The sequence below is a fragment of the Protopterus annectens genome, chromosome 12.part0, assembly GCF_019279795.1.
Source record: "Protopterus annectens isolate FY-2018-M chromosome 12.part0, PAN1.0, whole genome shotgun sequence".
In the NCBI taxonomy this organism is placed as follows: domain Eukaryota; kingdom Metazoa; phylum Chordata; order Ceratodontiformes; family Protopteridae; genus Protopterus; species Protopterus annectens.
The window spans coordinates 1,484,219,402-1,484,291,490 of NC_056746.1; positions in this window are offsets into that span (position 1 = coordinate 1,484,219,402).

The window sequence follows — 72,089 nt, forward strand, 5'->3', positions numbered from 1 at the left end:
TCAAGTGTTGGAGATCCCATAACCAGGGCCAGTGACAACATGGGCACACAATGTTACCTGTACTACATCCCACCTGTATGATGTCAGGCTGGTATCGGTAACATATCATGCAGTACAGTCTGGCTCCCATGGGAAACGTATTATGTAGAAGCCATCAACATTACCAGGAATCAGATACACAGACACAGATATGCATATACAGGTATACATATTTATACATATACATGTGACTACACATACACACGCAGTTATATGTACAGTACGATGCATAAATGGTAGGTGCACACAATATGGAACAGCCACTATGCCTACAGTAGATCCCTGAATGACTGGACACTGTATGTGCCATCCATACAAATGACAATGGTTGCCTGTAACATACACCCACAGAGAGGTCATAAACCTTTCATCGTGTACTATTACAGTTCTACATGTCATGCCATATAGCTGTTCAGACACTGACAACTATATCAATGGAGTGATGCTACAGTGGACCAGTTACAGTCATACAGTAGGCTGGAAAGGTTCACAGCTATTGCTGTCCAGGCCAAGCCATTCACATTGCACAATAGGAAATACACACTGGGCCACAGGATACCTAACAATCAACAGTATGTACTCCAGGTGTGTAGTCCAGCAGCTTCTATCTACACACTGTACAAACACAGTAGGTGGTATAGACATCATATGACCACATGAGTTGTAACTGCTACATAACATGGCATAACTAACACCATCATGAGCACAACAACACAGAGAACAGCTTGTATGGCAGGGGGCAGTAGTCCTGCAGTACCCAGATCCATGTCAGTAATGTGTATATAGGTGAAGTATATGGTACTGTACATCCAGATACTTTAAGGCAGCTCAGCCCTGATACACTCACATTTTGTAGCAGCCTAGGTCAATTCTGGTGCTCCCCCCTAGCCTCAATAATACAGGGCCATATACCACTGTTACATACACTGGGCTCTGCAGTGCATGAAGGCACATATGTATTGTGTAGGTGGCGCCCACACATATATGGCCCCAGCTCCACCATAAGTGTTGGGGTTACAACGGCAGTGAACTGATGGCAGACATGGCAGTGTGTTATACTCCCAGCCCACTATGGATAAACCACCAACATCATGACATATGTGCAAAGCTTGGTATGTAGGTGATGGACAGAGGCTGAAATACAGGCACATATGTGGACAACTGTTGCCATACACTATGCAAAGTGCAGGTGTTACAGGATAGTCTATAACATACCCTTAGTCAGGGAATTGATGGTAGAGACGGTCATGGATGTAGCCATGTACAGGTAACATGCAACACAAACACTGCCAGTGAATTATCTGACACAAGACCTGTGTGGTGGACAGACAAGACATGATAGGCACAGCTCTGGCCAGCATGAGAGTAGGCCCACAGTTGCGTGCTATGCAGACGGACTGCATTTCATGGCAACTAGTATGTACACCCACACCCTGTAACACCAAGACTGTATATAGCATAACACAACTCCACTTGCAGTCTGTCTGTACTTCCTGATCCTCCTACAAATACGTGGCTGCCCTGAGTGTGCCCATTCTCCTGTATGGGGTATTGCTACATGCTGTCAGTAGCACTGCTGCCCACACACAGGATGAATGCCCATCACACAGGAGATGTAATGGGACCACGCACACATGATGTGGGAATCAATAGTGGGTGGATGGCATGACAGTGTTAATTGGGTGTAGTACACATTTGTAATCGTATATCTGGCTATCTGGATATGTATATGTACATATATTACAAAATCAAAAATGAGCACTGTGGCAAAGTGAAGCAAACAGCAAACAGCAAAAATAGGCAAACCAAAAATTAAAGCGTGCTCCACAACATTCGAAAACAATTTATTATAAAACAAAGCTTTCGGACTAAAAAGCCCTTCATCAGTGTTGATGAAGGGCTTTTTAGTCCAAAAGCTTTGTTTTATAATAAATTGTTTTTGAACGTTGTGGAGCATGCTTTTATTTTTGGTTTATGTACTTATATTCCCACCATATGTCCTGGACATGAAGTGTAGGCCAACCCCAGCCCCTATGTTCCCAATGTCGTAGTTGCAGGGGATGTCAGGTATGTATAGCAGGTATACTAGTAGACTATTGCTACTGTCATTGGGATTGTCTTCACAGCCATGGTGTGTGTGGGAGGTTACATCTGCTCATAATATGTGTGCCATTGGTTACTGAACGACTTCCAAAAGACATCAGTGTACAGTACCGCTGCTAGCACGTAATGCCGCTGTGGACTGCAGCAGAAATATTGGCCAATATATGTGGAGGGTATGACACAGTCTGTACAGTCCAAAGGTATATACATAAGCCCTTAGTGCTACACATGTGTACCATGCCTGACAATATGGATGTGGATGACCATGTAGATGGGCATAACACATAACGACCAGTATATGATGTCCACCATAGGTCATGCATTCACACACACCTGCCTGGCCTGTAATGGTATGACCACTGGTACAGGGGTGCCATGGCCACATACTACACAATAGGTATTGACATACATTTGCACTGCATCCCACTGCCCTGTCTGACATACATGACTGTCAGGGGAGGTCCGGCAGTGGGACATCTGGCTAGTATCTGCACATGACATCCCACTGGGTGGGTACACTCAGCTGCTAGGCATATCACAATGCACTGTGCAGGCTGCAGGCAGACTGGCTCAACACTGGCCTAAACCTCCCAGGTGGGAATGCACATGTACCTGCATATAAAGCAGGCTCAACAGGCATGTCATAGCACATGGTAAGATACACCTTTGTGACAGTGCATATCCACAACCAATGTGAACACAGCCACAGCCACATATGGTTAGCTAGCATGGTATTAAAGTATATGGACTATGTTTTCAACACCATCCTCATATGTGCCACTCAGAGACTGACCATACATATACTGGCCTGCTACATAGTTTGGTCTGGTGGCTGTCTGTGGTATGGGACACATGTTTATGGCCCTACAAACATGTACACCACTACAGTACCATGCAGTGGGGCAGCATGTAACATCTGATAGTAGGGGAACTAGAACAATGCCATCTACCACAGTCTGTACACAGGCTAAGGTACATATCAACACTACACACACTGTCGACATTCACCATAGGTACACAGACCTCAGTACTGTACAAACATCCACAGAATGTGCAAGTTATGTCATGTAATGTAACCCCTACTGTACATAACATGTGTAGCAGTCAGCTATATCAGTGGCTTGTTCTCAGATATGATGCCACAAAGCATGGTGTGCAGCACATATGCACCACTTCATGCACGACATATGTACAAAGGTTGACAGAGGTGTAGCTGGGAGCACATACACAGGGCTAATATTGACATGTTGCTGTGATAACCACATACATTTACTGTTGTTACAGGGTTGCTGCAACATATGCCCTTTGAGGGATATGATGTTTGTGACTACCACAGCTTTCTCCATCTACTTGTAAAAACAAACCATGAACTGAAGCTGAGAGGAACGCCTTTTAATAAAATTAGATTTTAAACGTTAAATAATACACATACGTTTTTCGTTCTTTGCATTCCAAAGAATGAAAAACGTATGTGTATTATTTAACGTTTAAAATCTAATTTTATTAAAAGGCGTTCCTCTCAGCTTCAGTTCGTGGTTTGTTTTTACAAGTTTATATTTATTTTCTCCATCTACTGACTGCAATCCTCACATTACCTTCAGCAGTTGACAGCTGGATGCTCCGTGGGTGAAACATGCAACCACGGCCACAACACTGCTGAGGCTGTAGATGACCCTTCAGATGGAGATTCCCCATCAACATAGAACTGACATGGCAGGTATTGAGACATGTACAACAGCCATATCCACACAAACACTGTGAACGCAACATTACTCCAAATGCAGTATTGCGGCACTTATAGTCTGTAGTCAGGTCAGGCGCATCCACTTCATGTTTGCTGCACTGTTTCCATAGTGTATGTTATTAGAGGTACACCGCAGTCCATCTGAGATGCTGTTTGGCACATGACAGATCTAGTTCCTGCTCACAGTTGGTGAAAAGGGCCAACACCACCATGATGTTCCTAGGTATCGGAGTGTGTTTCCATACAATTAGCTATGGGAATGTTACCACAGCTGTTTCATATGCAATCAGCTAGGGGAGAGCTGTGATTCATGCAGAGGCCATCAGCTGACCATGAGCATTACTTACATTACACATGCTGCTGCCTAAGCAAAGCAGGTGTAGTTCTCCATGTCCACCTGAGAGGGGGTGGGGGACACAGACAGAGGCAAATACATGTCAGGGAGGGGTGGGAGGGTAAAATGGAAGCATGTTTGTGTCACACACCTAGCAGCACAGGGTATCAAACCCCTGAGAACTATGTAGTGCTAGCACAGTTTGCTGCAATTATGGGATGTGCCACATGGGTTATCTGTTGTGGAGCACTCAGAACATATATGTGATGGTGAGTGACATCTGCAACAGTGATACAGTAGCTGTATGGTAGGTGACATACATGTGCCTGTCGGCATGAACAGGTGCCAGCGTCAACATAGCCACACCCTGACAAGGACACACACACATTGACACACGTGGCAGGATCAGGTGTACAACTCATTGGTTGTGGGATTGCCACATCACATCACTGTGCAGGTATCCCATGAACTACACAGGTCATATGGGGGGGTGTACTGGCGAAGGGTATGGGAAGGTGTCTGACATCAGACAGCATGCTGCAGTATACCCAAGGGAGTTGTAGGGAGTGTGGATTTGAACATCTGCAGCATGTAACGCACAAACACAAGCACACAGGGTGCCACTACTGACATGCATGGGTGCATGTCTGCACAGGTGTGTGGTGTTCAACTGCACCAGACGGCTGTCCAAGGCTAGGCGATGGGTGTACCTTGGCATCAGGCCACATGACAATGGTGTGCATTTTGGCTCAGGGATGCAGTGTCTGCATTTGCCCACACAGGTGGGTATTGTATCCCCCATCCGGTCACCTGGGTGACTACGTTGTATGAGCAATGCTGTGCATCACTAGCCATGTCTGTGTTCCTTCCTCCATGACATGGATGGCATCTGGGATGTGCACACCTCCCACATGCATGTACAGTGACATGTGGAACTGTACCTGCAGTGTCTGGCCCATGTTGTGAACAAAGATTATCATCAGATGTGCCAGTCCTGGCCACCTGTGGCAGGAGCTGGTAATGGCCAGCATCTTTACCCTGCACCTACATGGAGTGCATGCTATCAGCATTCCTTGATGTCAGTGACATCTGTCCATATGGGCATGTTGTCAGGCATGGTATGTCCATTGTGGGTCACATTTGATGGCACCACAGGTGGTGCAGTTGTCCATTGGGGAACATGGGGAGGTCCACTGTCTGCACGTATGTGCATATTGGACAGATGGACTGGGTGTCATGCCCTCTGTGGCCCACTGCTTTCACTCCATAGTTACTATCAGTGGCCAATATGCAGTGTACTAGCCACATATTCGCTGTTACCTAGGCATGTGTGTGTGCATGACACGTGGGGTAAGAGTGTGCTCTGGGTAATACTGGGGGTGCTAATTGTGCTTGCATGGCCTTGATGTTACATGTCTGAGTATGGCTCTGCACCCCGGCCTCTCAACCATATCACGTGTTATCCCTGTACAGTGGACATTGTGATATATAGTATGGCCATCATATAAAAAATATGCAAAACCCACTCCACATTGGCCACACAGTCATAACCACCTCTACACAGGATACAGGTTACAAACACACACACACACACACACACACACACACACACACACACACACACACACCTGTCATGTTTGGGAGTAGAACCCCTAACTAACTAGTGTATTACACGACAGGACTACACAGTTATAGTAAATGCCATGGATATTACTGGAGTAGTCTTTGCCCAAAAGTGTATTTCACACTGACTGACATCAGCAGGATTGCCAGAGTAGGGCATTTGAAATGACTGGAAAAGACTAGCCTAAAATGCATTGCTCCCTACACAGACAGTGACACACACAATACATCCAGAACTGCCATGTGTGGGAATGGAACCAAACCACGCTTCTAATTCACAATACAGCAGTATGCAGTTACAGGATGTGCAATGGTGATCACTGGTCTACAACCTTCACAGAGGTTTATTTCTAGGTGCGTGACATCAGCAGCTTTGTGAAATGTGAGTACCCTAAAAGCATTGCACTCTACACAGTCAGACATACACACAAAGTTGGCAGGTCAGGGGTTAGAACTCCCAACAAACTCCTTAATCACACTATGGCCATACTATGTTACAGGATGTGTTACGGAGATTACTGGGCTACAAGTGTCCCATAGGTGTATTTCAAGGTGCATGACATCGGCAGCCTTGCCAAATGTGGGTATTTGACTTGTAAGGGGTGTGAGTAGCCTAAAAGGAATCGCTCTCTACACAGTCAGACATGCACAAAAACACAAACACACACTCACACATGCAGTCGCCAGGTTTGGATTTGGAACTCCTACCTAACTAGTTTATCACACTACAGCAGTACACAGTTACAGGATACGCTGCAAAGTTTATTGGGCTGCAGCCTTCCCAGGGGTGTATTTCTAGGTGGGAGACATCAGCAGCCTTGCCAAAGTTGGGTATGTGGAATGCAAGGGGTGTGAGTACCCTAAAAGCATTGCTCTCTACACAGTCAGACATGCACAAACAGTTTGACAGGTCAGGGGCTAGAACTCCAAACTATCTCCTTAATCAGGCTATGGCCATATGATATAAAGGGACATGCTACGGAGATTACTGAGCTATGATTGTCCAAGAGGTGTATTTCAAGTTGCATAATATCAGCAGCCTTGCCAAAGGTGGGTGGTTAACTTGTAAGGGGTGTGAGTAGCCTAAAAAGCATTGCTCTCTACACAATCAGTGACAGACAGACACACACACATAGACTCACACACTCACAGTTGTCACGTTTGGGGTTTTACCTCCTACCTAACTACATTATCACACTATAGCAGTATGCAGTTCAGCATGCACTACAGCGATTTCTGGGCTAGAAGCTTTCCCAGGGGAATATTTCTAAGTGGGTGGCATCAGCAGCCTTGCCAAAGTTGAGTATGTGAAATGTAAGGGGTGTGAGTACCTTAAAAGCATTGCTCTCTACACAGTCAGACATGCATGCATACACACACAGTCGGCAGCTAGAACTCCCAACTAACTCCTTTATCACACAATGGCCATACGATGTTACAGGACATCCTAAAGAGATTACTAGGCTACAATTGTCTCAGAGGTGTATTTCAAGTTGCTTAACATCAGCAGCCTTGCCAAAGGTGGGTCTTTGACTTGTAAGGGGTGTGAGTAGCCTAAAAAGGCATCACTATCTACACAGTTAGTGACAAACAGACACACACACACACAGACTCACACACACTTGCCATATCTGGGGTTTGACCTCCTACCTAACTACATTATCACACTACAGCAGTACAGTTACAGCATGCGCTACAGAGATTATAGGGCTAAAGCTTTCCCAGGGGAGTATTTCTAGGTGGGTGATATCAGCAGCCTTGCCAAAGTTGGGTATGTGAAATGTAAGGTGTGTGAATAGCCTAAACGTATTGCTCTCCACACAGTCAGACATGCACGCATACACACAAACTCACCAGGTCGGGGGCTAGAACTCTCAATGAGCTCCTTAATCACACTATGGTCATATGATATTATAGGATGTGCTATGGATATTGCTGGTCAATGATCATCCCAGAGGTGTATTTCATGTTGCATAACATCAGCAGCCTTACCAAAGGTGGGCCTTTGACTTGTAAGGGGTGTGAGTAGCCTAAAAAGCATTGCTCTCTGCATGCCATGTCTGGGGTTTGATCTCCTATCTAATTACATTATCACACTACAGCAGTGCACAGTTACAGCATGCACTACAGAGATCACTGGGCTTTTACTTTCCCAGGGGAGAATTTCTAGGTGGGTGACATCAGCACCCTTGCCAAAGTTGGGTATGTGAAATGTAAGGGATGTGAGTACCCTAAAAGCATTGTTTTTGACACAGTCAGACATGCTCGCATACACACACAGTCGGCAGGTTGGGGGCTTGAACTCCCAACTAACTCCTTAATCACACTATGGTCATATGATGTTATGGGACATGCTATGGAGATTACTGGGCTGTAATCATCCCAAAGGTGTATTTCAAGTTGTGCAACATCAGCAGCCTTGCCAAAAGTGGGTCTTTGACTTGTAAGGGGTGTGAGTAGCCTAAAAAGCATTGCTGTCTATACAGTCAGTGGCAGACAAACACGCACTCATATGTCCACACAGTCGCCATGTCTGGGGTTTGTCCTCCTACCTAACTACATTATCACACTACAACAGTACACAGTTACAGCAAGCGCTACGGAGATTACAAGGCTACAGCTTTCCCAGGGGAGTATTTCTAGGTGGGTGACATCAGCAGCCTTGCCAAAGTTGGGTTTGTGAATAGTGAGGGGTGTGAGTAGCCTAAAAGGCATTGTTCTCTACACAGTCAGTGAGAGACAGACACACTGTTGCCATGTCTGGGGTTTGAACTCCTACCTAACTAGACTTTTACACTACAGTAGTAGGCAGGTATGGGACGTACCCCGGAGATTGCTGGCCAACAATTCTCCCAAAGGTTTATTTCACATTGGATAACCTCAGCAGGCTTGTCAGGGTACTGCTATGGTTGGGCCTGTGTGTGCATGGCCCATACACCATTCATGTAGGGTGACACACCACAGGTGGCCACACACAGGGTCATATGTCACAGGTGCATGTATAGGGCAACAAGCTGACTATGTCCTTGTACAGCCATGTTGTGCAGCTGGCACGTGGCCACATAGTCTGTGGTGCTAACAGGTACTGGTCGCTAGTAACTGCAATGTGTGACATCTGCAGCTGATGTGTTTGGGGCCCTTTGGCTGTGTGCTGGGTGGGACAGGCATGGATGGCTCCTTGTCACGGTCACCCTCTTCCACACATCTACATCAATCTACCTTTGGCTTATTATGGTGTGTTGTTCTTACATATATGTCTGTATTCCTATCTACTGTGCATGCAGGGCATGAGTGGTGCATACTGACATGTGTCTGCAGTAACAATTGCAACCACTGGATGTGTCTGGTCCACTGGTGTTTGCATACATGGCCTTCAAGTGTGTGAGCATGCCCAGTATGACTTGTCAGTATGTTGATGACTGACATTGCCTTCATTTCTCTAAGTGTGTGAGCATGCCCAGTAAGGCCGTCTGTTTTGCATGTGTGGAGCATGTTCGGTGGTTTGTACTGCACAGTTGACCTTTGTGTTGTACACTGACAGGTAGCATGCTGTGTCGGCAGGGTATCCACCGATCATTTGGCATTGACTGTTGCAACATGTCTGCTTAGCGGGGGGTACACCTGACATTTCTATGATTCTACATAGGATGGGGGGGTGCACCTGATTGTTGCTATATTTCTATGTGGGGTAGGGGAGCACACCTGACAGTTGTACACATTTGCTAGGACTGTTCTGGTATGTCCTGTAGTCCATTTCAGTCAGTAGTCTTACCTATCATGCTGGCTAAGCCATATCGGTGTACTACCGTTCTTATCTTTTGATTGCATACACATTAGTTTCTGACTTCCTAGCCATCACAATTGACATCCCACTACCTGGCCTGCTGTAGTCTGTCTGTGTAGGCCTGAGTTGGGATTAACTATACCCCTGATTCAGAAGCCATAGCTGCAGCAGTAGGAAGTTAATCAAGGTTTACTAGGTTCGCTGCCAAGTGCAACGTATCAGAACCAGCCAATTACACAGGCAGCAGACTAGCCCAGCCCAGAATGCCACTATAAACTATGCAAACACCTACCCCTCTGGTTTTTCACACACCCTACACCACCGGTGTAAACAAGCGGGGAACTTTTAACACTCTCAATAGCAAAATGTTAGGGGCTGCAATAGCTATCATACAACTTGTGGAAGAGGCTGAGGGTGGTGAGGATGGGAATACTGCCAACCAACCCACAGTAAGGACACGGAGAAGAGTGTACAGACCGAGGGTAACCTACCAAGGGCTACATTAGCTGGAGATAGTGGGGTGCTATAAGGTGGACAGGGACCTCCTACAGCAGATTGTTGAGCTGTGCCGGCCATGCCTGACACTCAGAACTAACAGAGCGGAACCCATCCCAGTGGAAACAAAGGTATGTGTAGGCCTAAGAATACTAGCTACAGGTACCTTCTAAAGGCCAACTGGGGATATGATGGGGATCTCACAGGCATCAGCATCCAGGGTACTCCACCAGTTCCTCGATGCCATGGCAGCACATGTCGGTGAGCACGTATATTTCCCCCTCACCCGTGAGGCATTGGCCAGCAGTATACGCTTCTTTCAGCACATAGCAGAATACCCTGAGGTAGTTGTGCAATAGACTGCACGCACATACGCATCAAAGCACCACCCAGTGAGCAGGGTAGGGTCTACATCAACTGCAAAAGCTTCCCCTCCATCAACTGCCAGGTCATGTGCAATGCCCAGGGCATAATACTGAACATGTGTGCTGGGTGCCCTGGAAGTTATCATGATTCCCACATCTGGCATTTGATGCAGCTGTTCCAGAAATTTGCCAATGTAGACATCCCACACGGTCACCTAGTGGGGGATGCTGGATATGCACTGGAGCAGTGGCTGATGACACCCATCAGAAATCACACACACCCGAATAAGAACTCCATAATGAGGCACACGCACAAAGAAGAATCATACTATCGCATTTGCTCGGGATGCTCAAGTCATGGTTCCAGTGCCTGGACACATCCGGTGGTGCCTTGCAGTACTCACCAACTACATGTACCCAAATCGTCCTTGCATGTGCCATGCTACACAATATGATCCTACGGAAACAGCTGCAGCAGGTGCAGCAAGGGGCAGGGCCACATAGCCCCCCACCAATGCCAAGGCCTGCACAGGCACAGAGTGACTCAAAGGAGGAAAAATCTGAGCCTGCCCCAGTAGGCAGAAGGAGGCATGCCCAGTATGCCCTGGCTCTGGCAAAGAGGCAACGCATAGCACATACACTGACACGGGAGGGATCCAGGGAATAGCACCTCTCTCTGACTCTCACATACAGTAAAAGGGATGCCAAACATTACACTACCTGTGCCTAACCATGCGTAGGCAGTGTACTATGTGCATCTGACATAGGCAGCCCTGCAGCACCATCCTCAATACTGGCACAGCCACAAGGTAAGTCACTCTTCCTATCAATTGCTGAATGGAGTAGTATGTTCTGCAAGTTGTATCTATGGTATGGATGTGAGCATGCAAGGGAATTGGGTGGCTGAATGGGATGGCAGCAGATAGTGGACACCTATGTGGGCAACATAAAATCCATAACAGATACTGGTGTCAACAAAGTAGGCAGTACTAGACAAGGTGACAAATCCCACTGCAGTACATGTGGTGGCCCAAATGTGTGTCCATAGGACACACACATGCATGTCAGTGAGGCCCACATACCCAACACCAGCCTCAGCCAGCAGAACAGGTGTGGATTACCATAAAGAAAGGCTGTGCTAAAACCTCCAATTGATGGCATTGGTAAACACCACCCCTCCAGACCTACACAGACAGACTACAACAGGTCTGGCAGTTGTATGTTAGTTCTGAAGGGTAAGAAGTCTGAAACTGAAATGTAGGCCAATAAAACCTAAAATCTGTACTCTAATGATATGCCTCTAGTCTGCAGAACAGGTCAGAATACAAAACAAAATGGAAGCCAACAGAGTATGTGAAATACCAGTACATTCAAAGCAAATGTTACAGTTGTCAGGTGTCTCTCCCCCCCACAATCCTATGTAGAAATGCAGTAACATGTATGTGTGGGGTTAATAACAGTGGAACACAGATTACCTGAGCTGGCCCAATTTACAGTACAGATTGTTGCATGTGTACAATATGCAGGGGTCTGTGTGTTTGGTTGTTGTGTGCTCTACATTGTGTGGAAGTGGTTAGCATCTAGTCATGGAGGGTTGTGTCTTGGTGGCCTATGGCCAGTACTGTTAAAGACAGGGCCATGTTCTGACAACTGCAGTGCTGACCACAATGCATCTCAGCAATACCCAATTCAGCAGTCATCCATATTCACTGTCCAGATGTCAATATCTGTCACCAGCTGAAAGATGGACATGCGATGAATGTGGGCCCAGACATACACACAATACACAGGTGGAAGTACCCTAGAAAGAGTACATAAAATGTAACTGTCAACTGCACACACCTTTGGAATTGTACATACAGACATTAGTTGTCTGTGTAGTATGGGATACTGAGTAGTCTGGCCAATCACTGGCAGACCACAAAAGGCTCAGTTATTAAGTAATGAGAGACTGCCTATGTCCCTGAACAAGGCAGCATAAGGGGAATGTCCCAGGTATATCTGTGAGTCAGCCGCAAGAAGCTTCCATATCACACATGTACTCAGCTCACCCCACCATCAGCCACAGGTTTATCACAGGTCATATCCCTGCTGTTGGGAATGAGTACAGTATGACCCCCAATTCTGCATAGGAATACCCACAGAATGCAGCATGCTGAAGAGGTGTCCCATGCATGTGTGTCCCTAGCTGTAAGCAGCACCCTGCCAGCATCCACACCAATGTATTAATATGGACAGGAACTATTGCCATTAATACCTTGCACACTTATCCTGTCACATCAGGGGAATCCAGTGGCTTGCAGCCTGGGAATGTAGGAGTGACAGAATGCACTAGCCTGCTACAGATGACCTGCATCACAAGCAAATGCCCTACAGTTGCTTGACGAACAACCCAAAAAGGCTCCAAATGCAAAAAATATACTAGAATACGAGACTCTGATGAAGCCTTTGATGTAATAAAGGTGAAAGAGCTAAGCAACACGTTCATATTCTAGTATATTTTTTGCATTTGGAGCCTTTTTGAGTTGTTCGTCAAGTGACGTTCTAGTTGAGGGATTATAGCCTGGTGTTTTTTACAAGTTTGGTCGTGTTTCAGTTCAAATGCCCTACAGTCCTCTGTCAAAGGCCTGTGCCTCACCCATATTCCTAATGTATGTTATCTCATGGGGTCCCAACTAACAACATAACACAGTCTACAGAACACAAATGCAAGGCCATGTTGACAAATCCCAGTATCATGCCCACCATGTCCTACAGTATGAACTATGGATCAACCCCTAAATACTGCTGGGATGAAGGGACAACTATAGGGATACTTCTCAGATATTGTTAGGAAGAGGATAGAATAACAGAGTGGGGGGTGTAGAAGAATGGACATCATGGAGAGTGTGAAGTCTGACACTCTGATGTGTGCCCATGCTACTCCTGCTTGCAAACCCAGTAATGGGTGATTACAAACCTGCTCATAAACCACAATGTAAAGGGGAACTGACCAGATATATGACCCCTGCCTCTGGGTAACCTGGGTGAATCTGTACAGCTGAGAGGTATGGCCACAGCAGGATATGGCCATTCTGTTATGTTGATATATGTACAAGCAGGGGATCCTCAGCCACCACAGTACCAAGGTGCTGGACCATTTACACAGACCCATCAGCAAGTGTCTACAGCTACCCCTCCAGAATGGCATGAGTGTGCAAGAATATGTAGGCTGCAGACCACAATACTGGATACAGCTTCATTCATCCTGTATTTCCCAGGAAATGACTGTGAGCAAATAAGTATATATGTCAGTAGCTGATGACATAATACATCACAGTGTAAAACAGTACATATGTCTGAATATCTCTGCTAACACCAACCATGTAACACAAGCAGCATAGACACAATAGTTGCAGTATCCCACTATATTTCACCTATTGTGGCTCCATATTGTCAACTAGTGGGGGCCGGTGACTTCAAATTAAAGGGGGCCTGCAGGAGACAGCGGGATGGGTGGTGCCAATTGGAAGGGGTGTGGTCAACTAGAAAGGGGTGGGGCTATGCTCAAAACCACAACAACTGGAACTTTAATTAGATACGCTGGCCTGGGTGCCCAACCATCAGTACAAGAGTCCAATCAAGACAAAATGAAGTGCAGAAGAAAAAAATATTTCACTGTATTGGCTACATGACAGCTTACTTAATATCTAGATGGAAACAAAAAGGTTGTGAGGCATGAAAAAATAAATTACTTTTTTAAATACATTACTGGAATGCCAGTCAAAATCAAGTATAAAAAAAACAAGCATCACTCAACTCAAACCACTTCTCCTTCCACTGCAGTTCTAATTATAATTTATATTCAGCTTTATAAAACTACCAAGTAACATGCTGAAAGCAGCTGATACCCCCACTTGTAAAAATGTTTCTTATCCAAAAAAGACCTGCTGCCTGACAAAAACTATCTACTTGTTTCATGGGGAAGACATGATCATAGTAAAAATGAAAACAGATCACCACGTAGCCGATATCCTCCAACCTGTTTAAGGTTGGAGGATATCAGCTACGTGGTGATCTTTTTGGATTTATAGTTTGAACGTCACTTTCTGCACATTCTTTTGTGATAGTAAAAAACAGCAAACAAGAAACAAGTTCAAGATAAATTGCTTAAAGGATTACTGCACAGGTTATGGACCACACATGATAGATTAGCATTCTGTTTAGTTTACGGGTAAAGTCTGCAAAGATGACTACAAGTCTCCAACAAATGTAATGAGCTTCTGAAAATACTGTAATCCTGTCCTTTATTACAAATACTGCCATATGAATTTCAATACCTAAGGCTTATATGTTATCTAGTTATGTAAATATTCTCTGCATGGCAACAACAAAAGGGCTTTCAATGTTGGTAATTCTTTAACAGTATGCTTATTAAAGCTTACTTGCATCTTACAATCTCCAACAAGCTTACCTGATGGTCATTAAAGCATTGCTACTTAAACACAGAGCACCAGGGCACTGCGATAGCATGCATTTTCTGAATAATAAGAAGCATAAATCAAAAGTATAAAAATATGACAGAAAACCAGAACATTCTGCAAAATCAAGGACAGATGAAAAGCCACTGTTGTACTTGTGTCTAACTTGGATGGGGGAATACTCTGCACACTTACACTGCATAACTGCTCCTTGCCTTGCTTGGACACATCCAGAATCACTACATGGGGGAGTGGGGTGCAACAAGTATGTCACAATTTGATATGTCTCTGACTGACGGTGATGGCTCTGACACTCATACCTCTCAACCTCAGAACAAGAAATCTGGACAAAGCCATGCAAAGAAGAAGAACAAAGGTCCAAAAATAAAGACACTTTTTAAATATTGCTCTTATAAACTTAGAAAGATAACAGAATAGTAGTAGGTATTGCATTAGAAAGATTTTTTTGAAAGGTATGACATCTGAAATTCAAATGTCTGCTATTATTTTCTAACTTCAATCTTTAATGATTTGCCACTAATTTGCCAGAAAACCACAATTTTATGAAAAATGGACCAAAAATGTGATGCTTAAATATAAAATTGCCAGACAATACAGCTGGGAACCTGTCAAAATAGGGACACCTTTTTTAATATTAGTACTGTTAACTTGAGCAGCTGACAAAATAAGAGAATCTACATGCATTTCTGAAATAAAAGTAATCTATAACTCTAATCATTACAGTTACTTATAATTGTAAACCCTCCTCGCTATCTTCCAAAATTGCCATTTTGTGGAGGGATTATTAGGGGGAGAGCAACATTTTGAGCCAACATTGGGGACAGTTGAGAGGTTTGGATATTCCTAATTCTATAAAGCAATTTATTTGCACATACCTCTCAACCTGTTAATGCAGGAAATCTGGACAAGGCCAAATATATTTGGGGAACATACAAACAGTACTAAAATTGCTCTTGTATAAACTTAGTTGATAGAATAACAGGTCTTGCTTAGCATGCATTTTTCTGAAGGTTATGATGTCTGAAACTCAATGTATGTCATTATTTAGTGACTTATTTCCTAAATGATTTGCAGAAAACCACAAATTTTATGAGGAACAAACCAAAAATAAAAAACAAAAATCTATTAATTCTGCAAACATCTGGATAGTTGAGAGGTATAGTTCAGCTGGGGCTGTCGTTGAGTTTGCCGCTCTTCCTCCCTCACAAAATCATTGTCCCATTCCTTGGTTATTTCGCCCAATTTACCATAAACACTGTAATGTGCATACTGCTTTACTACTGCAATGATTTGGATTTCATTTGAAAGTTTAATTTTGCATTTTACAGCACAAACACTAATACATATATCTGCTAAACAAAGCAATGCAGTCTCACAATGAAAATAGACTTAGCATTAAAACTTATCTGCCCTTGAAACTCACATTCATTGAAACAGTATTGAAACCCACATTCAAAGAAAATACATTTTGCCCGTGGCAGATAATGATTAACTTTGGGCTGTTTTCAAACCACAGGCCCCTTGCACACTAAACATACACATGCTCTTTGATACACCTTCCTGATTGTATTAAATTATTTTCCTTGTACAATACAGTACAGTTTTAGAGGGCATTTTAAATTTATTGTTTTGAACATTTTTCCAGTAAACAATGAAACAAAATGCATGCACCAATAATGACAAAACTGCCCAATTCAGAACATTTCCATCTTAAAAGTCTACTCAGACTTCTACAATTCACCAGTATCAGTAAATATGGGCAATCTCTGAAGAAGTAAAAGTCATCTAAATAATTCCACATTAAAAAGATCTGTAACTAATGAAGAGGTTGCTGCTAGCAAACAACTTTACATTTCATTGTTTCATCTACAAATAATGTGTCTGTTGCCCTTGAGGAATAAATTGCCTATGATAAACTAAAAAAAATGATAAGCTAATAATATTGCAATAGTGAATGGATGGCAAATTGATAACATGTTCATAGTTACTATGTATCTTCGCCAAAAAGGACTGCAGCATCCACCCCCTTTGCAACACAGTACAGTAATGCATCGACCTACAGTGGGAGTAGAACCCACAGCCTTCTGCATCAAAGGTAAGTCCACTACCTGTTGTGCTATTAATGATGCAATCTAGTGCAGCATAAGCAGCACTAAACTTTTGCTCCCCTGCAGCTCTCAGCTCCTTGTAAAATCTACTGAACACTCAGCTGTATCTCTGAACTTTGCAGCACAGGAAATCTGTAAAAAGCCAAAATTTATTGGGGGGTGACAAAAGCCCAAAAAACAGGGACACATTTTAAACATTGCTTGTGTAATGTTACCACCATACATTTCACTGCTAAGTCTTGAACCCAGGACCCTATGCAAAACAGTCAAAGCAACATACCAGTATGCCAAGTTAGCTACTTTGTGAAAGACAAGCAGCGTTAAATGGCTACAATTTAGTGAATTCAGTTCTCACCATAGCTGTCAACCTCTTAGCACAAAACACCTGAAGAAAGCCAATAATGGGAGCCCTCAAAACACCTGAAGAAAGCCAATAATGGGAGCCCCCAAACATATTCAGTGAATTCAATTCTCACCATAGCTCTCAACCTCTTAGCACAAACACCGGGACAAACCCAGTAATGTGGGAAGACAGCTCCCAAACATATTCAGTGAATTCAGTTCTTACCATAGCTCTCAACCTTAGCACATAAAACCTGGACAAAGCCAATAATATGGGAATACAGTCACAAAAATAGGGACAAATTTCAAATATCCATCTTATAAACTTAGAAAATTGCTAGAATAAAAGGTTTTGTGGTACCATATACTTTCTGAAGAATATGAAGTCTGAAATTCAAATGCGTGTCATTTTTATTTATTTAACATTTGTTAACCAGGAAAGTCTGACTTGGAACAAGAGCCAGTTTTCAGCAGAGGCCTGACAGCAGAGCACCCAGGGGAAACCCACCCTAGCCAAGAATCAAACCAGAGAACCTGTAGTTGTCAGACAACAATGCTACCACTGCACCACTGCACTACTAAGTGTGTAAATAAACAAACATACAGAAACCACATATTTTATGAGGAACAGAACAGAACACATATGAGGCAAAAATCTGCAAATTATTTACAAATGGTGGTGGGTAGGGAATTCAAGCTCTTGCCACCTGGGTCCAGGGTTCAAGCCTGTGGTATTCTCTACCCACCACCATGTATCCTGAGTTCTCTAGCCACCAGTATATAGCAACTGGGGCATTTTATATACAAACACAACATGACACAACACAACACCACCAACAACACAACACACCCCCCCTACCTGAGCCCAAAGTCATGTCTGTTGCATTCCTTCCTGAAGTACAATCCATCCAAAAGCCCTCCGTGATGAGAGTAAGTCCTTCCCCTTCCCGCGAGAGCAAGCCGGGTGCTACCCAGCCTTCAGACATTGCAGTCCGATCCCCTTCCAGTCTATGCAGTTGTAACTGCATAGACTTCTGGGATATTTGCTGCTGAATGCTGTCTTTCTAATCCAGACTGCTGGTGAGATTCTGTGAGCATGCTCCAGACTGGTTCACCAGCAGTCTGGATATCAAGAAATTCCGCAAGTGTGCATGCGTGATGCTCCGGGACTCGCGTTTGTTTTCTTTTTGTTTTTATTTTATTTTATTTTATTTTTTGTTTTACAGCTGGGGGGCTGCAGTCCTGCAGCCCAATAGCACTAGCCACCCAATGTCAACCTATCTACAGATATACTGCAGAAACAGGTTGTTAGCTGTAGGTATAGAATACCATATCCTGCACTGGAGTACAACCTACCTGGACTGGATTCACACACTCAATACAGAAGGTCATACTGGGCATGTTCCTACACTTAGAGAAATGAAGCCCATGTCTGACAACAGCAGTGAACTATACATATCTATCAGTCACAGATGTCTGTGCACACACACAACATTGCACACCATTCAAGCTTTGCACACACATTGGATAAGAACACTCACACATATCCAAGGCCAACGCACTATAATATGTCAAACATACACACACAGAGATGTGGGGAAAAGAGAGACAGACAGTGACAGAGAGAGTTCCATCATGAGGCCTGTCCCACCTATGACACATCCAATTGACCAATATCACATGATGTGCCAATGTCAATCACTGTAAACATTACTTTAGGTAGCTCTCAGCCCTATAGTGTCTGTGGTGCTTGTGATAACTGTGTAACATGAGAGTACAAATCAGTATTCATCTAACATTTGTATACCCAGTCCTGTCAAATGTAAAGTTATTTGTGACTGAGTGTTGTGTGTGTGTTTCCAGAGGAATGGTTTATGGCCCATTCACACACACTGCACTTCCCATTGCTCATGTTAGCACTCATGCTGATGTCAGTCACCTTGAGATAACCCTCTGGCCAAATCACCCCCCATAAATTCTGTGGCAATTGAGATAACTGAGTAATACTATAGTGTAGTGTACTAGTTAGGTAGGAGTTCTAATCCTATGTATGGCAACTGTGAAACTCTGTGTGTGTGTGCGGGTGAGTGGAGATGAATGATTCTGAGGCCATTCACTGTCACTACACCTCTCACTGCCCTACTTTAGCAAACCTGCTGATGTCAGTCACCTTGAAATAACCCCTTGGAGAAAGGCCAGCTCCATAAGCTTCGTGGCACTTGCGTTAACTGCATAATTCCATAGTGTAACATACTCATTAGGTAGGAGGTCTAACCCCAAACATAACAGCTGTGAAACTCTGTGTGCTTCTGTGAAAGTGAGAGTGTGTTGTCTTTGATAATACCTGATATAATGGGCATTCACACTTACTACTCTCCTCTCACCCCTCCTTTAGCTCTGCTGCTGATGTTAGTCACCTTCAAAGATGCTTGTGGAGAGCTCTCCAACATGTAAGCTCCATGATGTGTGTCATAAATGCGGAACAATGTAGTAGCAGTAACTTCACAGGTATGGGTTTGAATCTCATCTGTGGCAAGTGTTTGTGCGTGTACCTCAAAGATTTTAGCCCCATTTACACCCAGTACACATCTCAGAGTCTGACTTTAGCAGTCCTGCAGATATCATCCACCTTAGAAGTACCTGTTACCAACCCTAACCCATGTCAGGTCAGAGGTGAATATGGTAAATGCATAACATAGTGGTTCGTAAAGATTTTTAGATAGGGTTTCAACCTCACCCCTGGCAAATGTGAATGTGTGTTTAGGATAAAATTATTTTTGGTATCTCTCACACACTACATCACCCAATGCCAGTATTTACAAGGGCTGTTGATGTTCTCACCTTAGAAGGATCTTGGGATAACATCCATCCTATAAGGTCCGTGGTGCATGCAATACATGCGGTACACTATAATAGCAATACATAGTATGGTAGAGATTTGAATCTCAATACTGGCAAGTGTGTGTGTGTGTGTGTGTGTGTGTGTGTGTGTGTGTGTGTGTGTGTGTGTGTGTGTGTGTGTGTGTGTGTGTGTGTGTGTGTCTGACATCAGTACCGTGTGTAGAGGTCACAGTGGTTGTGTAATAATAGGATCCATTGTGGGGTGGGTTTTGCTAAATTATTATGTTGAGGACCTAGTATACGTCACAATGTCCACCTTACAAGGACAACAGATGTCAAACACCTGAGAGGGTAGTGTAGACACTCCATAGCCCTACATGTAACACTTTGGGTTTCTGAACAATATAGGTGACCCTTCTATTACCCAGAGAACACTCTCCACCCATGTCTCATACACAAACACAGTTGGCTAGGCAACAACCACTATATTGGCAGTTCCCTGCATAGTGCCTCACAGATAGTAACCAGTGGACTACATGCCTGTTGACCACAACAGTGCCACTGACATCAGAAAGTACTGTGATGTGTTACATCTCCTGACTGAGTGTGTGTTATCCAGCAAGTAAACGGACATGGCACTCTGTTCCATCCCCATAGTAGGCAAATAAATGCTTACAGTGGCCCTTTTGCTATGTTCCCCACTGGGCACCTTTAACAACTGTAGAGTCTGCAAATGTAATCCACAAAGGGAATACCATGCCTTATACACATGCCCTGTATGGACAGATGCCACTAACTCCACTGAATACCTGTATCATGCTGTCAATGTAGGTGCAAGCACGGCCTCAGTTCCATAGCCAGGTCTCACCAAATGAGGTCAGGAAAGCTACATCAGAAGATAACAATCTGACCACACAACATGCCCCAGAGACCTCAAGCACACTTCCACATGTCAAAGAGCATGTGTGTGGGACATGTACACAACCCAGACACTGTCCATGTTATGGAATATAGATAACATACACGGGAAGCAGTGCTCATCACTGGCCACCCACAATAGTAACCCAGATGAGTGGATGGTGAATACAATGCCCACCCCTGGGGACCACTCCAGGGAATACACCCCTGAGCCACACTGGAGACTATTGTCATGTGGCCTGACGCCAAGGTATTCCCTTTGCCTAGCCTTGTACAACCTTCAGACCCATTCACTTACTACACACCTGTGAAGCAATGAACCTATGCATCTCAGTACTGGCAAGTATGTGTGTGTGTGTGTGTGTGTGTGTGTGTGTGTGTGTGTGTGTGTGTGTGTGTGTGTGTGTGTGTGTGTGTGTGTGTGGAGATTAATGATTTTTAAGCCATTCACACTCACTTCACCTCCCACTTCCCAACTTTAGCATGCCTGCTGATGTCATTCACCTTGAAATAACCCTTTGGTCCTGTTTCAGCCATTTAAGCTCTGTGGTACTTGAGATAACTGAATAATATTGTAGTGTAGAAAACTAGTTAGGTAGTAGTTCCAACCCTGATCCTGCCAACTGTAATAATGTGTGTGTTTCCCTGAGAGAGAGAGAGAGAGAGAGAGAGAGTGTGTGTGTGTGTGTGTGTGTGTGTGTGTGTGTGTGTGTGTGTGTGTGTGTGTGTGTCTTTGTTGACACCTGGTTTTGTGGACATTCACACTTACTACCCTTCCCTTACCCCTCCTTTAACACTGTGGTTTGAAACTCAGTACTGGTAAGTGTGTTTGTGTGTTTGTCATCAGTACCCTGTGTGGGTGTTGGGGTGATTGTCTAATGACAGGATCCACTGCAGTGTAGGTTTTGCTACATCATTATACTGAGGACCTACATGTCCCAATGTCCACATTACAAGGCCAACAGTTTTCAAGCACTGTAGAGGTTGTTGTAGACAATCCTCAGCCATAAATGTGCACAGCCATGTGCAATTACTATGTGACAGTATGAATTAGTAAACAATATAGGCAACCGTTATGATACCCAGATACCGCTCTCCACCCAAAGATCATACACAAACATGCTTGGCTCTTACTGTCTTACTCCCTTCTTTTCTTACTTTGTCTCTGTCTCTGTCTCTGTCTCTCTCTCTCTCTCCCTTTCTGGTGGATGTGGAAAAGTACACCTGTTTTGCACAGGCAGCAGCTTGATTTTTGTAAGTAATGCTCATGATCAGCTGATGGCCTGTGCATGAATTGCAGTCCCCCACTTGTTAATTGCATGTGGAACTACTGTGGTATCATTCCTATAGCCAATTGCATGGAAACACACTCCTATAACTAAGCACTTCATATGGGTGTTGGCTTTTTTCCTTCACTGTGAGCAGGACTTCATGTGTGTGTCTGACAAACAGCGTCATAGAGGGAAGTTGGAAATACCTCTTACAACATACACTGTGGAGACAGGCCAACCAACAGGAGGGGGCTGTTCCAGACATGCGGACAGAATGTAAGTATTGCTGTAATTGCAGTCAGTACATGGTGACATCCATGTGAGTTACTGACTTCATATCCCTCAGAACAGCTATGTCACAACAAACCCTGTTACACCAGTAAATGTATGAGTTTATCACAGCAACATGTCAATACTGGCCCTGTGTTTGTGTCTCCAGCCACAAGTCTGTCAACTTTTGAACATATGTCATGCAGTAAGAGGTGCATATGTAGAGTATATCATTATTTACTGACATCATACCTGATAACAAGCCAGTAAGATATCAGACTGCTAGACATGTTATGTATAGTAGGCCTTATATTTGAGGACAAAACCTGGACATTCTGTTGTAGTCTGTACAGTAGTGAGGTCTGTGTACATATGGTGATTGTTGACTTAGTGTGTATTGTGAATGTGTTACTTGGCCTGTGTACAGACTGTAGTAGATGTCATTGTTCTTGGTTCTGTTCTATCTGATGTTGCACGCTGCTCCAGTTTACGGTACCCTATCAGCATATAGGTTTGTAGGGCCAGACGGAGATGTCCCATACCACAGTCAGGCATCAGACTACACTGTGTATTGGGCCAGTATATGTAGGGTTAGTGTGTGAGTGGCACATATGAGGATGGTTTTGTTCACACAGTCCATATACTTTACTATTAATTAGGCTTACCATAATGTTACTGTGAGTGTGTTGAGATTGGTTGGGGGTATGCACTTTCACACTGGTGTCTACTACTCCATGCTGTTGCATGCCTGTAGTGCCTGCTATATTTGCACGTACATGTGTATTCCCCCATAGGAAACTTGGGTCAGTGTTGTGGCAGTCTGCCTGTAGTTTGCACAGTGCTTTGTGACATGCCTAGCAGCTCAGTGTATGTACCTAGTGTGATGTTATGTGCAGATATTTGTCAGATGTATTGTTGCCTGGCCACCTAAGTGTTGTGTATTTCTGAAAAAGCAGTGGTATGCTGTGAAGATTGTATGTCACTAACTAGTGGGAAGTATGTGGGCTTGGGACCTCTGTCTGGTTAATATGTGTTAGGACAGACAGGAGTGTGTGAATGCATCAACTGTGTGAGCTTATCTATTCCAGTATTTCTGTGATATCCCCTTTTACGTGACTCTAAATATCCACTTTGTCAGGCTTGGTCCTCATGTCTTGCACTAAGGAGTTCTGTCTATACCTCTGAACTGACCAGTTTGAGTCAGACTGTCCACGTTTATTGGTTATATCTCTGCTATACTCCACAGGATCATTACTGTGATTTGTGTGATACTTCACTATGATGATCTTATGATGTCTGTCAGTAACTGATGGTGTACATGTCAGTATCAGAAGTGACTTCCTACACATCATATCTGTAGACACAACCCCTGTTACTGTAGCAACATTCTACATTTATACCTGCAATACTTACATTACATCCCCTTGCGCTAAGAGGTTGTGACTATTGGTGGTAAGGTATGACTATTTCTGATAATACACTTCAGAGAATGTAGAAAAAATAAAATCCTCCAGGGGTAAAGTATCTGCTATGCCAACAAAAACAAATAATGAAACTAAGGTGCAGATACTCCACAGCTATCGAAGACCACCAGTCTAAAAGTTGATGAAAAATCACAATTGCAGAAATAGTAAAACCTTTATTCCGGATAGTGAGCGCTTTCACGTCAGCAAAGGATGCTTCATCAGACTTAAATAAAACTTAACAAACAAGCTCATTAAAATAATCAAAATCATGATCACATGGACCAATGACTACTAGTTCACAATCAAAAATGCAAAAATGTGAAACACTCCTAAAAGCTACACTAACAGAAATATATATATATATATGTATGTATTGTGTTAATAAAAAACATATAAATGTAATAACTATGAGAACATATATGTACACGTATTCATAATAATATAAGTATTGTGTTCATATAAAAAGTGATACATAAAATGTATACATATGATGTAAGTAAAAAAAGTATACATATGATGTAAGTAAAAAACACATACCTACAAGGATATATACCTACTTAAACATAAACCTATTGAAAAATATGCTAACGGCATTAACCTGCTAGAATATTAATGTTTAAGTGCACGGTCCCTGAGGAAAGGTTTAATGGTAACTCTTCCATTGAGGCCGTGTCTAACATCTGCTTGCAGTCTGATTATCCATTTATTTTCCTCCTTCTCAGTAAAGTTGCTGATGTTTCCTAGCCTCATAGATGTATGTATCAATTCTAATACTAAAAATTCAAAACTGTGTCTAGTACCTTCGCATAATACATGCCTCGCCAAGGCATTATTCTCATTTTCTTTATTGATGGCATACAAGTGCTCTCTAATCCTCTCACGTAGTGTCCTGTTTGTCTTCCCCACATAGAACTTACTGCACAAACGACACACAGAAAGATATACTATATTACGAGTCTTACAGTCTGCATAATGACTAAAATTATAGATCTTCTTAGTGTCAGGATGTTCAAATGTAGCCCTGCTTGATATAAATGAACAATGATTACAGCTCCGACATGGAAAAGTGCCCACCCTAACTGACATAGGTCGAATATCCCTCTGCTTCTCATAGCACAACATATCTTTCAAACTCCTAGTCTTCTTGTAAGAGAAGCTCGGGTGAGTGCCTACAAGCATCTTAAGTCTGTCATCTAATTTCAAAATCCCCCAGTTCTTCCTGATGACATCTGTAATCTTCTTATTTCTATCAGTGTAAGTAATGACCATCCTTTTGAATTTTTAGTATTAGAATTGATACATACATCTATGAGGCTAGGAAACATCAGCAACTTTACTGAGAAGGAGGAAAATAAATGGATAATCAGACTGCAAGCAGATGTTAGACACTGCCTCAATGGAAGAGTTACCATCAAACCTTATCTCAGGGACCATGCACTTAAACATTAATATTCTAGCAGGTTAATGCCGTTAGCATATTTTTCAATAGGTTTATGTTTAAGTAGGTATATATCCTTGTAGGTATGTGTTTTTTACTTACATCATATGTATACTTTTTTTACTTACATCATATGTATACTTTTTATGTATCACTTTTTATATAAACACAATACTTATATTATTATGAATACATGTACATATATGTTCTCATAGTTATTACATTTATATGTTTTTTATTAACACAATACATACATATATATATATATATTTCTGTTAGTGTAGCTTTTAGGAGTGTTTCACATTTTTGCATTTTTGATTGTGAACTAGTAGTCATTGGTCCATGTGATCATGATTTTGATTATTTTAATGAGCTTGTTTGTTAAGTTTTATTTAAGTCTGATGAAGCGTCCTTTGCTGACGTGAAAGCACTCACTATCTGGAATAAAGGTTTTACTATTTCTGCAATTGTGATTTTTCATCAACTTTTAGACTGGTGGTCTTCGATAGCTGTGGAGTATCTGCACCTTAGTTTCATCATACTTCAGAGAATGTGCATTATATCGAAAATGCACTTTTGCAGAATAAAAACATTAAAATAAAAAAAATAGCAAACTAAAAAGTATTATGCAGGGGGGCAAGCCCCCCTGCACCCCCCACTTTATTATTTTCATTCTGAGATCACACTACAGTGGAGAAAAGGGAATATTCCCATATCCCCACTGTACCACGATCTCAATAGGAGTTTCCTTAGTTGTACATCAACAGTATATGTTGATGTACAACTAACAGTACATGCAAACTGCATTTTTTTTCTTTAGCGAAAGTGCGACAAAATGCACTTTCGCTAAAGTGTGTTCGATAAAGTATGGTTCGATGAACTGTACTTTCAACAATGCAAATAGGACCCATATATATATATATATATATATATATATATATATATATATATATATATGTGTGTATATATATTGAGCAGCTTTAATCGTGTTTGCGTTTGGGCGATGGTAAGCGGTGCTAATGTACGGTTAAATGAAAAGGCACTTACACCGTGTAGGCTTCTCTCACCAGTGCGCAAATCTCCTTAGCATTTACATTTAAGCAATGCTTACTCCTGCTAAGCGTTGCTCAGCCCTGGTAACCAGTAATCACATTCCAGTCTGATGAAATAGCAGGATAATGACATCTTTAATAAGTGTATTTAATTTCATGTACATAACATGCTTCTATGTGCTGTCATTACAGTAGCAAGGGTTGTGACTATACTGTATGGGACACCTGAGTATATATGGCTAGTACAACAATTTTTTCTCTTTGTATTTGTTTCATACATGGGTAGTATTGTATCATTATATTACTAATGTTTACAGTGCTTTCCCAAGTAAGAGTAGATTGCAGATTGTAGTACTGGAACTATACACCCTGCATGCAAAGCTGGACTCTGAGTACTGACTATTGTGTTCTTGGTGTGTGAGGTGTATGTTATTAAGTATTTGCTACTGGATATTGATCTGATATGTGGATATTAACTATAGACTACTATGTGTATAGGACATCATTGAGGGCTGCTGTCATGTAGCAATGGCATACCTATCAGTGTCAGACGTCTATCTGTCAAAACATTCATCCTAATGCATAACATGTTGGCTAGCTAATTTCTGTCTGTCCTCTGTACAGATGTACAGATGTCAGTTATCCATCTTGGTTGCTTACAGGCAATCTATGCTTGACTGACACTGATATGTTTGCCCAGCTGTGTTATGAATGCCACAGCTAGGAAACCCCACCCTGTACACACCACATGCCATGGATACTTCAAATAGACTACCACAGTCAACAGAATATGCTTAGGTACACATCTCCAACCCAGACACTGGCCATGTTATGTAATATAGGTTGCGTACATGTCAATTGGAGCACCTCACTGGCCCTCTGCAAGAGAAAAAACAGATGATTGGATGTTGCATTTAACTGTCACTCTGGGGATCACTCAAGTGGCATCAGATGATAGATGGCCTGCTGACAAATGTCAGGTGGCATGATATCAGTGTACCCACATCCCCTACTCTTCTCATCTCTCTATGGACATTAGCCTGATACACACCTAGGGACAGCTGCACCTATGGACCCCAGTACTGACAAATGTGTTAGTGTGCATCGCTAAGAATATCAGTGTCTGTGCATTTGTAAACTTGTAGTTGATAATACCCTGAGGGCCTTCTCACCCACTACACGCCCCCCCATTGCCATAGTTAGAAATGGCTGCTGCTGTAATTGACATTATAGGTTCATAGGTTCATAGGTAGATACTAGGCTACCTGCCCTAGGGCATTTATAAGCCTAGCCAGAGTGTATTTGGCTTCCGCCTCCCTATTATATTAGCCTACTGTGCCTCTGTAAAGTAGGTCACAGAAGGTACCTTTTTAAGATTAGTTTACTGTGCCTCTGTCTAGCAGGGACACAGGAGAGATCCCAGGGGTGAATTTGCGATTTCCCATCCACGCGTCCAAATTTTTCTTGAAGAGGGTCAGCGAGGGGCTATGTCTAACATGAAGTGGGATTCCATTCCAGAGTGAGGGGAGCCTCTGGGAAATGAATCTGTCCCTCCAGCATGTCCTATTTATTTTTGTGCTGAGGTTTAGGTCCCTGGAGCGTGTAGCTCTAAGGGACTTGGATTTTTTGAGGTGGAGCATGTCCATTAATTCTGGGTTTGACATGGCTTTGTACGTCAGGCATAGATCGCCTCTGAGTAGGCGGTAAGCAACTGAGTAGAGCTGAAGTTTCTTTAGTCGAGCTGCATAGGACATCTGTTTGTAGCCCATGATCCTCTTGGTGAGGTACTTTTGGGGTTTCTCCAGTTGCTGCAGGTGTCGGGTAAGGTACATCCCAAAAGGGGCATTGTTTACAATTATGGGCCTGATGAGTGACAGGTAGAGGGGCACAATGACCTCTCTTGATCTAGATGCAACCCTTTCATGATAAGGTGGGCTATATAGGTCTTTCTAACCACTTTGGCAACGTGATTATCAAAGGAGAGATTACTATCTACGTTGGTCCCCAAATCTCTAATTACTTCTTCCGTACTTAATGGATTACCACCTATGTGGTAATTTATCAGCACCTTGTTTTTCCCAAAGGGGATGACTATGCACTTTTTAGCATTTAGCTTGAGACCGTGGCTCTGGCACCAAGCATCCGTCTCCGTGAGACCCTTTTGGAGGATGCTTGTGTCAGCTGGAGATTCGATTATGGCCCCCAGTTTGCAGTCATCTGTGAACTTTGTCAGCCATAATCCCCCCGTGTTAGCCTGAACCTCAGAGAAGTATATACCGAACAAGAGAGGTTCCAGAACTGAGCCCTGTGGGATGCCACTTGTAACTGGTTTGGATTCTGACATGGCACCTGCGATTCTGACCATGTGGGTTCTATCTCTGAGCCAGTTTGCAATCCATCTTGTGATATAGGGGTTGATATTTAAGCTGGTAAGCTTATTTATGATGCCTGAGTGGGGTATTGTGTCGAAGGCTTTTGCAAGGTCCAGGTAGGCTGTGTGGACTACCTTGCCCTCATCTATGGCTTTGGTAACTGTTTCAAAGAAATCAACTAGGTTTAAGAGGCAAGATCTGCCCTTAACAAAGCCGAATTGGGTAGGGTCCAGTGTCTGGAGGCTCCCAATGTCTTTGTTTATGAGTTCCATGATAATACGCTCCATAGTTTTACAGACCAGACTAGTCAGGCTTATGGGGCGATAGTTTCCAGGGTCCGTTGTGGCACCACCTTTGTGGAGTGGGACCACTGTAGCTGTACGCCATTCTTTGGGTACATATCCTGTAGTAAGGCTAAGTTTGAACAGTGACTTAATGTGAGGGTTCAGTTCTTCTTGGAGCTCGTATAAGACACAGCCTGGGACACCATCCGGTCCCATAGATGCTGTGTTTTTTGCTTTGGAGAGGGCAGCTTTCACCTGTGCATCTGTGATGTCAGGGAGGTTACATTCAGTTGGGATAGGCATTTGCTTCTTTGGGGGGGGAGGGGGGAGAAGTTTGCACTGAATCTGTCTGCCAGGATGTTGGCTATGTCTGTAAGTTCGGTATATTTTGTACCATTATGCAACAATTCAGAGCATATCTGGGTGTTTCCGCCCATGTTTCTGACATAACTAAAGAAGGCTTTGTGATTATCTTTAGTGTCTAGGGCAATTTTTCTTTCGAAACTGGCCTTTGATGATTTTATGAGAGATCGAAGTTTCTTGCTAATACTGATCAGAGATGCCTTCCCTTTTTGGGATTTTGCTCTGTCATGTAGTAGCTTCCTCCTTCGGTTGTATAGCTTATTTATGGCCGGGGTCCACTAGACCGGTCTCCTATTTTTGGAGGAGTGAGTCTTGGTTTTATTTGGGATAGCATGATCCATGCATTCCTGCAGGTGCTCATAGAATGCATTTGTAAAGGATTCTGCAGATTGGGCTGTATTATCCTCTGGCCCAGGGGCTTTGAAGGATTCCACCTCAGTCTTGAGAAGTGCAAAGTTGGCTTTTGAGAAATTCTTTACAGTGATTTCCTTGGCTGGGGGTGGGGACGGGATATGGATGTCCAGGGAAATTTGTTTATGGTCTGATCTTACCAATGAGGGGTTTACCTCTGGTGTGGAACATAGAGTCCTCATGTTGGTGATGACCAGGTCCAATATGTTGTTCCCTCTTGTGGGAGTGGTGACCAGTTGTTCCATTGTGTTAGAGTTTATAAATTCAAGGAACCGTTGGGGGAGGGTGTTTGGGCTTGAGTAGTTTTCCCAGTCAATGTTTGGGTAGTTGAAGTCACCTAATAACATAGTGTTTGGAGAGACCTTCATATTCTCCAGTGTTCTCAGGAATGCCAAGTGGGGTTCCTGTAATGGGGAGGGTGCTCTGTAGCAGGCTACAAACTGAAAGGCAGTTTTTCCCGCTGTTAGTTGCACATGGATGGTTTCTGATGCTTCGTGCAGTGCCACTAACCTGGAGGTGTAGGTATCTTTGATGAATATAGATACTCCCCCTCCTTTTGTGCTTTGGTCCGAGTTTTGTGGCCGAAACGCATGGTATGAGTTATAATCTGGTAGTGCTGGGGTGCTCTCAGGAGCCTTGAACCAGGTTTCTGTTACTGCACAGACATCAATTTTTTCCATACTGAGGAGAGTCTTGAGTGCGTGCATCTTGAGGTTTAGACTTCTGGCATTGAGTAGCATTACCTTTAGTTTTTTATCTTTGGGTTGTCTATGGAGGTGGGTTTGTCCTTTGAGCCTTGCCTAAAAAAGGCACTATGGGGGTGGCAAGAGCCTTGGCCAGTATAAATGTACCTTGTTACACTCTTCACCCTATAGGCTACCTGGAGCTTGCAGTACCAGCATAACACTGCTGTAGAAATGGGTAGATAGGCATGTGTTACCCTCTGAGTCCTGGCAACTGTGTGTAAGTGTGCAAGTGTGTATATTTGTAAGATACAGCATTCTGAGGCCACCTTCTCCAAATACACTACACCTTGCCATACATTATAAGGGATAGTGATGTTTCTGACATTAGGAGAGCCATAACAAACCTTCACCCTACTATCCCTGTGGCATGTGCAATAAATGCATATCCATGTAGTAGCACTGATTAGACAGACAAGGTGTTGTATTGCAGTCTTGGTCAATGTGTGATTGTTGGCATGTCAGAGCATTATCATGGGTTTCAGTGAGTGAAATATCCAATGTGTGATGTGGGTGCTGGGTATACTGTCTTTACACCATGGTACCCCCAGTACATGTCCCAAGGTCCACTGTATGAGGACCACTGTCACCATCAACCATACAGGTAACTGATTACACTATCCAGCCTAATGATGCATGTGCTGTGTGCAAATTCTCTGTAACAGAATGGACTCTCTGACAAAGTAGTTAGCACTGATAAACCCAAGTCTCTCAGATGTGTCTATGACTGTTATGTGTTTATCAATGTGTATATGACAGTATGTCATACTATGTATCACCCAGTACATCCCCCATTACCATACTGCACAAGGCCTGGTGATGTTCATCACTTAACAAAATACTCAGGACACACCTCATCATAAAAGCTGTGTGGTGTGTGCAATTAAGGCCATGCACATTAGTAAGAATAGGTACTTAGGTAGGGGTTCTACTCTCAGTGTTGCCAAGTAAGTGTGTGTGTGTATGTGAAGGGATCTTCTTCAGTTTGCATAAAATACATGTCCCAGGAGATCATTTGTCTGAGAACTGACCAGCAAAAGCTAAAATTGCAAAGGGATCATCTTGTGGAAATTCATTCCATCAAAACTAGTACTAGATGTGTAAATGCCCTCTTCCCCACTGTACAGCTGTACAGTGATACTGGAGTTCGTATATATAATTGAGTGTGGATGTTCTGGGTACAGCCACCCTCATTGGGGTTATTGTTGTGCATATCCCCCCCCGCTTAGTCTGCTGTAATACTGTACAGTTTATGTTAACAGGTTAAGTAGTTGTTAATCACACTATGTGTGTTTCTACGCCACCCCACACCCTCCAAATTGGAGGGCTGTGCCACCCACACCAGCACACCTATGTTTACCAAATCCAGGATTGTACTACATTGGGGAAGAGGACATATAGCCTGCCAGTACCATAGTCAATGGCATTAAACTACCAAACTGATTATTTACTGATGTGATGTTTTGCCTATTTTGTCTTGGTGGAATTACATATGCTGAAATGAGTTCACTGCAAAATTAAGTACATCCATGTGTACAGTATTCTCTTGTGTATTACATCAACACCAAAGCCTCTGAGTGTGTGTGTTATTCACAAACATTTGGTGTGTGCCACCCAGTATACTTACTATTGTCCACTGTAGAAGAGCTGCTGACATCAGCCACCATGCACTCACCTGTATACACACATCAGACCTTTCAGCCATGTGGCACATGCAGTACCTGTTATACAGACCTGTTACTTGTGTTCAGCTGTACCCAGGATATGACACAGTCAGTGTGTCACCACAGTGCCATACCCCTTGTAGGACAGGACAGCAGACCAACATCTTGCTGACACATAGCCACCTACAACACAAACTGAATATATTTTGGAGACCACAATCAGTCAGTGTTAATAACAGCTATAATGCATCATGGTTGGATAAATACACACCCTGACATGTAAGCATTAAACTTTCCAGCTGAAAACATGTTAAACAGCATTACATTGGTAAACCTTTGTACATTCACCCTGTGCATCAGAACCATACTAGCATGTCACTGCATCAATGGTATGGATGACAGGGATGTTGCACAGGTATCATCATATGCACAGGGTGTGTTGTGGGTTTGCCAGAGACCTAGGCTGAACCATTTAGTTGACATCATGTGTGTGTGGCTTAGGGGGTTCTTTATCAATTGGGCTGTGCAGATGTGGTGTGTGTAGGTATGGAGGTGCCCTAGCTGTGTTGCTGATGTGTGTGTGTATGTATGCACACAGTTCTGCCATGTGGCTGCCCTATACAGGGGTTTGTTGGACAGCTGCAGACCGTACATGGCAGGGTGTACAGTTCACCATGTCTGGCCATGGACAATAGAACTGTGCCTGCCAGGGGTTCCATGGGCACTACCATGTAGAAGCCCAGATATGTTTCTCTCCCCTGATGATGACAAATGTCTGCTGGATCATGTCACTGTTGGGACCAGCCAGGACCACGTGTATGTGGCCTGCTGTATTGTGGTGTGGACAGCACCCCCCCTGCAGTGCCAGTGCTGGTACTGCCACTACGAGAGCAGCTGTGACTTGTTGCACATCCACGTAGACATCCACTTGTTGGTGTTGATGACCTAAGTCCACGTGGCTGTCGCCATATTCCCACCATATGCTCTAACACAGACACCACATGGGCGAGGATTCCCACCATCTCACCCATCTATCCATGACCTCTGCAAAATAATGGTGGGCACCTGCAAGATCACAGATGCTGTCAAGTACAGCAGAATGACTAGCCCTCTGGAGCCTCAGACTCTGTCTGGTGTAACATTCCATACATGCTTGTGCCTCCATGATGGCCCAAAACATGCATCTGGTGACACCTGCTGTGACACATCTGCGAGGGGCATGATGGCCAGCAGCCCTCCTACAAGCACCCCTGTAAATCTGCCTGTTTGGTACCTCTACGGTCATCTGGCTATGGCTGCTGTGTACAGACAAACTTGCCATAGCCACCACACTGTCCTGCCAACACCCACCAACTGTCCCTCATCTATGTCCACTCGTGATGGGGTATGTATAGGCATTGTGACTGTATGCGGAGATGGGATGGATAAAAGTGGGATATCAACCAATGGCACAGCTTCAACCCCTGACAATTTGCCTGTGCCTCCCCATACCTATCATCATTGTCAGAGTCTGTATGGACACTAAGATCAGTTTGCCTGCAGGAGGTACACTGACCCACCTTGCCACCTGTGAGGAGAAAACAAAAAAACATAATTTAAGACCTGTACATCATTGCTTACCTCTACACACACACACACACACACACACACACACACACACACACACACACACACACACACACACACACACACACACACACATACACTTACAGGTGAGGTGGCACAAAGATATTACACAGACCTCTCATTACCCAACAGTCAACATGCATGACATATGGCACTCAACAGAATGCACTGCAGCTATACTCAATCCTTGTTACCAGCATTATACATCTCTGTGATGCATGAGTTGTGTTAGTAGGTGATGCCCCTTCCCCTGGAGCACACTGCACCCATGTACACAGTATTGCTGTGCACCTGTTCAGCACCCTGGGATGTACTGTGCACCATAGCTCACGAGTGTACACACTATTGCTGAATGTGTATATGTGTGGCAGTTTTGTTTGCTCTGTTACTCACAGCCCCTATGTGTTTGTCTGACACATACCTGGGATGATATAAGGATAGATGTCAATAGTGAATGCCTGACCTCTGATTTGCAGATCTCATCATCAGCAGTGCATGTATGAGCAATAAAATCCGATTACACTGACAACCTTCAAAGCTTACTATGGCTATGAGTATTGTACACAACCTTGTTGACATGCCAGCCTCTTCCATGATATACAATGGGGCCACAATACTGCATATGTTAAGATTACACAAACCTGATATGTGACATATGACCTGTGCAATCAAATGCAGTATCAAACAAATGTGTTAGTTGTGCAGATGCTGACTTGAGATGCATACAATATGTGGGTTGCATAATTGTGCACACCCTTAACACAATGGTTTGTTGTAGCACCTGTTAAATGAACTACAGAAGTGACTATTCCTGGAAGGGCACAAGAGCTGTAGTAATTGGTTGTTTTGGACCATTTCTAGCTCTTTTGTAGTTCCCTGTTTAAAATCTGCCTCTGGGTGTTTTTTTTCTGGCTATACTGCTCAGACAAGCTCCTTGTGGTCCTGCAGAGTGGTCTTAGCTACAGAGAACTCAGAAAAGCGACTACTTTCTGGATTTAAGTATCTTTGCTATTTTTTTTACTTGGAATAGCTTCTGTAGCTTACCCTGTACAAGCTTAAACTGTTTTTTTAGCTGTTTGCTGCATTATTTTAAAATCTGCACTTAAAGTTACTTTTTAGTCGAATTTGATCGAAAGTTTGTTTGTTTGTTTAATTTAACTGTTGAGGCTGCCCACTAAAGTGTGCTAGCCTGTGTAACTGATTTATCACTGTTTCTGCATTTTCTGTGTGTTTCTATCAAAAAAAAACAAAAAAATAATCCTTGTTTTCCTGCCTCCCCTCGACTAGTTTAGACCAGTTTACAGGCATTGCTGTATTCTGGGCTGTGGTGTAGTTCCTGTGTTGTCCATTACCTTACTTGGATAGAGGGAAGTTTCTTTGCTCACCAGTGGGAGTGGGGAGCCTTGAGCAGCCTACCTGTCCCTGTAGGAAGTGACCTCAGCACAAGAGCTGTAGTAATTGGTTGTTTTGGACCATTTCTAGCTCTTTTGTAGTTCCCTGTTTAAAATCCGCCTCTGGGCATTTTTTTCTGGCTATACTGCTCAGACAAGCTCCTCGTGGTCCTGCAGAGTGGTCCTAGCTACAGAGAACTCAGAAAAGTGACTACTTTCTGGATTTAAGTATCTTTGCTATTTTTATACTTGGAATAGCTTCTGTAGCTTACCCTGTACAAGCTTAAACTGTTTTTTTAGCTGTTTGCTGCATTATTTTAAAATCTGCACTTAAAGTTACTTTTTAGTCTAATTTGATCGAAAGTTTGTTTGTTTGTTTGTTTATTTAATTTAACTGTTGAGGCTGCCCACTAAAGTGTGCTAGCCTGTGTAACTGATTTATCACTGTTTCTGCATTTTCTGTGTGTTTCTATCAAAAACAAAAACAAAAATAATCCTTGTTTTCCCGCCTCTCCTCGACTAGTTTAGACCAGTTTACAGGCATTGCTGTATTCTGGGCTGTGGTGTAGTTCCTGTGTTGTCCATTACCTTACTTGGATAGAGGGAAGTTTCTTTGCTCACCAGTGGGAGCAGGGAGCCTTGAGCAGCCTACCTGTCCCTGTAGAAAGTGACCTCAGCACAAGAGCTGTAGTAATTGGTTGTTTTGGACCATTTCTAGCTCTTTTGTAGTTCCCTGTTTAAAATCTGCCTCTGGGCGTTTTTTTCTGGCTATACTGCTCAGACAAGCTCCTCGTGGTCCTGCAGAGTGGTCCTAGCTACAGAGAAGTCAGAAAAGTGACTACTTTCTGGATTTAAGTATCTTTGCTATTTTTTTTACTTGGAATAGCTTCTGTAGCTTACCCTGTACAAGCTTAAACTGTTTTTTTTAGTTGTTTGCTGCATTATTTTAAAATCTGCACTTAAAGTTACTTTTTAGTCGAATTTGATCAAAAGTTTGTTTGTTTGTTTACTTTAACTGTTGAGGCTGCCCACTAAAGTGTGCTAGCCTGTGTAACTGATTTATCACTGTTTCTGCATTTTCTGTGTATTTCTATCAAAAAAACAAAAAAACAAAAAAATAATCCTTGTTTTCCCGCCTCTCCTCGACTAGTTTAGATCAGTTTACAGGCATTGCTGTATTCTGGGCTGTGGTGTAGTTCCTGTGTTGTCCATTACCTTACTTGGATAGAGGGAAATTTCTTTGCTCACCAGTGGGAGTGGGGAGCCTTGAGCAGCCTACCTGTCCCTGTAGGAAGTGACCTCAGCACAAGAGCTATAGTAATTGGTTGTTTTGGACCATTTCTAGCTCTTTTGTAGTTCCCTGTTTAAAATCCACCTCTGGGCGTTTTTTTCTGCCTATACTGCTTAGACAAGCTCCTCGTGGTCCTGCAGAGTGGTCCTAGCTACAGAGAACTCAGAAAAGTGACTACTTTCTGGATTTAAGTATCTTTGCTATTTTTTTACTTGGAAAAGTTTCTGTAGCTTACCCTGTACAAGCTTAAACTGTTTTTTAGCTGTTTGCTGCATTATTTTAAAATCTGCACTTAAAGTTACTTTTTAGTCGAATTTGATCGAAAGTTTGTTTGTTTGTTTGTTTAATTTAACTGTTGAGACTGCCCACTAAAGTGTGCTAGCCTGTGTAACTGATTTATCACTGTTTCTGCATTTTCTGTGTGTTTCTATCAAAAAAAAACAAAAAATAATCCTTGTTTTCCCGCCTCTCCTCGACTAGTTTAGACCAGTTTACAGGCATTGCTGTATTCTGGGCAGTGGTGTAGTTCCTGTGTTGTCCATTACCTTACTTGGATAGAGGGAAGTTTCTTTGCTCACCAGTGGGAGTGGGGAGCCTTGAGCAGCCTACCTGTCCCTGTAGGAAGTGACCTCAGCACAAGAGCTGTAGTAATTGGTTGTTTTGGACCATTTCTAGCTCTTTTGTAGTTCCCTGTTTAAAATCCGTGTTTGGGCGGCTTTGCGCATTTGTGCGCATAGCGCAGCGCTGGTTAAGCAAGGTTAAACTTCTTCTGGCTCCGCCAAGTCTTCTCTTCAAATTTTCCCTTAAGGAAGCTCTACTCTTAGTATAATCAGACTACTCACTATATTATAAACCTAGCGCTTGTTCTCAAAACTTCTCTACTAAGTATGCACTCTCATACTAAGTAAAGCACTACATCCACCTACCACCCATGTGAATATCCACTTCCCTTAAAGGCACAGCCCTCCCTTATACTGTTCTAGCATGTTGAGTGGTAGATTACTGGCGTCCTCTCCAGTTCAGCTGGTTAATCTGGGTATCTTGAGACAATGCTACAATTGTCTCATGTACACAGACAGCCCTCTCCTCCTCCCAACAAACACAAATACATGTGAGCGATGCAACTATATAGCCAAACTGGAGGCTGAACTCTCTCAACTCAGGGCTGGCATGACCAGACAGGAGGAGATGGTAACCACATACACAACAAACTCAGTCCCACATAGACCTACCACAACTGCAAACCAAACACATAAAAACACAAAGGCATACTTGGAGGCTCTAATAAAAAACTTACCAAAACAACAGAGGTTCCCAAAGCAGACATCCAAAAATCCACCACCTCAAAACAAAACACATGCAACACATACTTCAATAAATCAGTGTGTCAACCAATCAAAGCCCTTAAGGCCAAACACCATGCCTGATACACTAGTAATAGGTGACTCTATAGTCAGACACACTGATGTCCCACTTACCAGGCTGAACAAGGAGAGGGTGACTGTGAGCTGCCTATCGGGAGCTAGGATCCGCCACATAACACACACACTCAGGTCACTCCAAAGCAAGTACAAATATGACTCCGTCATTGTCCATGCTGGCGTGAATGACCTGAGACGTACCTCCCTGGACTACATGACAAGAGACATAGAGGAGCTCTCCGATTATGTAGCCCAGGCTGGTATGACCCTGACCCTGAGCAGCATCGTGCCCTCACCAAGAATGATGCCACAATACAAAGACAAGATGATCAGCTTTAAAATTGGCTCAAGTACTGGTATCATTCTAAGGGGATCCAATGTCTGTCTGCCTTGGATGACATGTTGGACAAGCCATGCTGCTTCGCAAGGGATGGCTTACACCTGTCACCACTGGGCTTCCGGATATCGGCTAAGGCTCTTGCCACCCCCATACTGCCTTTTTTAGGCAAGGCTCAAAAGACAAACCCACCTCCTTAGAAAACAAAAATGGAAAAAATCTAAGGGTAATGCTGCTCAATGCCAGAAGTCTAAATCTCAAGATGCAGGCACTCAATGCACTCCTCAGCATGGAGAACATCGACGTCTGTGCAGTAACTGAAACCTGGTTCAAGGCTCCTGAGAGCACCCCAGCACTACCAGGCTATACCTCCTATCATGCTTTTCAGCCCCAAAACCCGGGCCGAACCACAAAGGGAGGGGGAGTGTCCATATTCATCAAGGACACCCACACCTCCAGGTTAGTAGCAACACATGAAGCATCAGAGACCATACAGGTGCAACTAACCATAGGCAAGACTGCTATACAACTGGTAGCATGTTACAGACCACCCTCCCAATCTCAGGAACCCCACTCAGCCTTCCTGAAGACATTGGAGGATATGAATGTATCACAAAATACCATCATACTGGGAGACTTCAACTACCCAAACATAGATTGGGTACATTATTCTAACCCTAACACCCTAGCCCAAAGGTTCCTGGAATTCATAAATTCAAATGCACTGGAACAACTAGTCACCTCTCCCACTAGGGGAGATAATATACTAGACCTGATCATCACAAACATGGGGAAAAAATGCTCCACACCGGAGGTATACCTCTCACTAGTGAGATCTGACCACAAACTAATCACCCTGGATATACATATCCCTCCTCCACCCCAGCACAAAAGACCACAGTGAAAAACTTCTCAAAAGCAGACTTCACTCTTCTTAAGACTGAGATGGTATCCTTTAAGCCCACTGGGCAAGTGGATACCACATCCCACAATGCCGAATCCTTCACAAATGCTTTCTATGGACATCTCCAAGAATGCATGGATCATGCAATCCCAAATAAATCCAAGTCCCTCTCCACCAAAGGCAAGCGTCCTGTCTGGTGGACCTCAGCCATTAACAAATTGTATAACAAAAGAAGGAAACTACTGCACGTCAGAGCAAAATCCCATAAAGGGAAGACATCTCTGATCAACATTAGCAGAAAACTACGTTCTCTCATAAAAACATCCAAGGCCAACTTTGAGAGAAAAATCGCTAAGGACACTAAAGATAACCACAAAGCCTTCTTCAGCTATGTTAGAAACCTGGGTGGAAACCCTCAGATATGCTCAGAGTTAGTTCACAACAAAAAATACACTGAATCCACAGATATTGCCAACATTCTGGCTGACAGGTTCAGTGCATATTTCTCCCCTCCCTCACCCCCAAAAGAAGAAATACTTATCCCAGTTAAATGTAATCTCCCTGTCATCTCAGATGTCCAAGTGAGAACCGCCCTCAACAAAGCTAAAAACACAGCATCAATGGGACCTGACGGTATCCCGGTTGCGTGCTACATGAACTCCAAGAGGAGCTAAACCCGCACATAAAAATGCTATTTAACCTTAGCCTTACTACAGGATATGTACCTGAACACTGGCGTACAGCAACAGTGGTCCCACTCCACAAAGGGGGTACCTCTACAGACCCAGGGAACTACCGCCCCATAAGCTTAACCACCTGTTTGAACGTATTAAGTTAGGTTTATTATTTGAACCAAACATATATGCAACTTGTGATACAGCAAATGTCATCTACTTAGCTGACTGTGACAGCTGCGAGGCATATTATGTGGGAATGACCACACGTAGGCTCAAAGATCGAGTCTACAATCATGTCTATGACATAAGAAAAGCTAACGTTAATAATGCCTTAGCTAAGCACTGTCAATTGTATCCGACTCATGGTTTCAAGTTCAGGGTATTACAGATACAGCATCCGAACAGAAGGGAAGGAGACTCCTTAGGGGCTCTTGAATTAAATGAGCTGAAGTGGATTCTTAAACTTAGAGCTCACATAGCACCAGGGCTAAATTCAGCTGTTAATATCAGGCCCGCCTTGTTATAATGTTACTGGTTTTTTTCTCTCTCCTTTTATTCTCTTAATTTTCTTTTTCTTTTTATTCCTTTTTTTCCTTTCCCTTCCTTCCCTTTACACATCCCCCTTTTTCCCTTCCCCATTTCTTTTCCCCACCCTTACCTTTACCTCTTTACCTTACCTTCCGCTTCCCCCCCCCTGCCCTTCCTTTTTGTTTTTGTTTTTGTTTTTGATCTTGTTTGTTTTCTTATTCTCTCCCCCCCTTTCTTTATTCTTCCTGTTCCTTTTTGGTTGTCTTGTTTTTTATATATCTTGTTTTTATATATATTTGTTGATAGAAGGTTAATATATTAGTATATTTATTTTTATTATTATTAATTTATGAATAAATATGATAAAATTGTTGTTTTTAGAAGATAGGTTGTTATGATGAAGGTTTTAAATATGGTTCTTTAATGTCCTATCTATATATATTACACATACTGAATGAAAATAGATGTAATGGTATGACTGTTTTCCTTTACCTTAGATGGGCATTGTTTCCTGTCTAGTTAAGAAATTAGCTTAATGATCTATTTTATTGCTTAATTATCTATTAAGTATGTTAGCTCACTGTATATAAGAATAGGGTTTAAGCTTTTTTAATTGTAACCTGATGAAGCGCACGATTACTATGCGTGAAAGCGCTTGTTCTTTATCTAATTAAACAGAATTGTTTGATTTTAAACATCGTGGTGGTTCCAGTGTTTTCAGCTTTTAGACCTACCACAACTGCAAACCAAACACATAAAAACACAAAGACATACTCGGAGGCTCTAATAAAAAACTTACCAAAACAACAGAGGTTCCCAAAGCAGACATCCAAAAATCCACCACCTCAAAACAAAACACATGCAACACATACTTCAATAAATCAGTGTGTCAACCAATCAAAGCCCTTAAGGCCAAACACCATGCCTGATACACTAGTAATAGGTGACTCTATAGTCAGACACACTGATGTCCCGCTTACCAGGCTGAACAAGGAGAGGGTGACTGTGAGCTGCCTATCGGGAGCTAGGATCTGCCACATAACACACACACACTCAGGTCACTCCAAAGCAAGTACAAATATGACTCCGTCATTGTCCATGCTGGCGTGAATGACCTGAGACGCACTCCCTGGACTACATGACAAGAGACATAGAGGAGCTCTCCGATTATGTAGCCCAGGCTGGTATGACCCTGACCCTGAGCAGCATCGTGCCCTCACCAAGAATGATGCCACAATACAAAGACAAGATGATCAGCTTTAAAATTGGCTCAAGTACTGGTGTCATTCTAAGGGGATCCAATGTCTGTCTGCCTTGGATGACATGTTGGACAAGCCATGCTGCTTTGCAAGGGATGGCTTACACCTGTCACCACTGGGCTTCGGATATTGGCTAAGGCTCTTGCCACCCCATACTGCCTTTTTAGGCAAGGCTCAAAAGACAAACCCACCTCCTTAGAAAACAAAAATGGAAAAAATCTAAGGGTAATGCTGCTCAATGCCAGAAGTCTAAATCTCAAGATGCAGGCACTCAATGCACTCCTCAGCATGGAGAACATCGACGTCTGTGCAGTAACTGAAACCTGGTTCAAGGCTCCTGAGAGCACCCCAGCACTACCAGGCTATACCTCCTATCATGCTTTTCGGCCCCAAAACCCGGGCCGAACCACAAAGGGAGGGGGAGTGTCCATATTCATCAAGGACACCCACACCTCCAGGTTAGTAGCAACACATGAAGCATCAGAGACCATACAGGTGCAACTAACCATAGGCAAGACTGCTATACAACTGGTAGCATGTTACAGACCACCCTCCCAATCTCAGGAACCCCACTCAGCCTTCCTGAAGACATTGGAGGATATGAATGTATCACAAAATACCATCATACTGGGAGACTTCAACTACCCAAACATAGATTGGGTACATTATTCTAGCCCTAACACCCTAGCCCAAAGGTTCCTGGAATTCATAAATTCAAATGCACTGGAACAACTAGTCACCTCTCCCACTAGGGGAGATAATATACTAGACCTGATCATCACAAACATGGGGAAAAAATGCTCCACACCGGAGGTATACCTCTCACTAGTGAGATCTGACCACAAACTAATCACCCTGGATATACATATCCCTCCTCCACCCCCAGCACAAAAGACCACAGTGAAAAACTTCTCAAAAGCAGACTTCACTCTTCTTAAGACTGAGATGGTATCCTTTAAGCCCACTGGGCAAGTGGATACCACATCCCACAATGCCGAATCCTTCACAAATGCTTTCTATGGACATCTCCAAGAATGCATGGATCATGCAATCCCAAATAAATCCAAGTCCCTCTCCACCAAAGGCAAGCGTCCTGTCTGGTGGACCTCAGCCATTAACAAATTGTATAACAAAAGAAGGAAACTACTGCACGTCAGAGCAAAATCCCATAAAGGGAAGACATCTCTGATCAACATTAGCAGAAAACTACGTTCTCTCATAAAAACACCCAAGGCCAACTTTGAGAGAAAAATCGCTAAGGACACTAAAGATAACCACAAAGCCTTCTTCAGCTATGTTAGAAACCTGGGTGGAAACCCTCAGATATGCTCAGAGTTAGTTCACAACAACAAAAAATACACTGAACCCACAGATATTGCCAACATTCTGGCTGACAGGTTCAGTGCATATTTCTCCCCTCCCTCACCCCCAAAAGAAGAAATACTTATCCCAGCTAAATGTAATCTCCCTGTCATCTCAGATGTCCAAGTGAGATCCGCCCTCAACAAAGCTAAAAATACAGCATCAATGGGACCTGACGGTATCCCGGTTGCATGCTACATGAACTCCAAGTGGAGCTAAACCCGCACATAAAAATGCTATTTAACCTTAGCCTTACTACAGGATATGTACCTGAACACTGGCGTACAGCAACAGTGGTCCCACTCCACAAAGGGGGTACCTCTACAGACCCTGGGAACTACCGCCCCATAAGCTTAACCAGCCTGTTTGAACGTATTAAGTTAGGTTTATTATTTGAACCAAACATATATGCAACTTGTGATACAGCAAATGTCATCTACTTAGCTGACTGTGACAGCTGCGAGGCATATTATGTGGGAATGACCACACGTAGGCTCAAAGATCGAGTCTACAATCATGTCTATGACATAAGAAAAGCTAACGTTAATAATGCCTTAGCTAAGCACTGTCAATTGTATCCGACTCATGGTTTCAAGTTCAGGGTATTACAGATACATCATCCGAACAGAAGGGAAGGAGACTCCTTAGGGGCTCTTGAATTAAATGAGCTGAAGTGGATTCTTAAACTTAGAGCTCACATAGCACCAGGGCTAAATTCAGCTGTTAATATCAGGCCCGCCTTGTTATAATGTTACTGTTTTTTTTCTCTCTCCTTTTATTCTCTTAATTTTCTTTTTCTTTTTATTCCCTTTTTTCCTTTCCCTTCCTTCCCTTTACACATCCCCCTTTTTCCCTTCCCCATTTCTTTTCCCCACCCTTACCTTTACCTCTTTACCTTACCTTCCGCTTTCTCCCCCCCCTGCCCTTACTTTTTGTTTTTGTTTTTGATCTTGTTTGTTTTCTTATTCTCTCCCCCCCTTTCTTTATTCTTCCTGTTCCTTTTTGGTTGTCTTGTTTTTTATATATCTTGTTTTTATATATATTTGTTGATAGAAGGTTAATATATTAGTATATTTATTTTTATTATTATTAATTTATGAATAAATATGATAAAATTGTTGTTTTTAGAAGATAGGTTGTTATGATGAAGGTTTTAAATATGGTTCTTTAATGTCCTATCTATATATATTACACATACTGAATGAAAATAGATGTAATGGCATGACTGTTTTCCTTTACCTTAGATGGGCATTGTTTCCTGTCTAGTTAAGAAATTAGCTTAATGATCTATTTTATTGCTTAATTATCTATTAAGTATGTTAGCTCACTGTATATAAGAATAGGGTTTAAGCTTTTTTAATTGTAACCTGATGAAGCGCACGATTACTGTGCGTGAAAGCGCTTGTTCTTTATCTAATTAAACAGAATTGTTTGATTTTAAACATCGTGGTGGTTCCAGTGTTTTCAGCTTTTAGACCTACCACAACTGCAAACCAAACACATAAAAACACAAAGACATACTCGGAGGCTCTAATAAAAAACTTACCAAAACAACAGAGGTTCCCAAAGCAGACATCCAAAAATCCACCACCTCAAAACAAAACACATGCAACACATACTTCAATAAATCAGTGTGTCAACCAATCAAAGCCCTTAAGGCCAAACACCATGCCTGATACACTAGTAATAGGTGACTCTATAGTCAGACACACTGATGTCCCGCTTACCAGGCTGAACAAGGAGAGGGTGACTGTGAGCTGCCTATCGGGAGCTAGGATCCGCCACATAACACACACACTCAGGTCACTCCAAAGCAAGTACAAATATGACTCCGTCATTGTCCATGCTGGCGTGAATGACCTGAGACGTACCTCCCTGGACTACATGACAAGAGACATAGAGGAGCTCTCCGATTATGTAGCCCAGGCTGGTATGACCCTGACCCTGAGCAGCATCGTGCCCTCACCAAGAATGATGCCACAATACAAAGACAAGATGATCAGCTTTAAAAATTGGCTCAAGTACTGGTGTCATTCTAAGGGGATCCAATGTCTGTCTGCCTTGGATGACATGTTGGACAAGCCATGCTGCTTTGCAAGGGATGGCTTACACCTGTCACCACTGGGCTTCCGGATATTGGCTAAGGCTCTTGCCACCCCCATACTGCCTTTTTTAGGCAAGGCTCAAAAGACAAACCCACCTCCTTAGAAAACAAAAATGGAAAAAAATCGAAGGGTAATGCTGCTCAATGCCAGAAGTCTAAATCTCAAGATGCAGGCACTCAATGCACTCCTCAGCATGGAGAACATCGACGTCTGTGCAGTAACTGAAACCTGGTTCAAGGCTCCTGAGAGCACCCCAGCACTACCAGGCTATACCTCCTATCATGCTTTTCGGCCCCAAAACCCGGGCCGAACCACAAAGGGAGGGGGAGTGTCCATATTCATCAAGGACACCCACACCTCCAGGTTAGTAGCAACACATGAAGCATCAGAGACCATACAGGTGCAACTAACCATAGGCAAGACTGCTATACAACTGGTAGCATGTTACAGACCACCCTCCCAATCTCAGGAACCCCACTCAGCCTTCCTGAAGACATTGGAGGATATGAATGTATCACAAAATACCATCATACTGGGAGACTTCAACTACCCAAACATAGATTGGGTACATTATTCTAGCCCTAACACCCTAGCCCAAAGGTTCCTGGAATTCATAAATTCAAATGCACTGGAACAACTAGTCACCTCTCCCACTAGGGAGATAATATACTAGACCTGATCATCACAAACATGGGGAAAAAATGCTCCACACCGAGGTATACCTCTCACTAGTGAGATCTGACCACAAACTAATCACCCTGGATATACATATCCCTCCTCCACCCCAGCACAAAAGACCACAGTGAAAAACTTCTCAAAAGCAGACTTCACTCTTCTTAAGACTGAGATGGTATCCTTTAAGCCCACTGGGCAAGTGGATACCACATCCCACAATGCCGAATCCTTCACAAATGCTTTCTATGGACATCTCCAAGAATGCATGGATCATGCAATCCCAAATAAATCCAAGTCCCTCTCCACCAAAGGCAAGCGTCCTGTCTGGTGGACCTCAGCCATTAACAAATTGTATAACAAAAGAAGGAAACTACTGCACGTCAGAGCAAAATCCCATAAAGGGAAGACATCTCTGATCAACATTAGCAGAAAACTACGTTCTCTCATAAAAACATCCAAGGCCAACTTTGAGAGAAAAATCGCTAAGGACACTAAAGATAACCACAAAGCCTTCTTCAGCTATGTTAGAAACCTGGGTGGAAACCCTCAGATATGCTCAGAGTTAGTTCACAACAAAAAATACACTGAACCCACAGATATTGCCAACATTCTGGCTGACAGGTTCAGTGCATATTTCTCCCCTCCCTCACCCCCAAAAGAAGAAATACTTATCCCAGCTAAATGTAATCTCCCTGTCATCTCAGATGTCCAAGTGAGAACCGCCCTCAACAAAGCTAAAAACACAGCATCAATGGGACCTGACGGTATCCCGGTTGCGTGCTACATGAACTCCAAGAGGAGCTAAACCCGCACATAAAAATGCTATTTAACCTTAGCCTTACTACAGGATATGTACCTGAACACTGGCGTACAGCAACAGTGGTCCCACTCCACAAAGGGGGTACCTCTACAGACCCTGGGAACTACCGCCCCATAAGCTTAACCAGCCTGGTCTGCAAAGCTATGGAAAGAATCATTATGGAACTCATAAACAGAGACATAGGGGACCTACAGACACTTGACCCCACCCAGTTCGGCTTTGTAAAGGGCAGATCCTGCCTTTTGAACCTGGTTGACTTTTTCAAAACAGTCACTAGAGCCATTGATGAGGGCAAAGCAGTCCACACAGCCTACCTGGACTTGGCTAAGGCGTTCGACACAATACCCCACTCAGGCATCATAGATAAGCTCAACAGCTTAAACGTAAACCCTTATGTCACTAGATGGGTTGCAAACTGGCTAAAGGACAGAACCCATAAAGTTAAAATCGCTGGAGCAATGTCAGACTTAAAGCCAGTCACAAGTGGTGTCCCACAGGGTTCTGTCCTGGGACCCCCCTTGTTCGGCATTTATTTCTCAGATGTTAAAGCAAACATGGGAGGGTTGTGGCTGACAAAGTTCGCAGATGACTGCAAACTAGGCAGCATAGTCGATACACCAGCGGACACATACATCCTACAAAAAGGCCTCACAGAAATGGACAACTGGTGCCGGAGTCACGGCCTTAAACTAAATGCCAAAAATGTATAGTCATCCCCTTTGGGAAAAACAAAGTACCCACAAATTATCACATAGACAGCAACCTACTGAGTATGGAAAAAGTAATCAGAGACCTAGGGACCCAAGTCGACAGCGACCTCTCATTTGACACCCACGTTGCCAAAGTGGTTAGAAAAACATTCTACCTTGCACACCTCATCATGAAGGGATTCACATCCAGATCCAAGGATGTCATTGTACCCCTATACTCCTCCCTCATCAGACCCATGATTGAGTACAATGCCCCATTTGGTATGTACCTCACCCGGCATTTGCAACAGCTGGAGAGACCACAAAAGTACCTCACCAAGAGGATCAAGGGTCTCCAACATATGTCTGATTCTGCCAGACTAAAGAAACTTCATCTCTATTCAGTAGCATACCGCCTGCTCAGAGGTGATCTCTGCCTGACGTACAAGGCCATGTCCAATCAGGACCTGATGGACATGCTCCACCTCAAAAAATCCAAATCCATCAGGACCATGAGAGCTAAAGACTTAAACCTCGGCACAAGTATGAATAGAACATGCTGGAGGGATAGATTCATAACCCAGAGGCTTCCCATGCTTTGGAACAAGATCCCAGTTCATATTAGGCAGAGCCCCTCACTGACTCTCTTCAATAGAAATCTTGCTGAGTGGATGGGAGATCGTAAGTTTGCCCCAGGGGTCACATCTGTGTCACTGCTAGACAGGGGCACAGTAAACTAATTCTATTATATAAGGGGACCTTCATTGTGTCACTACTAGACAGAAGCACAGTATTCTAAATTTATTCTGTACATTTTTGTACCATTTCATGGGGTGGCAAAAGCCACATCACTATGGCTAGGCTTACAAATGCCCCAGGGCAGATAGCCTAGTACTAAACTATGAAACTATGAAACTAGAATGACCCATCTTCACTTGCCATTATTTGGTCACTCCACCCTACAGATGTCCCCCAACTCTGCCGGATTGCAAGGTCAGCTCATGTGAACAGCCCTTGGAGGTCACAGAGTGCCTTCACTATTGCTGTGGAGTCAGAGTTATGTCTGCCACAATTCATGACCTTGACTGTGTTCAGATACATCCATTCTTAGTAAGCTTTGGATGTATGCTTCAGTTCACAGTTGTGTTTCAGGATAACACCACTCCCTATCCTCAGCCTTATTGCAGCTGCTTGCAACTATGGACCACACATGAGTGTCATTTTGCAGGGTTCCAAATTCAGAACGGCATGTCTACCAGCCATGTTCCTGCTAATAAACAGCAAACCTAAAGGTGTACACTGGCACCAGCAAAGTAAAGATGAGGATGGTGGGCCTGAGATGGAGTGAGGTGTTTCTTGTGCACCACATGTATCTTTATTAATGCTGTCTGTAGGTTTCAGCCTTGGTCTAAGTACACCATTACACATTGCAACGCATGCCTTTGGGAGACTTGATGTTATGCATATGCTACCTGTAGAGATCCCTGGATGATGTTTCCTGTGGAATAACTCTTCCATCTGATTACCCTAGCCCATAGGCCACACTTATGCAGATTCCAGGTGATTGTCTACACAGGTGCTGCACAGGCAGTACTAGCTAGACATCCCTGTAAGTCCTTCAGTGTTGCTGCATGTTTCTGGGCAGCCTCCATGACCAGATTGCAACATGTGTTGTCATCTGACTTGGATGGGCATCTGTTTATTTTCTACATTAATGTTGTCCCATATTTCATAGTCACATACATGACTGTCTGCACTGTTTGCCACAGTATATGCAATGGTGAGGTAAGGCTACTTCGCCCACTCCTGAGTGCTACCTTCTGGATATGGGATCTATTCCATGGTTTGTAAAATGTGTGCAAGCCATGGCTGCGTCTATTGCAGTTGAGTGGGCAAATGTCATGGACATATTTTTGGACAGCAGACCATTACTTGGTGTGACATTAAGGCCCTGTACTTGATGGAAGGTGTGTACTCAAGAAGAGTGAATGCTGCCAGTACCTCAAAAGCTGCTTCCACAATATGTTATTTGGAGTGTGTGCACGCATATTCTTCCAGTGTTTGTTAAGGTGTGTATTCCCCATATTTGTTGTCCTAACAAAAGATTCCATATTACACATTCATTGCTCATGTTAGGATCACATTACAGGCTGTAAAAGGTGTGGAATGTGGTATTGTGATTTGCCATTGTGTAGATCTGTAACAGTTGTTATTGTAATAGTAGTGTATACACTGTTGCAGCCACTGTATAAGGGTAATGTTTCAGTCATGCCCCTACTGTAGGCCATTTGCCCCACCATTATGTTCATCTCTGACCACACATTTTGCACTGGCAGGTTGTTAGGTATACTGCAGGACTCTTACATGCCCTTCAGATATGCCACCATGGTGACCACTGTGATGCAGTGCAGTTAACAGCAACAATAATTGAACATATACAGCATGCATTATGGGTAGGTGAGTTAAATGTGTGCATGGCAAATACCATGGCCATAACATGGCCGGTGTATTGGCAAACATGAACAAAACAACTCCATATTCACCAGCTACAGGCTGCTGCCCCAGTTGTATAACAGAGGGACCGACATAGTTGTGTGAGAGATGTAATGTCAGTAGCCACACCTGTGGCATTGGTACAGGGTGGGAACAGCATTTCAATACATCAACAGTACAAACCCACAATACTAGAGATTATGCACATCTGCTCATTACTACAATGCAGCAACAGACTATGTTATCTGATATATGCATGAAGATACTTTACAGCTGAAGATGGATAAGCAACAGTGGTGTACTAATGTGCCCTGGGGCCTTACCTGCACGGTCCTTGTCCATTGTGAGGGTGGCACCCACCTCCACAATGCTATCTTCAGGTTCCTGGCTTGGTTGGCAGGCGGGTGCCCCAAGGCTGGCGAGGAGCCCCTCAGCGTGTGTCAGTGGGGGCTGGATGGCATGACCCCCACCTGTGGTTAGCTGGTCCCTCCTAACTGCAGCAGCATGCTGACGGGTGTGACGGATGAGATCAGTGCAACGATGTCACACCTGCTTATAACTGCGGTTATGCAGGCCGGCATCATTTACCCTGTGGACAAGCTCATTCCACAGGGTGGTCCTCTCCTGTAGATCATGGTCCCTGAGTCCAAAGAGGGTTCTGTGATGTAGTACAATGAAGTTTATGATAAAATCATTCTCCTGGGATGTATATGCAGGGAGCCATTCACAGGACATTGTACCTGGAAGACATAAACAGGAGAAAAGGTCAGAGGACCTCATACTGCAAGGATATAATAGTTGTTAATTGACATCTATCTCTCCCCCCTACCATATCTGCAACAATAATTTAAACACACAAATCAGTGGGTATGTTTACATCAAACCTACTGTTGGGACATATATCCTGTTGTTCAACAAATATAAAATGTGTTTCTATTCATGTTCCATGTTGAAACACTATCATTGGTGGCCTGTTTCTTTTAATGTAACCTGCATGCCGTTGTAATGGCCACTGTGGATCCATATATGCATGTGTTCTGTTTGCTATGCAACTGTTCCAAATCTGGTGTTTTGGGTTAATGGAAATATCTATGTATGCTGTTATAACTAACCCTGGATTGTGTTGACTATTACTAACCCACATATGTTCTAAAACTGCAACACAATAGTATGTTTGTGAAGGCTGTTCCCAGCACACACACCTCTTCCACCTCATCTGGCCTTGACACCGGGCCCAAGCACATCTGGGACCCACCCCAGGGCCTCCTCATCTGCTAGTCCTGCACTACCTTCAGGTGGAACCACCTCAGGGGATGGGGCTCATCCCCCCCTGAGAGCGAGCATAGACAGGATCCTGTCACCTGAAGTCAGGTCCAGGGTCTGGTGCATAGGGAGCTCCGCAGAGAATTGGGAGATCTGCTACACCAGCTTGAGGGCCTTGTGGCACAATTAGAAGGTCAGCCTGGCCCTCCTGCTCAGCCCCCAGCACAGCCACCTTTAGGGCCGTGAAGGTGCAGTGGTGACTTCCCATGAGTGGGTACCTAAGTCCCACTGTTTCAATTTGGGAGCTCATGGGCTTCTGATTTCCCAACACCCCTCCCCATCCAAGGTGTTTACCCCCCACATGTGTCATATACCACCCCTGTATGCTGACTTGTCTGTCTTGTCTGTCTTGTCTGTCTTCCGACCCAACCTTCCTCCCCAAATATTCCTACTATTCTTCTCCAACATCCCGCTCTCACTTTAACAAAAAAAGGGCAATCTGTTCCCAAAAAGAATTTCACACCATACATAACTGTCCATTTTGCACCCACTTAAAACTGCTTAAAAGTGCCTTAATCACTCTGTATCCAACAGCACTTGTTCTGGCCAGCAAATAGATTATCAGCCCTTGCAAGTGTCTAACCCAGGAACCTGCACACCATAGCCATAGCAATTTACCACTAAGCCATCCGAGCTGTAGATATGTGTGATGTTTTCTAAAACATATGCAGCACAGTCATTCAACAGTAGGGAAAATGTATTTTATATATATATATATATATATATATATATATATATATATATATATATATATATATATATATATATATATATACACATGTGTGTGTGTGTGTGTGTGTGTGTGTATGTAGACATACATGTCTATATATATATATATATATATATATATATATATATATATATATATATATATGTGTAGACATACATGTATATATATATATATATATATATATATATAGAGAGAGAGAGAGAGAGAGAGCATTCAGACATCGGATTCACACTCTGAACCTCCTTCCTCCACAGCTGAATTGATCTCCCTTGCTACAAAACACAGCATCACATGTGGACAAAGCCTAACATTAGGGGGGATATATAGGGATAGATTGTAGATATGCCTATTACCAACCTATGAAGTTTGTGTATGATATATTTTACATTACCATGACTGTTCTGAAGGTGGTGGGGTCTGAAACTCATGTGTCTGTCATGACTTCATTACTTCCACCTTCAGCTATTTGCCAGACTAATACAGATGTTTGGAGGAACAGAACAAATACCATGATGGCTTAAATCTTGACATTCTGTGCAGATCTGCACAGATGAGAAGTATGGTCCACTGCCCACAGTGCCAGATGCTATGTCCATATCAGTTGTTCAGCAGGACATCATTACACTATGTCTTGATGGCACATATAAATCTTTCAACATCATCTATCCCATTATTACAGACCAAGTACTACATTCTATTACATGCTGACATGTTTCACATACCTGTTTTATTATTGTGCTCTCTTCTGTGTACCATTTGGATGTCTTCCTTGTTTGTTTTTGTTTTTTTTTTTTTTTTTTTAGTATTATTTTTGTTTTTTAGTATTCTTTTTGTTTTTGCTTTTATTTATCTCTCTCTCTCTCTATCCACTACAGGGATCAAGCTGGTTTGAATAGGTTGCAGCATGGCTTTTGTAGGTGATGCTCATGATCAGGTGATGGCCTATACACCAATTGTTGTTCCCCACTATATGCAGCCAGCTGTATATTTCTTCCAATAGACAATGTCATAGCAACCAACTACTATAAATGACTACATCATGTGGGTGTTGTCCCTTTACCTTTTCTGTATTGAGGACATCCTTCCTGTATGTGTGGGCAGTGGTGTTACAGACAGCAGGTAGCAATACCTCTTACAATAGGACTTGTGCACACAGGCCAATTACATGTTTGTAAAAGGATGCAGACCTAGGGATAGTGTGTGAGTATTGCTGTTATATGCATTGAATACTGTTAGTTTTACAGGGTTTGTGGGTACATGCTAGTTTTGCATGGAATGCAGTCTGTCTGCATAGCTCTCAACTGTTGGCCTATCTATATGATGGCCAGAGAATTGGCTGTTATGTTTTGTCTGTTCATCACACAGGCCTTGTCTCTGACATATCAGTGCCATTCTCTCCGTTGATTATCAGTGCAAGGCAACATCCATTTGTGTTTCTGGCTTTATATTCCAGAGTAAGGGTATGTTGCAACCAATCCTGTGACACCAGCAACTTTCAGAGTGTGTAACAGCAATATTTCAAATATGGCCCTGTGTTTGTTCCTCTGTACTCCACCTATATACCAGGCTTTGTCCAGATGTCATGCAGTAAGAGGTTGATAGGTAATGGCCTATCATTATTTAGTGCTGACACTCTTCCTATCATTCCAGTGATGTTGTGGACTCCCACACAAATTGTGGGGTAGGGTCCATATATATGAGGGATACAGCTGGACAAAACATGTGTGACCCTGTACAGTCTGGAGGTCAGTGTATGGAGAACACTGCTATATGCCCTTGTAAGACATTGTATGGGGGAGGGGTATTAAATAGGTTCATAGGTTCATAGGTCCATATTAGGCTATCTGCCCTAGGGCATTTATAAGCCTAGCCAGAGTGTGTTTGGCTTTCGCCACCCATTTTAAATGAATTTTGCTATGCCCTTTTTCGAGGTTAGTATACTGTGCCTCTGTCTAACAGTGACACAGAAGTGATACCTGGGGTAAATCTACTATCTCCCATCCACTCATCAAGATTCCTCTTGAAGAGAGTCAATGAGTGACTCTGCCTAACCTGGACTGGGATTTTATTCCAGAGTGAAGGGAGCCTCTGGGTTATGAATCTGTCCCTCCAGCATGTCCTATTTATTTCAGTGCTGAGGTTCAAGTCTCTCGAGCGCATAGCGCGATGGGATTTGGATTTTCTGAGGTGCAGCATGTCCATTAATTCCGGGTTGGACATGGCTTTATACGTCAGGCACAGATCGCCTCTGAGCAGGCGGTATGCCACTGAGTAGAGCTGGAGTTTCTTTAACCGGGCAGCATATGGCATCTGTTTGAGCACTTTGATCCTCTTGGTGAGGTACTTTTGGGGTCTTTCCAGTTGCTGCAGGTGTCTGGTAAGGTACATCCCAAAAGGGGCATTGTACTCAATTATGGGCCTGATGAGGGTTGAGTAAAGAGGCACGATGACCTCCTCGATCTAGATGGGAATACCTTAATGATTAGGTGGGCTATATAAAATGTTTTTCTAACCACTTTGGCCACGTGGTTGTCAAATGAGAGATTGCTATCAACTTGGGTCCCCAGGTCCCTAATTACTTCTTCCGTACTTAATGGATTACCACCTATGTGGTAATTTGTGGGCACTTTGTTTTTGCCAAAGGGGATGACTATACACTTTTTAGCATTTAGCTTGAGGCCATGGCTCTGGCACCAGTTGTCTGTTTCTATGAGGCCCTTTTGTAGGATGCTTGTGTCGACTGGAGAGTCTATTATGGCGCCCAGTTTGCAGTCATCTACGAACTTGGTCAGCCACAGTCCTTCCGTGTTGGCCTGTACCTCTGAGAAATATATACCGAACAAGAGAGGTCCCAGGACTGAGCCTTGTGGGGTGCCACTTGTAACTGGTTTGGAGTCTGAGATGGCTCCAGCAATTCTAACCATGTGGGTTTTGTCCTTGAGCCAGTTTGCAACCCATCTAGTGACATAGGGGTTTATATTTAAGCTGGTGAGCTTATCTATAATGCCCGAGTGTGGTATTGTATCGAAGGCTTTTGCAAGGTCCAGGTAGGCTGTGTGGACCACCTTCCCCTCATCAATGACCTTGGTGACTGTTTCAAAGAAATCGACCAGGTTTAAGAGGCAGGATCTGCCCTTAACAAAGCCGAACTGGGTAGGATCCAGTGTCTGTAGGTCCCCAATATCTTTATTTATGAGGTCCATGATGATCCTTTCCATAGCTTTGCAGACCAAGCTAGTCAAGCTTATGGGGTGATAGTTTCCAGGATCCGTTGAGGCACCACCTTTGTGGAGAGGGACCACTGTTGCTGTACACCACTCTTTGGGTACATATCCTGTAGTAAGGCTGAGAGTGAACAGTAGTTTTATGTTCGGGTTTAGTTCTTCTTGGAGTTCATGTAGGATGCAGCCCGGGACACCGTCTGGTCCCACTGATGCTGTGTTTTTTGCTATGGAGAGGGCGGCTCTTACCTGAGCATCTGAGATGTCAGGAGGGCAGCACTCTGCTGGGATAGATATTTGCCCTTTTTGTGAGGAAGGGGGGGAGAAGTTTGCGCTGAACCTGTCAGCTAGGATGTTGGCAATGTCTGTGGGTTCGGTGTATTTTTTGTCATTTTGGACTAATTCTGAGCATATCTGGGAATTCCCACCCAGGTTCCTAACATAACTAAAGAAAGCCTTGTGATTATCCTTAGTGTCCTGTGCAATTTTTCTCTCGAAGCTGGTCTTAGACGATTTTATGAGTGCCCGTAGTTTTTTGCTAATACTGATCAGAGATGCCTTCCCTTTTTGGGATTTTGCTCTATCATGTAGTAGCTTCCTCCTTCTATTGTATAGTTTGTTTATGGCTGGGGTCCACCAGACAGGATGCCTAACTTTGGAGGATTGGGTCTTGGTTTTATTTGGGATTGCATGATCCATGCATTCCTGAAGGTGTTCATGGAATGCGGTTATAAAGGATTCTGCGGTCTGGGCCATATTTTGCACAGGCCAGGGGGCTTTGAAGGATTCCACCTCAGTTTTGAGGAGTGTGAAATTTGCTTTAGAGAAGTTTTTCACTGTGGTTTTCTGGGCAGGGGCTGGGGTCGGGATGTGAATATCTAGTGAGATTAGTTTATGGTCTGATCTTACCAGTGAGGGATACACTTCTGGTCTGGAGCATAGAGTCCCTATGTTGGTGATGATCAGGTCCAGTATGTTTTCCCCTCTTGTGGGACTGGCAACAAGTTGTTCCATAGCATTTGAGTTTATAAATTCTAGGAACCTTTGGGCTAGGGTGTTGGAACTAGAGTAATGCTCCCAGTCTATGTTAGGGTAGCTGAAGTCGCCCAATATAATGGTGTTTGGAGAGACCTTCATATTTTCCAGTGTTCTCAGGAAGGCTGAGTGGGGTTTCTGGGTTTGGGAGGGTGGTCTGTAGGAGGCTATTAACTGTTTTAAGCTAGGCTACTACAACATGTGAGGGATATAAGTAATAAGAAACATTAAAGTATATGGCTGTAAATTTTCATACGTTTCACCATGGGAACAGTGGTGGGCTAGAACTTACTGTCTTACACACAGTTCTGTTTGTCAGTGTGATAGGGACTTTTAAAGTTAAGCATTGTTATGTAACAGATGCATTTACATTCTGACAACTCATACTTTTTCCCCTAGCGGTTGAGTACAGGGTGTAAGTGGAGGCTGCTGAACTACAGCTGTAATTAAGTGTTGACTGATTCTTATCTTCAAGGCAAGTGTGTTTGTTATTGTTGTACTACTTAAGGCTTTAGCCTAGACAGTAAAGTATGTTATGTTTTGCAGAGTACTGTGTCATATGTTTTGTTTGAGAGTTTCATTAATCCGTTATTATGTATTTCAAACACCTAACTGCTATAAGAAATGGCATAAACAACTGAAATAGTACACAAATAAGCATTTCTATGTATGCAGACTTGTGTGTGGTGTCCTGTCCTTTGCATTGTGTGTGGGTATATGTTTCATGCAATAATTCTCAATTGTAGGTAAGAATCAGACACTGGTCATTTGAAAAGTTGGCAACTGTAAGAATAATGGCACCCTGTATGTATATTCCTTTTATATATATCAATAAGTATTTATGTATTTCTATGTGTATGTATGTTTATATATATATATATATATATATATATATATATATATATATATATATATATATATGTGTGTGTGTGTATGTGTGTGTGTGTGTGTGTGTGTGTGTGTGTGTGTGTGTGTGTGTGTGTGTGTATGTATCATTGGAATGTTTAGTGCTTCCACATTGTACATTCCCTATGGTAGACTGTTCTGCATGAAATGTCAGAAAAATCATCCTGACATCTTACAGCTGACATGGCTTACTGGTAACTTGTTGTGGCTATGTTGTGCAGGGTCCTGGGTTCAAGTGCTGATTATTGTGTTAAAAGGCAGATCAGTTTAGCTGTGGAGAAAGGGATAATGGCAATAATTACAAGATATCCCTATTTGGGCCCCTTCAACCCCATTAACAGTGCCTTTACTCAGATGTTTTGCAGTGGGAGGTTCAGAGTTTGGATCCAATGTGCAAATGCAATATATAGATATATATATATATATATATATATATATATATATATATATATATATATATATATATATATATATATACACATGCACACACACACACATATATATATATATATATATATATATATATATATATATATATAGACATATATACACACATATATAGACATGTATGTCTACATATATCTATCTATCTATCTATCTATCTAGCTAGCTATCTATATATCTATATATCTACATATATAAATACATTTCCCTACTGTTGAGTGACTTGTGCTGCATGATATGTTTGAGAAAAAAATCACCATTATGTACAGCTCAAATGACTTAGTGGTAAACCGCTGTAACTATGATGTGCAGGGTCCTGGGTTCAGGACTTGCAAGGGCTGATTATTTTGTTGCTGGGCAGAACAAGGGCTGTTGGATACTGAGTGATTAAGGCACTTTTAAGCAGTTGTAAATAGGTTTCTGTGGGTTTGCGTGATGGTAAGCAATGCTAACTTTAGATTAAATAAGGTTACAGACAGCCTGAAAGTACTTAATCTGTGTAGGCATTGCTTAGCGCAGTCCAAACAGACTTAATCCTGCTTACTGTTGATTAAAAGTGCTTACTCCCGCTTACCCCCATGCTAATTTCTTTAAAAGAAAAATAAAAGGGGTGATAGGAAAGTGGTGAAAAAGGGGGCACAAAGAGGGAAAGACAATAGGGAAAGTAGCTAGAGATGTGCAGGACGGGTGTAGGGAATGGCCATAGCTGTCCATTTTTTCTACAGCAACAGCTGTGCATATATACTGAATTTGGAAGTAGATTTGGACACTCAAACCTCTGAGAGAGGGGTGAGGACAACAATAATGTATCGTGAATTCAATTAGAGCAGATTACATGTGTCCAGTGGACACGTGTGTGAAATGGACAATTATGTATGGGACAATTTTATTTTTTTGGGAACAGATTGCCCTTCTTTTTTTTAAGGTAAGAGTGAGATGTTGGGGAAGGATAGTAGGTATATTTGGGGAGGTAGGTTAGGTGACAGCATACAGGGGTGGTATATGACACATGTGGGGGGTAAAACACCTTGGATGGGGAGGGGTGTTTGGAAGTCGGAAGCCCATGAGCCCCCAAATGGTAACAGTGGGACTGAAGTCCCCACCCATGGGCAGTCACCACTGCACCTCACAGCCCCAAAAGTGGCTGTGCTGAGGGATGAGCAGGAGGGGGCAGGCTGACCCTCTAAATGTGCCATGCGGCCCTCAAGCTGGCATAGCAGATCTCCAAACTCCCTTCGGAGTTCGCTACTCACCAATCCCCGGACCTGACTTTGAATGACAGGATCCTGTGTGCACCTGCTCCCCAGGGGGGACAAGCCCCATCCCCTGATGTGGGTCCACCCAATGGTGGTGCAGGACCAGTGGACGAGCAGGTCCCGGGGTGGGTCCCAGATGTGCTGTGGCCCGGTGCCATGGCCAGATGAGGTGGGAGAGGTGGGTCCACTGGGACCGGCCTTCCCAAATGTGCTATGGTGTTGCAGTTTTAAAACATATGTGAGTTAGTAATAGTAAACACAATCCAGGATTAGTTATAACAGCATGCATATATATTCCCATTAACCCAAAACACCAGATTTGGAACAGTTGCATAGCAAGCAGAATACATGCATATATGGAACCACAGTGGCCATTACAATGGCATGCAGGTTACATTGATAGCAACAGGCCACCAATGATAGTATTTCAACATGGAACATTAATAGAAACATATTTCAATATTTAATGAACAATAGGACATATGTCCCAACAGTAAGTTTGGTGTAAACATACTCATTGATTTGTGCACTTAGATTATTGTTGCAGATATTGTGGGGGGGAGATGTCAATTAATTTAATGTTCATTGCTCTAATCATTAGGGTACATGTATTATTACAATATCCTATGGCCTTGGTTTAGGTAGTGGTATGTTTGTTCACATTGTATACTTCAACTGTCTTATAGTTAAATTCTACATCTCTTACCTGGTAGACCTGTGGAGGGAATGTTTGTTAACACTACCTGACTGTTTCCACACATATTCCCAGATTCTGAGTTAATATTATTCACAATTCCTCTCAATCTTTTATGCACACACTTTGGACAAAGGTTGCCAACATGGGGGTACAGATAGGGACATATTTTGAATATTGCTCTCATAAACTTGGAGAGTTGCTAGAGTGACAGGATTTGTTTTAATATACATTTTCTGAAGGTTTTGAGGTCTGAAAATCAAATGTATATCATTATTTAGTGACTACAATTTTGAGATCATCCCACTGATTTGCCAGGGGGACAGAGGAACAGGCAGAAAATATGAGGCAATTATCTGGACATTCTGAAAAAAATCTGTACAATTGACAGGTATGATTATGCATACAGCTTACTACCACTCCCAGGATTCGAACCATGGCTGTGTCTGCTAAAGATAAAACAATTTTAAGTTTCAGCACAGTGTGCGATTTGAATATTGCTGCCTATCTCTTCAGTGTTTTCTAAGTCTCTCTTGGTTGTACAATCATATCTTGTACTTACAACAATCTTATACAGACATTCCTATTCATTTTTTTATGTAGCACAGTGTGGGTAACAGTGGTCAACACAACATTACTATTTAGAGAATGCAACTATCAATGCCATACAGTACCACAGTAAACACAACCTGTCCAGGATTTAGAGCTTTATTGCCAGGCAGTTACAGTTTTATTTAAATATGACCTATATGGGTCTATTACTGTCATATTGTCTGGTTTATTCAGTACAACCCATACACACTTTTTATACTGCCAGGTGACTTTTTACTACTTTATATTTATTTGGTATGACTACTACAAGCAGAATTATTACTCACCACTCTCGCGATGCAGCCTTTGTAGCCTAAGAGCATGGGCTTTCTGATTCACAGCCCACTCAGCTGCAGCTGTAAAAGAAATATAGACATATTTAGGCATACCTATCCATCACATACACATGCTGGACTTTAGTAAACAGTAGTGGTATGACTACTTACACACTGCTGGGACATCACCCCTATGCCTTGTTTCTTGGAGCCACTTATCCAAGAGCTCCATCTTTCTCCACTTCAAGCCAGCTTAGTGGTGCCTGAGCTGCTCACCAATCCAAAGGATACCAGTGGCACTGGTGAGATCATGGGTGAGAATGTTCCCAGGCTTCCACTTTATATTGGGAACCCTGGTACTGGCCCTGTGGCAGTCTCTCGTCATGTTTTTTTTACCAGGAGTTCTACCATGACCTTGGACTCCTGTATGCCCCAGTGCTGCACCTGGAAGCACAAGCCCTCTCTAACTCCTGCCATCCTGCCTACAGTGGGAAGTTGCAACCTGTTATGAGCTGTATTCCCACCTATGGGGTTTAAATATGGCCGATTTCCCATCCTTTGCCACAATTGGATGGTTTTGAATATGCTCAGCTAAGCTAAGCTATGGGCAAACCTGCTTAGCTAAGCTTGGCAGTGCTTAAAGCGACAGGTTCAGCACTGCTTACCAATGGGCAAATCCACTTAGCTAGGCTACTCATTGCTTAGCTGTCATATTTACACAATGCTTACATCTGGTAGGCAGAGCTGTGCAATGCTTAGCATTGCTTATTTTTCATTTTATAGACTATCTGCTGTATGGCATTGATTCATCATTCATTACATATTATAAATTTGTTTACTGTCCCTGACATCCCCCAATGTGCTTTCATGACATTTATTCATGTGTGACTATACTGTATGGGGCACTTGTTTTTATATGGGGGGGGGGTTCACAACTTTATTAAACTGTCACCTCACATCTGGACTTAATACAGTACTCTGGTTAACAAATATATATTATTTAGTAGCTAATTATAAAAATAAATGTTTATGTACTGCTTTCACATGTAAAATGCAAATTTTTTAAAGTGGGGATCGAACCAGAAATGGCTGTATGTAAAGCATACACTCTAACCACTACACTATTGAAATATTGCTTTTGCTGGATGTCTCTTGCTATTTAACTTCTTGTGCTGATTAAGCTAGACTAAGCCTAGCTAACAGCGAGCACACCCTCACTGCTAAGCTTAAACTTTATTGCATTTATAAAAAAAATAATTATTTGTTGTGTTATTTTATTTGTACCATTCAGAATATCCCTGCTAATGCTGAACCTGTTATTTTATCAACTTTCTGCTTTGTGGGATGATTGTCCCTTTTGGCTTTGTCCACATTCCTTACTCTAACAGGTTGGGATGTGTGCGCTATGTGCTTATGCTACATCTGTTATTCTGACTTCATTTGCCTTGGTAGGGACGATTGCCCCTAATGACTTTGAGCAGATTTGTTATCCTGATGGGTTCAGGGTGTTATGAGCATTCTCGCTCATTTTAAATTGCCAAAAGGCAATTCTGGAGTGCAGGGGGCATGTATATTATGAGAGCTCTGTTCTCACACACACCCCCTGCACTTGTACATGGAACCATGTCCGTTTTAGAGCATGTCAGCGCGCCACCATACATATGCATGGTGCACTGCCATGCTGAACAGGAATGGTCCCTGCTGTGCAGGAATAACTTATTCTTGCATGGCTGCTTGCTGAATCCCAGGGAATGTGTGTGGCACTGATTGATGCAGAGATAGAGGAGAGGAGAGGATGTGTTGGAGGAGTTCAAAGCATTGGACTGTTTGTAAGAAGAGATGGAACACGCCAGTATTGGTCAATGTGTCACACTCTACATCATGTAGCTATTGCATCAAGTTATCTGTGTAGCACTTTTATTCCCAGGTAGTTATCCAACACTAAGCATACCCGGTCAGTGTTTCTTAGAGTTTTGTACTTAGATGATACAGTTGCATGTGGTGAATGTGGCTTGTAGACTGCTGATGTTAGTGATAGTACACCTGTGCGTATGAGTATGCAGAGTATCATGATAGAAGAGATGAGGACTCCGTTAATCTGAGTAGCAGTGACTTCATAGCTGAGCTGGTTGGAGTGGTTCTTTTTAGTCTTAGTAGAATAACTAGTTTCATATTGCATTGTTCAGGTAATATGAAAATGCTACTGATAACCTAAACCACAGGCCTAATAATCTGCAGTTGCTGACTGAACAAGCTGCCTTTGTTGTGTCAGAAATTATTTTTCATTTTATATGGAACAATTTCCATCCAGAGTTAATTTTGTCTCTCTTAGAAAAGTTGATAATGAGCCTTTTGTTTGAAAACCATGTGATGTAGCATTTCTTTATCAAGAACTGTATTTAGTAGGTAACTAAGTGGATTTGACCTGATTTGGGTAGTATCACGTTTACAAGAAGTCATGAAAATCGTGGTCATCTGTAGTGAGGTAGTTAGAGAAGAGAGAACAACAGGATCAATTACTAAACATTGGACCATAGCAGCAATGAATGTGGGAATGTGAGGGAGTCTGGGAGTGCATAACTCATAACAGTATTAATCATGGGAATATGAGGGAGTGCACGACTCATAGCAGTATTAATTGTGGGAATGTGAGAGAGTGCACAACTCATAGCAGTATTAATTGTGGGAATGTGAGGGAGTGCATAACTCAAAACACTATTACTTGAGGGAATGTGAGTGATTGAATAACTTATAGCAGTATTAGTTGTGGGAATATGAGGGAGTGCATAACTCATTACAACTGTGAAACATCTGCTGTGGATGTACTTCTAGAAATACTGCACAGCGTATATGCTTAAACCACACTTCCTGTGTTTTTGAGAAGTAAGTGATGGTCAACCTTCCAAAGGCCCTTTTTTATATCTTTAAAATTATATAACACATTTTTCGCATATGTTGATATCATTAAGAAACTCTCCAAATAAGAATGCAGAGCTGCATACAAAGTAATAAATTTGACCCTTGCTGTCTTAAATAATTGTGACAATAAATTTAATGCAAAAATATGAAATCATCTGAAAACAATAACCAATAAAGCTGGTAAGTACAGCACCTCAGATTTGTAAGGAATGTGAAGTCATTCTTCTCAATTTCTTAGCACAGGAATTCTAAACAAAAGTACTGGGGAGGGCAAACTGCCAAAATTAGCCACATATTGTAAATACTGCTCTTCTAAGCTTAAAAAGCTGATAGAATAACAGGTTTTGCATTAGCATATGCACTTCAAATAATTGATACTATTTAGTGACTTTAGTCATCAATGAGTTGCACAAAACCATACATTTTATGAGGAACAGAAACAGCACAAGTGGCCCTCAATAACTGACAGGGCTTTTTACTTTTTAGCTCACATTTAATTAACATTGTAAAGTTGGGATACTGGCTTCCCAATAAGAACTGAACTTACTTTAAGAGAAGAGGCTTACACCTTGGGGGTAGTCAGGAAAACAATATTATGCTCATAAGTCTGAAATTCAGAGCAAGAATAAGAGAAAACTTTCTCATAGTCAGGCAAACAAAAAGCACAGTGAATTGGTGTGACCAGGATGTGACTAGGGTAGCAGCACTTTTCTCCTGCTCTGCTTCTACATATATTTCTGACAGGAAATTATATTTCTGAGCAATTCTAAACAACTTAATTGAATGAATTTTGATAAATGTTGCAGTGCTTGAGGATTGTAACAAATGATTTTTTACATATTCCTCTATTTTCCTGTCAGATTCTTTGTGGGAAATCTCTATCACTGTTTTTTGTTTGTGTCTTTCGGCTTTTTCCCAGTTAGGGATCACCACAGCAGAACTCTGGTCCGCTAATGATTGGTAGTTGATTTTTACGTGCCGAGTTACCAGCCCTGACGCACAACCTTCAACGAAGGTATGCCCAATCACGCATGTCTACACGCAGACGACGCTCTAGCTGAGAATTGAACCGAACAGCGTCTTACTGTGAGGCGACAATGCTACCGCAGCACCAGTCTCTATCACTGTATCCAGCCTTATAATGAGTCTTACAAAGATAACTTCACAAGATTCTGTACTTAAAAAAGAAATTCATTCAGTACTAACATTCAAGAATTATCACTGAAGATAGGTAAATTGGACACCAAAACTGAGGATTTTAAACAGAACTGTTTCAAGCAAAATGAACAAATCAATGGGCTGGATTCAACAAGATTTGCATGGAGTGCCTGAATAGTGTCAGAGCTGCTGCACGCAATATGGCCGACGAGCGATCCATAGAATGAGCCCCCGAGATATGAACGAGCATGCCTACACTATTCCTGCATGGACACCACTGCCATATGCTAATTACCTCACTTGTTGGTGAAAACCATGGAATCCAGGAAGCAGGCAGGCATCTGTGCAGGAATAGTGCAACCTGCAGAAATGTATTTGGTTACTAACTGAATACATTTCTGCAAATTACAAAACTGAGGCATGACAGCTACAAATAAAGCATGTATTCAATGTAGTAGGCATGCCAATGGCCAAATATATGGCCTTTGGCATGAAAAATAGTTGAAATGTTATAAAAACAAGATTTATTTTTTTGGGCCGATCTCGACCATTTAAGCGTAGACAAACGGGATTGCCATGGAAATAAAAAAATGGGGGAAATAAACTTTTATACCAAAACCAGCATTTTTCCTTAATAGTCAATGGCATGCATAAGACAACAATACCAAGGAATAGTGGTTGCTAAGGGGGAAGGCTCAGTGTGAGTGTGGTAACCATGAATTAGCATTCTGGTTTATGTAAATGGGGGGATTGATACTGAATCACAGATCTCATCTCAGTGTCAGCTTGCACCCAACTGTGTAGGTGCAGCAACATCATTGTATAAGTAGATGAAGTGGATGACCTCATAAGGGGATGTGTCATGCATGCTGTAAGCTTATTGGAGCTCTGTGGCCCGTGTTTGCCCTTAGCTAAGCACAGCTAAGGAAGGGGGTGTGTCTCACATTGTTGAGGACTGTTTACCTTGCTTAAATGGGTGTGTGTGCCACGCACCAGGTTTAAAAAAAAAAAAAAAAAAACAGGAAGTAGCAGCATTGTTTACATCTGAGCACTGGGTATGTGCAGCGCACCTTGGAGCTTAAACAGGAAGGCAATGGGAAGGAAAACAGCAATAGGAATCAAGGAGAACTAGCATAGCTGGCAGGTGAAATGTATCAGAATCAGCCAATTACACAGGCAGCAGTCCAGCACACTACTATAAACCATGCAAACAACTTCCAGTCTGTTTTTTCCCACAAACTCTACACCACCAGTGTACACAGATGGGGAAATTTTACCTGAAAAACTAACAAAATATTAGTGGCTGCTGTCACTCTCATACATCAATATGTGCAAGAGGCTGAGGGTGGTGAGGATGTGAATGCTGACGACCATCCCACAGTGAGGAGGAGGAGAAGAGTGTACAGACCCAGGGTAACCTACCAGGGGCTACATGAGCTGAAGATTTTGGAGCACTAAAGAATAGGAGAATGGAATGCAAATCTTAAGGCATATGGGATGAAACTAAGCACAGATAAGATGGTGGTAATGGCAGTGAATTGGGGAAATCTGAAGAAGCTGAGAATAGAGATAGAAGGGAAGATAGTGGAACAGGTAAACAGCTTCAAGTATCTAGGAGGAGTAGTTGAGGAGAAGGGTAGTCTGAATGAAGAGGTCAAAGCTAAAATCAGAGGGGCTGCAGCCAACTGGCATAGAGTATCAGGTATAGTCTATGATAGACGAATGCCAAAGAAGCTGCAAGGTAAGGTGTACAAGACAGTGGTGCAACCAGTACTACTGTATGGTACAGAACCTGGGCAGTAAATGCAGAACAGTTGAAGAAGCTAGAGGTGATGGAAATGAAGTGCCTGAGAAAGGGCATAGGATGCACACCGTGGGACAGATGAAGAAATGAGAACATAAGAGCAGAAGCCAAGGCAGCTCCAGTTGCAGAAAAGATCAAAGAGAACACATTACGGTGGTTTGGGCACATGTGTTGAAAAGCAGAAGACAATCTGGTGAGGAAGATTTGGGACAAACAGGAAGAAGGTAAGAGGAAGCGAGGACATCCAGCAAAAAGGTGGATGAATTGTATGAAAGAAGATCTGCAACAGTCAGGCATGAGTGTTGAAGAAGGCAGGAATCTGGCACTGAATCAAGAGAGTTGGCGACAGCACAATACCCTGACCCCATGAAGAAAAATGGGAAAAAAGGGGGGATGATGATGATGATGATGATGATACAGGTTAGCAGCACATTAGTTGTCCGTGTAGTATGTAATACTGGTGTAGTCTGGACAATCACTGGCAAAACACAAAAGGCACAATTATGAAGTAATGAGAGACTGCCTATGTCCCCGCACAAGGCAGCATAAAGGGAATGTCCCAGGTATGTCTGTGAGTCAGCTGCAAGAAGCCTCATTATCACATATGCAGTCAGCTCACCCCACCATCAGCCACAGGTTTATCACAGCTCATATTCTTGCTGTTGTGAATGAGTACAGTATGACCCCACTTCTGTATGAGAATACTCACAGAATGCAGCATGCTGAAGAAGTGTACTATGCAGGTGTGTCCCTAGCTGTAAGCAGCCCCTGCCTGCATCCAGACCAGTGGATCAATATGGGCAGGAAGTATTGCCATTAACACCTTGCACACTTACCCTGTCACCCCAGGGGAATCCACTGGCTCACAGCCTGGGAATGTAGGAGTGACAGAATGCACTGGCCTTCTACAGATGGCCTGCATCACTATCAAATGGCCTACAGTCCTCTGTCAAAGGCCTGCTTGACCCGTAGTGCCAATGTATGGTATCTCACGGGGTCCTAACTAACAACCTAACACAATCAACAGAACACAAATGCAAGGCCATGTTGACAAATCCCAGTACCATGCTCCCCATATCCTACTGCATGAACTGTGGACCAATCCATAAATACTGCTGGGATGAAGGGCCAACTACAGGGATACTTCTCATATATCACCCGCATAATGTTAGGAAGGGGATAGAATAATAGGGGGGTGTAGAAGCATGGACGTCATGGAGTGTGTGAAGTCTGGAACTCTGATGTGTGCCCATGCTACCCCTGCCTGCAATCCCAGTAATTGGTGGCTACAAACCTGCTCATAAACCACAGTGTGAAGGGGAACTGACCAGATATATGAACCCTGCCTCTGGGTAACCTATGTGAATCTGTACAGCTGAGATATAGCTATTCTGTTAAGTCGATATATGTACAAGAAGGGGATCCTTGGCCACCATAGTGCCAAGGTGCTGGACCATTTACACAGACCCATCAGCATGTGTCTGTAGCTACCCCCCCCCCCCCCAGAATGGCAGGAATGTGTAAGAATGCGTAGGCTGCGGCCCATAATACTGGACTCAGCTTCATTCATTTTGTATTTCCTGGTAAATAACTGTGAGAAAATAATTATATCTGTCAGTAGTTGATGACATAATACATCACAAAGTAAAACAGTACATATGTCTGAATATCTCTGCTACCACCAACCATGTAACACAAGCAGCACAGGCAGCAATAGTTACAGTATACCCCTATCTTTCGCCCATTGTGACTCCATATTGTCAACCTATCTACAGATATCCTGCAGCAACAGGTTGCTAGCTGTAGGTGTAGAACACCAAACCCTGGACTGGACTACAACCCTACCTGAATGGATTCACACACCCAATAGAGAAGGTCATACTGGGCATGCTCCTACACTTATAGAAATAAAGCCCATGTCTGACATCACAGTGGACTATACAGATTTGTCATTTGCAGATGTATGTGCACACTCACCAAATTGCACACCATTTATTCTTCACATACACATTGGATAGGAATACTCACACATATCTAAGGCCAACAGGCTATAATATGTCAAACATACACATACACAGAGATGTGGGGAAGAGAGAGACAGACAGTGATAGAGAGAATTCCATTATGAGGCCTGTCCCACCCACTACACATCCAATTGGCCTATATCACATGATGTGCTGATGTCAATCACTGTAGACAATCATTTTGGGACCCATCAGCCCTATAGTTTCTGTGGTGCTTGTGATAACTGTGTAACACAATAGTACAAATAAATATTCATGTAGCATTTGTAAACTCAGTCCTGTCAAATGTAAAGTTGTGTGTGACTGAGTGTATTTGTGTGTGTTTCCAGAGGAATGATTTATGGCCCATTCATACACACTGCACTTCCCATTGTATATATTGTATATATATATATATATATATATATATATATATATATATATATATATATATATATATATATATATATCCTTGTTATGTGTAAACATTAGTGTTGTATATTTCTTCTCAGATGTATCTCACCATATTTATCTATGTGTATATTTAGATATAAGAACATGACTGATTCCACACTATTTTCACTAACAAGTAGTAAACAACTGTAGCAGTCAAAGCAGTTGTTCACTGCTATTCAGTACCTGTACTGAATGATATATTTGAAAAGCAACAGACATTCTTACAGCTCAGCTGGCTTAGTAGTTAAGTGCTGTGACTATTGTGCACAGGGTCCTAGGTTCAACACCTGCAAAGGCTATTTATTTTGTTGCTGGGCAGAATAACAGCTGATGGAGACAGGGTGATTAAGGCACTTTGAAGTGGCTTTAAGCGGGTTTGCATGGGTTTGCATGAAGCTAAGCCCTGCTAAAGTACGGTTAAATGAATACACACTTACACCGTTTGGGTTTTGCTTACCAGTGCACAAATCTGCTTAGCATTTACATTTAAGCAGTGCTTAACCCTGCTTAGCATAGCCCAGCCCTGGTTACCAGTGATCACATTCCAGTCTGATCAAATAGCAGGATAATGACATCTTTAATAAGTGTATTTAATTCCATATACATAACATGCGTCTATGTGCTGTCATTACAGTAGCAAGGGGTGTGAGTATACTGTATGGGACACCTGAGTATACATGGGTAGTACCACAATCTTTTCTCTTTGAATGTGCTTCATACTTGGGTAGTATCTCAGGTTATATGCAGTCACATTTATATGTATTGTGTCATTACGTTACTTACTTTTCCATGTAAGAGTAGATTTCAGATTATAGTACTGGAACCATACACTCCTGCATGGAAAGCTGGACTCTGAGTACTGACTACCGTGTTCTTGGTTTTTGAGCTGTATGTTTCCATGTATCTTCTATTGGATATTGATCTGATATGTTGATATTATCTGTAGACTACTATGTTTTTAGGACATGTCATTGAGGACTGCTGTCAAGTAGTAATGGCATACCTATCAGTTTCAGATGTCTATCTGTCAAAAAATTCATCCTAATGCATAACCTGTTGGTTATCTACTTTCTATCTGTCCTCTGTACAAATGGGCAGATGTCAGGTATTCATCTTGGCTGCTTACAGGCAATCTCTGACTGACTGACACTGACATGTCTGCCCAGCTGTGTTATGAATGCCACAGCTAGGAAACCCCACTCTGTATGCACCACATGCCATGGATACCTCAACCAGACTACCACAGTCAACAGAACATGTTTGGGTACAGGTCCCTAACCCAGACACTGGCCATGTTATGCAATATATGTTGCATACATATCAGTTGGAGCACCTCACTGGCTCTCTTCAAGACAAAACCAGATGAGTGGATGTTGAGTATAACTGTCACCCTGGGGATCACTCAAGTGGCATCATCAGTTGATGGATGACCTGCTGACGAATGTCAGGTGCCATGATACCACTGTACTTACATGCCCTACTCTTCTCATCTCTTCATGGACATTAGCCTGGTACACACATAGGAACACCTTCACCTATAGACCTCAGTACTGACAAATGTGTCTTTGTGCATTACTGAGTATAACAGTGTTTGTATGTTTGTAAACTTGTAGTTGAAAATACTCTGAGGGCCTTTTCAGCCACTACACCCCCCATTGCTATACTTAGAAAGGGCTGCTGCTGTAATTCACATTAAATGTACCTTGTGACACTCTTCACCCTGTGGGCTACCTGGAGCTTGCAGTACCAACATAGCACTGTTCTACAAATGGGTCGATAGGCGTGAGTTACTCTCTGAGTCCTGGCAAATGTGAGTGAGTGAGTGTGTGTGTGTGTGTGTGTGTGTGTGTGTGTGTGTGTGTGTGTGTGTGTGTGTGTGTGTGTGTGTTTGTGTGTGTGTGAAATCGTGTCTGAGTGTGCATATATGTAGGAAACAGCATTATGAGGCCACATTGTCCACATACACTAAACCTTGCATACATTATAAGGGATGGTGATGTTGCTGATATTAGGAGAGCCATGGCATAACCCTCACCCTACTATGCCTCTGTCATGTGCAAAAATGCATATCCCTGTAGTAGCAATAATTAGATATACAAGGGTTTGTATTGCAGTCCTTGTAAATGTGTGACTGTGGGTATGTCAGAGCATTATCATGGGTTTCAGTGAGTACAATATCCAATGTGGGGTGGGGTGCTGGGTATACTGTCTTTACACCATGGTACCCCCAGTACATGTCCCAAAATCCACTGGATGAGGACTGCTGTCACCATCAACCATACAGGTAACTGATGACACTCTTCAGCCCAATGATACATGTGCTGTGTGCAAAAACTCTGTGACAGTATGGACTCACTGACAAGGTAGTCAGGACTGCCAAACCCATGTCTGTCTAATGTGCCTATGACTGTATGTGTTTGTCATTGTGTATATGACAGTATGTTCTACTATGTGTTGTCCATTATCACCCAGTACATCCCCCATTACCATACTGTACAAGAGCTTTTGATGTTGTTCACTTTACAGGAAGCTCAGGACACACCTCACCCTACAAGCTCTGTGGTGTGTGCAATTAAGGCCAAACACATTAGTAGCTAGGTCGGGGCTCTAATCTCAGTGTTGCCAAGTAAGTGTGGGTGTATAGGAAAGGATTTACTTCAGTTTGCAGAAAATATATTTCCCAGGAGATCATTTGTCCGAGAACTAACTGGCAAAAGGTAACATTGCAAAGCAATCGTTTTGTGGATGTTCATTCCATCAAAACTTGTAGTGGACGTGTAAATGCCCTTTTCCCCACTGTACAGCTGTACAGTGATACTGTAGTTGGTATACATAGTTGGGTGTGGTTGTAGTGGGCACAGCCACCCACATTGGGGTTATTGTTGTGCATATCCCCCACATAGTGTGCTGTTATACTGTCCAGTTCATAAGAGATTAAGTAGTTGTTAATCAAAGAATGTAACTGGCAACCTTTAAAGTACCTCAGTCTTGATGATGCAGTTGAATTTTTTAATACTACCTTCCTGAGCATCCTTAATTACCATGCCCCCATAAGACTTTCCAGAACCAAAGCACAACCCTCTCCATGGCTACAGAAAACCACTAAGTCAGAAATGAAAAACAGGGATAAAGACGGGGAGCACTGGTGCAAAACCAAAACCCCCTCAACTAGACAGAAATTCCTA